The 63443-nt window shown below is 50.1% G+C and overlaps 1 protein-coding gene, 1 long non-coding RNA gene and 44 other non-coding genes across 48 annotated transcripts; 31 read left to right on the plus strand and 15 right to left on the minus strand.

Annotated features, from left to right (window-relative positions):
* The first annotated feature begins 9146 nt into the window (after positions 1-9146).
* Positions 9147-9219, plus strand: trnaf-gaa (transfer RNA phenylalanine (anticodon GAA)). The gene has a single exon. It is a non-coding gene; the product is annotated as a tRNA-Phe (tRNA).
* Positions 9220-9974: 755 nt separating this feature from the next.
* On the minus strand, positions 9975-10046 carry trnah-gug (transfer RNA histidin (anticodon GUG)). The gene has a single exon. It is a non-coding gene; the product is annotated as a tRNA-His (tRNA).
* Positions 10047-10740: 694 nt separating this feature from the next.
* Positions 10741-10813, plus strand: trnav-cac (transfer RNA valine (anticodon CAC)). Its single transcript has one exon. It is a non-coding gene; the product is annotated as a tRNA-Val (tRNA).
* A 621-nt stretch (positions 10814-11434) lies between these two features.
* trnad-guc (transfer RNA aspartic acid (anticodon GUC)) lies at positions 11435-11506 on the minus strand. Its single transcript has one exon. It is a non-coding gene; the product is annotated as a tRNA-Asp (tRNA).
* A 1024-nt stretch (positions 11507-12530) lies between these two features.
* trnaf-gaa (transfer RNA phenylalanine (anticodon GAA)) lies at positions 12531-12603 on the plus strand. Its single transcript has one exon. It is a non-coding gene; the product is annotated as a tRNA-Phe (tRNA).
* Positions 12604-12712: 109 nt separating this feature from the next.
* On the plus strand, positions 12713-12785 carry trnav-aac (transfer RNA valine (anticodon AAC)). The gene has a single exon. It is a non-coding gene; the product is annotated as a tRNA-Val (tRNA).
* A 574-nt stretch (positions 12786-13359) lies between these two features.
* Positions 13360-13431, minus strand: trnah-gug (transfer RNA histidin (anticodon GUG)). Its single transcript has one exon. It is a non-coding gene; the product is annotated as a tRNA-His (tRNA).
* Positions 13432-14125: 694 nt separating this feature from the next.
* Positions 14126-14198, plus strand: trnav-cac (transfer RNA valine (anticodon CAC)). Its single transcript has one exon. It is a non-coding gene; the product is annotated as a tRNA-Val (tRNA).
* Positions 14199-14819: 621 nt separating this feature from the next.
* trnad-guc (transfer RNA aspartic acid (anticodon GUC)) lies at positions 14820-14891 on the minus strand. Its single transcript has one exon. It is a non-coding gene; the product is annotated as a tRNA-Asp (tRNA).
* A 1192-nt stretch (positions 14892-16083) lies between these two features.
* trnav-aac (transfer RNA valine (anticodon AAC)) lies at positions 16084-16156 on the plus strand. Its single transcript has one exon. It is a non-coding gene; the product is annotated as a tRNA-Val (tRNA).
* Positions 16157-16730: 574 nt separating this feature from the next.
* On the minus strand, positions 16731-16802 carry trnah-gug (transfer RNA histidin (anticodon GUG)). Its single transcript has one exon. It is a non-coding gene; the product is annotated as a tRNA-His (tRNA).
* Positions 16803-17496: 694 nt separating this feature from the next.
* Positions 17497-17569, plus strand: trnav-cac (transfer RNA valine (anticodon CAC)). Its single transcript has one exon. It is a non-coding gene; the product is annotated as a tRNA-Val (tRNA).
* A 1717-nt stretch (positions 17570-19286) lies between these two features.
* Positions 19287-19359, plus strand: trnaf-gaa (transfer RNA phenylalanine (anticodon GAA)). Its single transcript has one exon. It is a non-coding gene; the product is annotated as a tRNA-Phe (tRNA).
* Positions 19360-19468: 109 nt separating this feature from the next.
* On the plus strand, positions 19469-19541 carry trnav-aac (transfer RNA valine (anticodon AAC)). The gene has a single exon. It is a non-coding gene; the product is annotated as a tRNA-Val (tRNA).
* A 1340-nt stretch (positions 19542-20881) lies between these two features.
* On the plus strand, positions 20882-20954 carry trnav-cac (transfer RNA valine (anticodon CAC)). The gene has a single exon. It is a non-coding gene; the product is annotated as a tRNA-Val (tRNA).
* Positions 20955-22294: 1340 nt separating this feature from the next.
* trnav-cac (transfer RNA valine (anticodon CAC)) lies at positions 22295-22367 on the plus strand. The gene has a single exon. It is a non-coding gene; the product is annotated as a tRNA-Val (tRNA).
* A 621-nt stretch (positions 22368-22988) lies between these two features.
* trnad-guc (transfer RNA aspartic acid (anticodon GUC)) lies at positions 22989-23060 on the minus strand. Its single transcript has one exon. It is a non-coding gene; the product is annotated as a tRNA-Asp (tRNA).
* A 1024-nt stretch (positions 23061-24084) lies between these two features.
* Positions 24085-24157, plus strand: trnaf-gaa (transfer RNA phenylalanine (anticodon GAA)). The gene has a single exon. It is a non-coding gene; the product is annotated as a tRNA-Phe (tRNA).
* A 109-nt stretch (positions 24158-24266) lies between these two features.
* On the plus strand, positions 24267-24339 carry trnav-aac (transfer RNA valine (anticodon AAC)). Its single transcript has one exon. It is a non-coding gene; the product is annotated as a tRNA-Val (tRNA).
* Positions 24340-24913: 574 nt separating this feature from the next.
* Positions 24914-24985, minus strand: trnah-gug (transfer RNA histidin (anticodon GUG)). Its single transcript has one exon. It is a non-coding gene; the product is annotated as a tRNA-His (tRNA).
* Positions 24986-25679: 694 nt separating this feature from the next.
* trnav-cac (transfer RNA valine (anticodon CAC)) lies at positions 25680-25752 on the plus strand. The gene has a single exon. It is a non-coding gene; the product is annotated as a tRNA-Val (tRNA).
* A 621-nt stretch (positions 25753-26373) lies between these two features.
* Positions 26374-26445, minus strand: trnad-guc (transfer RNA aspartic acid (anticodon GUC)). The gene has a single exon. It is a non-coding gene; the product is annotated as a tRNA-Asp (tRNA).
* Positions 26446-27469: 1024 nt separating this feature from the next.
* Positions 27470-27542, plus strand: trnaf-gaa (transfer RNA phenylalanine (anticodon GAA)). The gene has a single exon. It is a non-coding gene; the product is annotated as a tRNA-Phe (tRNA).
* Positions 27543-27651: 109 nt separating this feature from the next.
* On the plus strand, positions 27652-27724 carry trnav-aac (transfer RNA valine (anticodon AAC)). The gene has a single exon. It is a non-coding gene; the product is annotated as a tRNA-Val (tRNA).
* A 574-nt stretch (positions 27725-28298) lies between these two features.
* trnah-gug (transfer RNA histidin (anticodon GUG)) lies at positions 28299-28370 on the minus strand. Its single transcript has one exon. It is a non-coding gene; the product is annotated as a tRNA-His (tRNA).
* Positions 28371-29064: 694 nt separating this feature from the next.
* trnav-cac (transfer RNA valine (anticodon CAC)) lies at positions 29065-29137 on the plus strand. Its single transcript has one exon. It is a non-coding gene; the product is annotated as a tRNA-Val (tRNA).
* Positions 29138-29758: 621 nt separating this feature from the next.
* trnad-guc (transfer RNA aspartic acid (anticodon GUC)) lies at positions 29759-29830 on the minus strand. The gene has a single exon. It is a non-coding gene; the product is annotated as a tRNA-Asp (tRNA).
* Positions 29831-30854: 1024 nt separating this feature from the next.
* trnaf-gaa (transfer RNA phenylalanine (anticodon GAA)) lies at positions 30855-30927 on the plus strand. The gene has a single exon. It is a non-coding gene; the product is annotated as a tRNA-Phe (tRNA).
* Positions 30928-31036: 109 nt separating this feature from the next.
* trnav-aac (transfer RNA valine (anticodon AAC)) lies at positions 31037-31109 on the plus strand. Its single transcript has one exon. It is a non-coding gene; the product is annotated as a tRNA-Val (tRNA).
* A 574-nt stretch (positions 31110-31683) lies between these two features.
* Positions 31684-31755, minus strand: trnah-gug (transfer RNA histidin (anticodon GUG)). The gene has a single exon. It is a non-coding gene; the product is annotated as a tRNA-His (tRNA).
* Positions 31756-32449: 694 nt separating this feature from the next.
* trnav-cac (transfer RNA valine (anticodon CAC)) lies at positions 32450-32522 on the plus strand. Its single transcript has one exon. It is a non-coding gene; the product is annotated as a tRNA-Val (tRNA).
* A 1367-nt stretch (positions 32523-33889) lies between these two features.
* Positions 33890-33962, plus strand: trnaf-gaa (transfer RNA phenylalanine (anticodon GAA)). Its single transcript has one exon. It is a non-coding gene; the product is annotated as a tRNA-Phe (tRNA).
* A 109-nt stretch (positions 33963-34071) lies between these two features.
* trnav-aac (transfer RNA valine (anticodon AAC)) lies at positions 34072-34144 on the plus strand. Its single transcript has one exon. It is a non-coding gene; the product is annotated as a tRNA-Val (tRNA).
* Positions 34145-34718: 574 nt separating this feature from the next.
* trnah-gug (transfer RNA histidin (anticodon GUG)) lies at positions 34719-34790 on the minus strand. The gene has a single exon. It is a non-coding gene; the product is annotated as a tRNA-His (tRNA).
* Positions 34791-35484: 694 nt separating this feature from the next.
* Positions 35485-35557, plus strand: trnav-cac (transfer RNA valine (anticodon CAC)). The gene has a single exon. It is a non-coding gene; the product is annotated as a tRNA-Val (tRNA).
* Positions 35558-36178: 621 nt separating this feature from the next.
* trnad-guc (transfer RNA aspartic acid (anticodon GUC)) lies at positions 36179-36250 on the minus strand. The gene has a single exon. It is a non-coding gene; the product is annotated as a tRNA-Asp (tRNA).
* A 1024-nt stretch (positions 36251-37274) lies between these two features.
* Positions 37275-37347, plus strand: trnaf-gaa (transfer RNA phenylalanine (anticodon GAA)). Its single transcript has one exon. It is a non-coding gene; the product is annotated as a tRNA-Phe (tRNA).
* Positions 37348-37456: 109 nt separating this feature from the next.
* Positions 37457-37529, plus strand: trnav-aac (transfer RNA valine (anticodon AAC)). Its single transcript has one exon. It is a non-coding gene; the product is annotated as a tRNA-Val (tRNA).
* Positions 37530-38103: 574 nt separating this feature from the next.
* On the minus strand, positions 38104-38175 carry trnah-gug (transfer RNA histidin (anticodon GUG)). The gene has a single exon. It is a non-coding gene; the product is annotated as a tRNA-His (tRNA).
* A 694-nt stretch (positions 38176-38869) lies between these two features.
* Positions 38870-38942, plus strand: trnav-cac (transfer RNA valine (anticodon CAC)). The gene has a single exon. It is a non-coding gene; the product is annotated as a tRNA-Val (tRNA).
* Positions 38943-39563: 621 nt separating this feature from the next.
* trnad-guc (transfer RNA aspartic acid (anticodon GUC)) lies at positions 39564-39635 on the minus strand. Its single transcript has one exon. It is a non-coding gene; the product is annotated as a tRNA-Asp (tRNA).
* A 1024-nt stretch (positions 39636-40659) lies between these two features.
* On the plus strand, positions 40660-40732 carry trnaf-gaa (transfer RNA phenylalanine (anticodon GAA)). Its single transcript has one exon. It is a non-coding gene; the product is annotated as a tRNA-Phe (tRNA).
* Positions 40733-40841: 109 nt separating this feature from the next.
* trnav-aac (transfer RNA valine (anticodon AAC)) lies at positions 40842-40914 on the plus strand. Its single transcript has one exon. It is a non-coding gene; the product is annotated as a tRNA-Val (tRNA).
* A 5401-nt stretch (positions 40915-46315) lies between these two features.
* On the plus strand, positions 46316-46387 carry trnaw-cca (transfer RNA tryptophan (anticodon CCA)). The gene has a single exon. It is a non-coding gene; the product is annotated as a tRNA-Trp (tRNA).
* Positions 46388-51664: 5277 nt separating this feature from the next.
* Positions 51665-54655, plus strand: LOC138242754 (zona pellucida sperm-binding protein 3-like). 3 transcript variants are annotated; one of them, XM_069198306.1, is made up of 9 exons: positions 51666-52308; positions 52410-52525; positions 52601-52707; positions 52789-52963; positions 53041-53158; positions 53357-53457; positions 53534-53607; positions 53766-54032; positions 54460-54655. In XM_069198306.1, the coding sequence occupies exons 1-9, from the start codon at positions 51751-51753 to the stop codon at positions 54483-54485; spliced, it is 1542 nt and encodes a 513-aa protein (XP_069054407.1). In that variant the 5' UTR covers positions 51666-51750; the 3' UTR covers positions 54486-54655. The 3 variants fall into 3 exon arrangements, with proteins under 3 accessions (XP_069054409.1, XP_069054407.1, XP_069054408.1); XM_069198307.1 differs by having other exon boundaries at positions 53766-54023; XM_069198308.1 differs by lacking the exon at positions 54460-54655 and having other exon boundaries at positions 51665-52308; positions 53725-53885.
* A 532-nt stretch (positions 54656-55187) lies between these two features.
* On the plus strand, positions 55188-55903 carry LOC138242395 (uncharacterized). Its single transcript, XR_011191550.1, has 2 exons — positions 55188-55387; positions 55615-55903. It is a non-coding gene; the product is annotated as an uncharacterized lncRNA (long non-coding RNA).
* The last annotated feature ends 7540 nt before the right edge of the window (positions 55904-63443 follow it).

Below are 63443 nucleotides of genomic sequence, written 5' to 3' on the forward strand. Positions count from 1 at the left end.
CGGGGATTCTGAAGAGCGTTTCTGAAGTTGAAACTAACGATCTAAGTCGAAGTAACTTTATTGGAAGAAACACGTGTTTAGAAAGGACTATATAGCGCTTTCCTCCTCTTCTCTCTTCACTCCTCTGAGCTCATGGGGCTCCGGCGCCGCCCCCCCGCTAGAATCCGCCGCTCTGTGACGTCAGGCGGCTCATTGTGACGCCACCGTGACGTCACCCCCGACGCGTTCACGGCTCGGCCGCGAAACAAAAATGGCCGTCATTTTTCACGGTTGTTGTTTTTTTTGGGTGGACATTTTATTTTTCCCAACTCTCGGCGGCCAGCCGGGTGTCCCTGTACGACCCCGGTAGTCGCCACCTCGGACAGGCAGGGGAAACGGGTCCAGCTGTTTCCGGCCCAAGGCTTACAAAAGCTGCACTTGAATTTAAAGACAAAATCACGTCGAGGGCGCATTCAGCACCCCCACGTCCAACACGGGTTTCCGTGGGGTTTGGTTCAGTGAAATTAGACCCCCCCCCAAATCAAAGAAAGACCAACCTCCCACTTCCAAAAAACACGGGTCCCCCCCCCCGTCCTGCGGGGAAAAGAAACGCCATTTCTTTTCCGAGCGCTGCGTGGGACCTCACGACCCCCCCCCCCCCCCCCCAAAAAAAAAAAACGGGCTTCGCAGACGAGGAAAACCAGGCACGTCGACCTCTCTACAACACCACCCGGCTGTTTCTGTTTCAAACCGTGAGAAAAAAATAAATTAAATTTCGCCCTTCACCAACCGCCGCGCAAAAAAACACAACTTCACGCTACAGAAACGGGCTGTGTGTGTGGGGGGGGGGGGGGGGCACGGGAAAAAAATAAAACCTGCGTGTTTTCGGCAGAGTAAGCTCAGCGGGGAAACTCCCTGAATCTCGGGGTTGCTTCTTGAACCCCGAAAACGACCTTTTTTCTCTCTCTCGTTTTCTTGGTGTCTGGGACGTTCACGAACTCCGCCGCGTCGGTGCGATTCCCAGCGGGACTTGGACATAACCCCCCCGTGGAGCCACAGCGCCCCCGTGTGGCCGAGAGGACCACCACCCGCAGGGCTGAGCTTTTACTGCCGTGTCCCGCTTTCACTCTGGCGATGAAGGAGGGAATCAAGGAGGAGAATTAATATTGTGATCCACCAGTCCATCACAGGACACACACACACCCTGGACAGGACAGCAGTCCATCACTGGACACACACACCCTCACACACCCTGGACAGGACACCAGTCCATCACAGGATGTTCAGTGCCTCTCTCTAATAAAGTAGAAATGCGACATTAAACTCCGTTCGAAACGGGAGAAATCACCAGGACACGATACACCTTGCTCCGGACGATGGGAGAAGACCTGTACCTTCACGAGTCCGGGTTGTGAAAACTTCTTCTGACAGTTCAAAACGTTTCGAAGAGACTACAGCGCTACCCTGTTTTCCATTTCTATCATGTATTATTATACAGTCATAAGTATCTGTCCTGATCACAGAGTCCCCCTCTCACTGCCAGGACTGAAGCCCAGTGCAGCATGAATAATAATAATAATTAATAAGTCTGGACTCTACCCTCAGAGCTCTTCCCAGGTCAGGGGGATCCCCTCCAGCCCCCCCCAGTGTGCAGCCCCCACCTGGATGATGCTCCAGTCCGCTCAGCACACAGCAGAGGGAACAGAGGGATGGAGCCAGTTCAGAGAGGGGGGTGAGTAGGAGGCCATGATGGGTCAAGACCAGGGGGGGAATCAGGCCAGGACACTGGGGTAACACCCCTACTCTTCTCCAGAGACACCCCGGGATTGTTAATGAGCACAGAGAGTCAGGACCTCGGTTTGACGTCTCATCCGAAGGACGGCGCCTGTTTACAGTCCAGTGTCCCCCGTCACTATACTGGGGCATCAGGACTCACACAGACCACAGGGTGAGAGCGCCCCCTGCTGGCCCCACTCACACCTCTCCCAGCAGCAACTTTGGGGGGGGGGGAGGGAAAAAACCAAAAGCTAAATAGATTTTTAAAAAAAAAAATTTATTGATGCTTAACAAAAGAACAAAAATTACAAGCTTCAGTCCAGACTGGGGTCTGGGGTCCCTCAGCTTCAGTCCAGTCCAGTTTGGGGCCCCTCAGCTTCAGTCCAGTCCAGTCTGGGGCCCCTCAGCTCCAGTGCAGTCCAGACTGGGGTCCCTCAGCTTCGGTCCAGCACAGACTGGGGTCCCTCAGCTTCGGTCCAGCACAGACTGGGTTCCCTCAGCTTCGGTCCAGCACAGTCTGGTGTCCCTCAGCTTCAGTCCAGACTGGGGTCCCTCAGCTTAGGTCCAGCACAGTCTGGGGTCCCTCAGCTCCAGTCCAGTCCAGTCTGGTGTCTCTCAGCTCCGGTGCAGTCCAGTCTGGTGTCTCTCAGCTCCGGTCCAGTCCAGTCTGGTGTCCCTAGGCTCCAGTCCAGTCCAGTCTGGTGTCCCTCAGCTCCTGTCCAGTTCAGTCTGGGGCCCCTCAGCTTCAGTGCAGTCCAGTCTGGCGTCCCTCAGCTCCACTCCAGTCCAGTCCAGTCCAGTCCAGTCCAGATCTTAGCTGGCACAGAACCAGGAAAGGAACCTGGAAAGAATATTGTTATTGCAGGTGTGAGGGACACAGACACAGACGTCACCATGACAGCAAACAGCAAGAGGAGACTCCTCCTTGAATCACAGACATGACCGGGCGGCGCCCCCCTGTCTGCTCACCTGCACCTCCTCTTCCTCTACTTGTCCTTCCCGGCATCCTGCTCCTCCTCTCCCTCGCTCTTCCTCTCCTGACCCACGGTCTCCGCCGCCTCCATCAGCTCGTCCTGATCATCTGTCTCCACCGACACGCAGCTCAGGGACTTTAAAAAGACGCACCAGTGCTTCTGAAGCAGAGACAGGAGAGTCACGTTAAGAGTCGGACTGGACACTCCAGGACATGAACACTGCACTGAGAGAGAGAGAGGGGTTCATACAGACACATGACTGGACACTCCAGTACATGAACACTGCACTGAGAGAGAGAGAGGGGTTCATACAGACACACTGACTGGATACTGACTGGACACTGGACAGATGTAAAGAGAGGATCAGAGCATTACCCACCTTATTTTTCTTCTGTCTCACAGGAGGTGGTGATTGGACCTCCTCCAGCTGGAGTCCGAGGAGGGAGAGAGGGGGCAGGAGAGGGACAGCACAGGGAGAGAAAGAGAGAGACAGGTGAGTCAAGTGTCCCAAGAGTACAGAGACTCTGCTGAGATCACACTCGCAGTGAGTGACACCGACACTAACCAGCCTCAGGACAGCACTGCTAGAGCACCACAACCCAGACTCAACCACATCACAGCACAGATCAAACAGCAATATCTCACACACTGGGACACACACACACAAACACAACATAAACTGGAATGCTACAGAACCTTAAACAGACAATACACACTAGCTGAATATTTGACCAAAATAAAAAATAACAAACAGAAACAGACCCTGACGAAGTACAGGCTCAGTGACCACAACCTGGCCATAGAAACTGGGCGACACAGGCAGACCTGGCTGCCCAGAGAGGACAGGCTGTGCTCCCACTGCCAGCGGGGAGAAATAGAGACAGAGGTGCACTTCCTACTGCACTGTGACAGATACTCTGGGATTAGAGAAACATTCTTCCCGAAATTCAGAAATCTAATCCCAGAGTTCCCACACCTGCCAGAATCACAACGGGTCCCAATCCTACTGGGAGAGGGAGGAGTGAACTCAGTTGATCTGGCAGCCCAGTATGTGATCTCCTGTCACAGCCTGAGGAACAGTGAGTCTGTCTCCCAATAATGCTCCAGCCGCCTACAGTATATGTCAATATTTTATAATATGTCTTTGTTGTAAATGTCTGTAACGTGTCTGCTTTACGCAGAGAGTGGCGGGGGTTGGATGTCAAGGCCTGACGATACCGTATTACGCAGAGAGTGGAGGGGTGGGATGTCAGGGCCATACGACACTTCTTTATTCAGAGAGTGGAGGGGGTGGGATGTCAGGGCTAGATGACACTGCTTTACACAGAGAGTGGAGAGGTGGGTGTCAAGGCTATACGACAGTGCTTTCCGCAGAGAGTGGTGGGGGTGTGATGTCAGGGCCATACAACAGTGCTTTACACAGAGAGTGGTGGGGGTGGGATGTCAGGGCCATATGACACTGCTTTACACAGAGAGTGGCGGGGCTAGGATGTCAGGGCCATATGACACTGCTTTACACAGAGAGTGGTGGGGGTGGGATGTCAGAGCTTGACGACACTGCTTTATGCAGAGAGTGGAGGGGTGGGATGTCAGGGCTATACGACAGTGCTTTCGACAGAGAGTGGTGGGGGTGTGATGTCAGGGCCATATGACACTTCTTTACGCAGGGAGTGGCAGGGGTGGGATGTCAGGGCCTGACGATACTACTTTACACAGTTAGTGGTGGGGGTGGGATTTCAGGGCCATACGACACTTCTTTACGCAGAGAGTGGCACGGCTTGACGACACTGCTTTATGCAAAAAATGGAGGGGTGGGTGTCAGGGCTATATGACAGTGCTTTCCGCAGAGAGTGGTGGCGGTGTGATGTCAGGGCCATACAGCAGTGCTTTACACAGAGAGTGGTGGGGGTGGGATGTCAGGGCCATATGACACTGCTTTACACAGAGAGTGGCGGGGGTGGGATATCAGGGCCTGACAACACAGCTTAACGCAGAGTGTGGAGGGGTGGGTGTCAGGGTTATACGGCAGTGCTTTACGCAGAGAGTGGTGGGGGAGGGATGTCAGGGCTTGACAACACTGCTTTATGTAGAGAGTGGAGGGGAGGGTTTCAGGGCCATAAGACACTGCTTTATGCAGAGAGTGGAGGGATTGGTGTCAGGGCCATATGACACTACTTTACACAGAGAGTGGCGGGAGTGGGATGTCAGGCCCTGACGATACTACTTTACGTAGACAGTGGCGGGGGTGGGATGTCAGGGCCTGACGATACTTATTTACGCAGAGAGTGGCAGGGGTGGGATGTCAGGGCCTGAAGATACTGCTTTTCGCAGAGAGCGGAGGAGGTGGGATACAACCTCTCAGTGGGGCCAGCAGGGGGCACTCACCCTGCGCTCTGTGTGGGTCTTAATGCCCCAGTGTAGTGACGGGGGACACGATCTGGCCCACCAGCGACGAGCAGGTTACCAGATCTAGACAAAGGGGGCAACTCTTAGTCGTATGAGCTTAGTCACACATCGCAGCGATTAAAAAAACAAAACAAACATATTATGTCTGTTACTAACGACTTTTTTTTCCTACATTGAAAGTCTCTTTCCCGGGTGATTTTCTAGCGCGACTGGGGCTCTTCATTTCTCCTCGGTGTCTCATCGCGGGCGGATTTGAAACAGACCACAGAAGATGGTCACACACTATATTATTATTGAGAGACAGGCTCACTGTACCTCAGGCTGGGACAGTAGATCACACTGTATTATTATTATTAAGATTATTGAGAGTCTGGCTCACTGTTCCCCAGGCTGGGACAGGAGATCCCACACTGTATTATTATTATTGAGAGACAGGCTTACTCTCTGTTCCTCAAGCTCAGACAGGACATCACATACTGTATTATTATTGATTGACAGGCTCACTGTTCCTCAGGCTGGGACAGGAGATCACACACTGTATTATTATTATTTAGAGACAGGCTCACTGTCTGTTCCTCAGAGTTGGACAGGAGATCCCACACTGAATTATTATTTTAGAGAGACAGGCTCACTGTATGTTCCCCAGGCTGGGTCAGGAGCTCACACAGTATTATTATAATTATTGAGAGACAGTCTCACTGTCTGTTCCTCAGTCTGGGACAGGAGATCACACACTGTATTATTATTATTGAGAGACAGGCTCACTGTCTGTTCCCCAGGCTGGGACAGGAGATAACACTGTATTATTATTGAGAGACAAACTCACTGTCTGTTCCTCAGGCTGGGACAGTAGATCACACTGTATTATTATTATTGAGAGTCTGGCTCACTGTTCCCCAGGCTGGGACAAGAGATCCCACACTGTATTATTATTATTTAGAGACAGACTCACTGTCTTTTCCTCGGTCTGGGACAGATGGTCACACACTGTATAATTATTGAGATAGGCTCACTGTCTGTTCCTCAATCTGGGACAGTAGATCACATTGTATTATTATTATTAATATTATTGAGAGTCTGGCACACTGTTCCCCAGGCTGGGACAGGAGATCCCACACTGTATTATTATTATTTTGAGACAGGCTCACTGTTTGTTCCTCAGGCTGGGACAGGAGATCACACACTGTATTATTTTTATTGAGAGAGAGGCTCACTGTCTGTTCATCAGACTGGGACAGGAGATCCCACACTGAATTATTATTATTGAGAGACAGGCTTACTCTCTGTTCCTCAGGCGAAGACAGGACATCACATACTGTATTATTATTGGTTGACAGGCTCATTGTTCCTCAGGCTGGGACAGGAGATCAGACACTGTATTATTATTATAGTGAGACAGGCTCACTGTATATTCCCCAGGCTGGGACAGGAGGTCATACATTATATTATTATTATAGAGAGACAGGCTCACTGTATGTTCCACAAGCTGAGACAGGAATTCACACTGTATTATTATTATTGAGAGACAGGCTCACTGTCTGTTCCTCAGGCTGGGACAGAGGATCACACACTGTATTATTATTGAGAGACAGGCTCACTGTCTGTTTCTCAGGCTGGGACAGAGGATCACACACTGTATTATTATTGAGAGACAGGCTCACTCTCTGTTCCTCAGGCTGGGACAGGAGATCACACATTGGCTTGTTATTGAGAGGCAGGCTCACTGTCTGTTCCTCAGGCTGGGACAGGAGATCACACGCTGTATTATTATTATTGAGAGACAGGCTCACTGTCTGTTTCTCAGGCTGGGACAGGAGATCACACACTGTATTACTATTATTGACAGATAGGCTCACTGTGTCTTCACTTGGGCTTGAACAGGAGATCACACACTGGATTATTATTATTGAGAGAGGCTCACAGTCTGTTCCTCAGGCTGAGACAGGAAATCACACACTATTATTATTACTGAGAGACAGGCTCACAGTCTGTTCCTCAGGCTGGGACAGGAGATCACACACTCTATTATTATTATTGAGAGACAGGCTCACAGTCTGTTCCTCAGGCTGGGACAGTAAATCACACACTCTATTATTATTATTGAGAGACAGGCTCACTGTCTGTTCCTCAGGCTAGGGTAGGATATCACACACTGTATTATTAGTATTGAGAGAAAGCCTCAGTGTTCCCCAGGCCGGGAAAGGAGATAACACATTGTATTTTTATCATTGAGAGACAGGCTCACTGTTCCTAAGTCTGGGACAGGAGATCCCACACTGTATTATTATTATTGAGAGACAGGCTCACTGTCTGTTCCTCAGGCTGGGACAGGAGATCACAAACTGTATTATTATTATAGAGAGACCTGCTCTTTCCTGACTGTTCCTTAGGCTGGGACAGCAGATCATAATCTGCTTTATTATTATTGAGAGACTGGCTCACTCCTGTCTGTTCCTCAGGCTGGGACAGGAGATCACACACTGTATTATTATTATTGAGAGACGGGCTCACTGTCTGTTCCTCTGACTGGGGCAGGAAATGACACACTGTATAATTAGTATTGAGAGACAGGCTCAGTGTTCCCCAGGCTGAGACAGGAGATCACACACTGTATTATTATTATTGAGTATCTGGTTCACTGTTCCCCAGGCTGGGACAGGAAATCACACACTGTATTATTATTATTGAGAGACAGGCTCACTGTCTGTTCCTCAGGCTGGGGCAGGATATCACACACTGTATTATTAGTATTGAGATACAGACTCACTGTCTGTTCCTCCTGCTGGGACTGGAGAACACACACTGTTCTATTATAACTGAGGGACATGCTCACTGTTTGTCCTTCAGACTGGGACAGGACATTCCATACTAGGTTATCATTATTGAGAGACAGGCTCGCTGTCTGTTCCTCAGGCTAGTACAGGAGATCACGCACTGTATTATTATTATTTAGATACAGGCTCACTGTGTGTTCCTCTGGCTGGGACAGTAGATCACACTGTATTATAATTATTGAGAGGCTGACTCACTGTTTCCCAAGCTGGGACAGGGGATCACACACTGTATTATTATTGAGAGACAGGCTCACTGTCTGTTCCTCTGGCTGGGGCAGGGAATCACACACTGTATTATTATTATTGAGAGACAGGCTCACTGTCTGTTCCTCAGGCTGGGACAGGAGATCACACACTGTATTATTATTGAGAGACAGGCTCACTGTCTGTTCCTCTGGCTGGGGCAGGGAATCACACACTGTATTATTAGCATTATTAAGAGACAGGCTCGCTGTCTGCTCCTCAGGCTGGGACAGGATATCACACACTGTTGTAGTGTTCTCTCACGAGGCACCAGTTCTGTAGGGGTTTGGGCATTTACTGGGACAATTATTTTTGTGGCAGTAAATCACAAAATTGATTATTTTAATGGTTTAGAATCCAACCATGCGACATAACTCAAACAATGCACACACAGGTACTAATACACGAGGATACATTTGTTAATATATAGAATATGCATGCAAACCTAACAGATCTTATCGTAAGGCTTAACAGAATACAAAAGATATAAATTCATTCAGTTACAAAGAGTTACACATATCAAGAGGACATAAGTATATCATTCATTTAGACCGTTTCGTAATTGAACTTGTTTACAACGTCTACATGAGATACTCAAAACAAGAACATAACCCTTAGGAATTAAATTGATATCAACTGGTTGGGAGCAGTAATGCAATAAGGTTCAATACTCACTGCCAGTGGGTCCCTTTTCTCACCGTTTCCGTAGTGCAGCGGTTATCACGTTTGCCTCACACGCGAAAAATCCCCGGTTCGAAACCGGACGGGAACAGCTTCTTTCTGTACGCTCCTGTACTTCACAGAGGTCTTGAGCGACCGGTCACATGTTCCTTTCCTTCTGAGTGACGTTCCTGCAACACTCTCCCGCTCCTCTTGGTGCGCTCATGCCGCAACACAGGAAGGCTGGAGCAGGTGGCTGTGGGCTTTGCGCACTGCCGAAATAGCTCAGCTGGGAGAGCGTTAGACTGAAGCTCTGAAGGTCCCTGGTTTGATCCCGGGTTTCGGCATTTTGTTTCATCGCGCCCTTTGTTCCTCTCTCCAGCGCCACCTGCCTAAAGTGACGCGTCCCTTTCTCAGCCCGAAACGCAAGCGAGACACCAGCAGCGGTCCCTGCAGGTTTCCGTAGTGTAGAGGCTATCACGTTCACCTAACACGCGAAAAGTCCCCGGTTCGAGACCGGGCGGAAACAGCCTCGTTTTGCACGCTCCTGTACTTCACAGAGGTCTTGAGCGACCGGTCATTTGTTCCCAATGTATTTCCGGTGCCTTCGTGCACTCTTGTACCAAACGCACGTTCCTTCTGTACGCGGAGCCGATCATTTGCAATTGGGCTGTGCCGACAGACCAGGTCGAGCTCTGTCGGCTCAAAAGCAGCGCAGGACCTGCAAGAACAACAGAAAGATTAGCATCCAGCGGGGGCCTCTTAGTGAGCCCAAGAGCTCATCAAGAATCGGCTCCAGCAACAGGGCTGGGCGCATTGTTCCATTCTCCGCCCACTCTCGGTGTAAACAAGTCCCTCCTGGTCTCTGCTTGAAATGCACTTTCCTGCGTTTGCTTTGGTGTAACTGGCTTCCCCTGCATGGGCGAATGTGAAGAAGATCCTTAGTAAGTCATTGAAGAAAACCGAGAAGAGGTCGGAGTGGCCTCTGTCGTTCATCAACGATCCAGTCAGGCAGTACTCCTCTGTAAAGCGCCGTTCGTTCACGTCGATTGGCTTTTTTTGCCTTCATTTGTGCGAGTAGTAAAAGCAGACGCCCCTATTCTGCCGTGACCCGGATTCGAACCGGGGTTGTTGCGGCCACAACGCAAAGTACTGACCACTATACGATCACAGCGAGTTACCGAGACACACGCGGCAGGGCGGAAAGGGCTGTGCTCTCTTCGTGTGACATAATTCGGAAAAGTCCTGACGTTGCATTTCAACTGAGCCCCAGTATACATCGACCCTTCGACAGTCTGAGTGACAACTCTCTTGCGTGTTTTCTCATATTTATGTAGTTTGCTTGCTTGATGCCGTGAACAGCATGGTTGTTCGCTGCCATATAGTCTAGCGGTTAGGGTTCCTGGTTTTCACCCAGGCGGTTCGACTCGGTTTTGCCTCCTGCTTTCCAAAAGATCAGCACCGTGTACGAAAGAGCCGCATTAAAACTACTCGAACGTGCAAAACGTGCGAGAAGAGGGGGCGCTTGTTTCCAACCGAAACTTCTCGCGTGTGAGACAAGCTGATCATCGCTGTGGGAGGGTTACTCTGGTAGACAGGGCTGACCTTCGGCAATAGGATTTATAGTCTCCAAGATGATATTTGCACTTTCTGGAGAGGCGATTTTCTCCACTTCAGTAGCCCGATTTCGTCGATTGCGTGGAGAGGGCTGTAGAATGTGGCGCCGCCTTTCCTGCTCCGTCCATGACAGGCGTGCTGGTCTCTGGAGAGAGAGCACGGTCCATCAGCGCACTCCAATAAAGGCACTGGAAGCAGCTAAATCGCAGTGGCGAAGCTTAGCGCTGGGCCGCTGGGCACGTCTTACCACCGTTTCCGTAGTGTAGTGGTTATCACGTTCGCCTCACACGCGAAAGGTCCCCGGTTCGAAACCGGGCGGAAACAGACATCTTTTGTCGCCAGGCACAAAAGGGGATTGGGGATTCGCCTAGCGCTGTGATCGAACAGACCCACTGGACCCACCTCTTAGTGTGGCGGGATCTGCACAGTGCATGTCACAGCGCATCCTGCTTTCACTTCAAGGCGCGTCCTGATGCACCCCAGTCTCCCGCGTGACAGGTGGGGACAGGTGACAGGTCCTATACTAACGAGGAAGACATCGCTCTCTCCGACCCCCGGCATCGTGTCCCTGCCCACCGTGCTGGAAGCCGACGCGTGCTGTGATTCCTTTACGGAGCAGAAATGACAACCGAGGAGCCGAGAGATCATTTCAGCATTTCGCGTCTGAACGGAAAACACAAACGACCAACTCGGAATGACTTGCCTTTGACGCTTCTCAAAGCGTTCTTTGTGCATCGAACAGACCCACTCACCTCTTAGTGTGGCGGGATCTGCACAGTGCATGTCGCAGCGCTTCCTGCTTTCACTTCAATGTGCTTCCTGATGTCGAGTCGACTGCCGTGCGGAGGCTCTGAAAGCGAGAGCAATGAAAAGGTGCACGACGCTGTGAAAGAAAACAGAGAAGTGAAAGGCAGTCATTTCTCTAAGGAGGTGAAAGAAAAGCTACTCCCCGTCGGGGAATCGAACCCCGGTCTCCCGCGTGACAGGCGGGGATACTTGCCACTATACTAACGAGGAAGACATCGCTCTCTCCAACCCCCGGCATCGTGTCCCGACCCAGCATGCTGGAAGCCGACGCGTGCTGTGATCCCTTTACGGAGCAGAAATGACAACCGAGGAGCCGAGAGATCATGTCAGCATTTCGCGTCTGAACGGAAAACACAAACGACCAACTCGGAATGACTTGCCTTTGACGCTTTTCAAAGTGTTCTTTGTGCACGACGACTGCGCCGCCTAGCAGATACAAAGGGGTTGTACAACTTTGAACTAGCAAATGGAAGAGGGCTAAGCCCCCTCTCTTTTAGCCCAGGTTCGATCTGTCTCCCAGAATCACCAGGGCGCACACACACACACACCCGTGCCGTTGAAGTGCTCTGCTTCATTTCTAAGTGCAACTCAACATTCACTCCTACCCCGAGTGCAGAAAAGACAGCATCCACAGCAACAACAGCTCAGGTCTCTGCACAGGAGCTAAGCTGCCCTCATCTCCTCTGCTCTGCGGCTCCTGCGGAGTGGAGTCCTGCCTGGAGCCGTGTTTGCAGGCGGCGGCTCCCCGCGCCCTGTCTGGGCGTCGTGTCCAAGAGCTCCTGGGAGGAAGAGCGAGCCCTCCCACTCGGGGGCTTTTCCACGGTCTGTGTGAGGAGGGGCGGGTGTGTCCAGTAGCTTATCGAGCGGAAGCCTGGGGCGGCGGAGAGCTGTGATCGTGCAGACCTTGAGGTGTCACCTCTTTGTCTGCTTTCCCGCCCCCCCTCCGCCCAAGCTCTGCTCCAAAGTAGCCCGGCAACCCCTCACACCTGCACGTGTCACAACCTAAGGTGCGGTCATGAGACACCCATGGGGTGTCGTTCTGTTCTTGCTAATTGTTTCCTGCCCGTCGCAGGCAGGAGTCCATGCGAGGAAGATGCGCTGGACAGAGCTCAGAGGGCGCAGCTGGGTGGCTTTCCTTCTGAGTGACGTTCCTGCAACACTCTCCCGCTACTCTTGGTGCGCTCATGCCACAACACAGGAAGGCTGGAGCAGGTGGCTGTGGGCTTTGCGCACTGCCGAAATAGCTCAGTTGGGAGAGCGTTAGACTGAAGATCTAAAGGTCCCTGGTTCGATCCCGGGTTTCGGCATTTTGTTTCATCGCGCCCTTTGTTCCTCTCTCCAGCGCCACCTGCCTAAAGTGACGCGTCCCTTTCTCAGCCCGAAACGCAAGCGAGACACCAGCAGCAGTCCCTACAGGTTTCCGTAGTGTAGCGGCTATCACGTTCGCCTAACACGCGAAAGGTCCCCGGTTCGAGACCGGGCGGAAACAGCCTCGTTTTGCACGCTCCTGTACTTCACAGAGGTCTTGAGCGACCGGTCATTTGTTCCCAATGTATTTCCGGTGCCTTCGTGCACTCTTGTACCAAACGCACGTTCCTTCTGTACGCGGAGCCGATCATTTGCAATTGGGCTGTGCCGACAGACCAGGTCGAGCTCTGTCGGCTCAAAAGCAGCGCAGGACCTGCAAGAACAACAGAAAGATTAGCATCCAGCGGGGGCCTCTTAGTGAGCCCAAGAGCTCATCAAGAATCGGCTCCAGCAACAGGGCTGGGCGCATTGTTCCATTCTCCGCCCACTCTCGGTGTAAACAAGTCCCTCCTGGTCTCTGCTTGAAATGCACTTTCCTGCGTTTGCTTTGGTGTAACTGGCTTCCCCTGCATGGGCGAATGTGAAGAAGATCCTTAGTAAGTCATTGAAGAAAACCGAGAAGAGGTCGGAGTGGCCTCTGTCGTTCATCAACGATCCAGTCAGGCAGTACTCCTCTGTAAAGCGCCGTTCGTTCACGTCGATTGGCTTTTTTTTGCCTTCATTCGCGCGAGTAGTAAAAGCAGACGCCCCTATTCTGCCGTGACCCGGATTCGAACCGGGGTTGTTGCGGCCACAACGCAAAGTACTGACCACTATACGATCACAGCGAGTTACCGAGACACAGGCGGCAGGGCGGAAAGGGCTGTGCTCTCTTCGTGTGACATAATTCGGAAAAGTCCTGACGTTGCATTTCAACTGAGCCCCAGTATACATCGACCCTTCGACACTCTGAGTGACAACTCTCTTGCGTGTTTTCTCATATTTATGTAGTTTGCTTGCTTGATGCCGTGAACAGCATGGTTGTTCGCTGCCATATAGTCTAGCGGTTAGGGTTCCTGGTTTTCACCCAGGCGGTTCGACTCGGTTTTGCCTCCTGCTTTCCAAAAGATCAGCACCGTGTACGAAAGAGCCGCATTAAAACTACTCGAACGTGCAAAACGTGCGAGAAGAGGGGGCGCTTGTTTCCAACCGAAACTTCTCGCGTGTGAGACGAGCTGATCATCGCTGTGGGAGGGTTACTCTGGTAGACAGGGCTGACCTTCGGCAATAGGATTTATAGTCTCCAAGATGATATTTGCACTTTCTGGAGAGGCGATTTTCTCCACTTCAGTAGCCCGATTTCGTCGATTGCGTGGAGAGGGCTGTAGAATGTGGCGCCGCCTTTCCTGCTCCGTCCATGACAGGCGTGCTGGTCTCTGGAGAGAGAGCACGGTCCATCAGCGCACTCCAATAAAGGCACTGGAAGCATCTAAATCGCATTGGTGAAGCTCAGCGCTGGGCCGCTGGGGACGTCTTACCACCGTTTCCGTAGTGTAGTGGTTATCACGTTCGCCTCACACGCGAAAGGTCCCCGGTTCGAAACCGGGCGGAAACAGACATCTTTTGTCGCCAGGCACAAAAGGGGATTGGGGATTCGCCTAGCGCTGTGATCGAACAGACCCACTGGACCCACCTCTTAGTGTGGCGGGATCTGCACAGTGCATGTCACAGCGCATCCTGCTTTCACTTCAAGGCGCGTCCTGATGCACCCCAGTCTCCCGCGTGACAGGTGGGGACAGGTGACAGGTCCTATACTAACGAGGAAGACATCGCTCTCTCCGACCCCCGGCATCGTGTCCCGACCCACCGTGCTGGAAGCCGACGCGTGCTGTGATTCCTTTACGGAGCAGAAATGACAACCGAGGAGCCGAGAGATCATTTCAGCATTTCGCGTCTGAACGGAAAACACAAACGACCAACTCGGAATGACTTGCCTTTGACGCTTCTCAAAGCGTTCTTTGTGCATCGAACAGACCCACTCACCTCTTAGTGTGGCGGGATCTGCACAGTGCATGTCGCAGCGCTTCCTGCTTTCACTTCAATGTGCTTCCTGATGTCGAGTCGACTGCCGTGCGGAGGCTCTGAAAGCGAGAGCAATGAAAAGGTGCACGACGCTGTGAAAGAAAACAGAGAAGTGAAAGGCAGTCATTTCTCTAAGGAGGTGAAAGAAAAGCTACTCCCCGTCGGGGAATCGAACCCCGGTCTCCCGCGTGACAGGCGGGGATACTTGCCACTATACTAACGAGGAAGACATCGCTCTCTCCAACCCCCGGCATCGTGTCCCGACCCAGCATGCTGGAAGCCGACGCGTGCTGTGATCCCTTTACGGAGCAGAAATGACAACCGAGGAGCCGAGAGATCATGTCAGCATTTCGCGTCTGAACGGAAAACACAAACGACCAACTCGGAATGACTTGCCTTTGACGCTTTTCAAAGTGTTCTTTGTGCACGACGACTGCGCCGCCTAGCAGATACAAAGGGGTTGTACAACTTTGAACTAGCAAATGGAAGAGGGCTAAGCCCCCTCTCTTTTAGCCCAGGTTCGATCTGTCTCCCAGAATCACCAGGGCGCACACACACACACCCGTGCCGTTGAAGTGCTCTGCTTCATTTCTAAGTGCAACTCAACATTCACTCCTACCCCGAGTGCAGAAAAGACAGCATCCACAGCAACAACAGCTCAGGTCTCTGCACAGGAGCTAAGCTGCCCTCATCTCCTCTGCTCTGCGGCTCCTGCGGAGTGGAGTCCTGCCTGGAGCCGTGTTTGCAGGCGGCGGCTCCCCGCGCCCTGTCTGGGCGTCGTGTCCAAGAGCTCCTGGGAGGAAGAGCGAGCCCTCCCACTCGGGGGCTTTTCCACGGTCTGTGTGAGGAGGGGCGGGTGTGTCCAGTAGCTTATCGAGCGGAAGCCTGGGGCGGCGGAGAGCTGTGATCGTGCAGACCTTGAGGTGTCACCTCTTTGTCTGCTTTCCCGCCCCCCCTCCGCCCAAGCTCTGCTCCAAAGTAGCCCGGCAACCCCTCACACCTGCACGTGTCACAACCTAAGGTGCGGTCATGAGACACCCATGGGGTGTCGTTCTGTTCTTGCTAATTGTTTCCTGCCCGTCGCAGGCAGGAGTCCATGCGAGGAAGATGCGCTGGACAGAGCTCAGAGGGCGCAGCTGGGTGGCTTTCCTTCTGAGTGACGTTCCTGCAACACTCTCCCGCTACTCTTGGTGCGCTCATGCCACAACACAGGAAGGCTGGAGCAGGTGGCTGTGGGCTTTGCGCACTGCCGAAATAGCTCAGTTGGGAGAGCGTTAGACTGAAGATCTAAAGGTCCCGGGTTTCGGCATTTTGTTTCATCGCGCCCTTTGTTCCTCTCTCCAGCGCCACCTGCCTAAAGTGACGCGTCCCTTTCTCAGCCCGAAACGCAAGCGAGACACCAGCAGCAGTCCCTACAGGTTTCCGTAGTGTAGCGGCTATCACGTTCGCCTAACACGCGAAAGGTCCCCGGTTCGAGACCGGGCGGAAACAGCCTCGTTTTGCACGCTCCTGTACTTCACAGAGGTCTTGAGCGACCGGTCATTTGTTCCCAATGTATTTCCGGTGCCTTCGTGCACTCTTGTACCAAACGCACGTTCCTTCTGTACGCGGAGCCGATCATTTGCAATTGGGCTGTGCCGACAGACCAGGTCGAGCTCTGTCGGCTCAAAAGCAGCGCAGGACCTGCAAGAACAACAGAAAGATTAGCATCCAGCGGGGGCCTCTTAGTGAGCCCAAGAGCTCATCAAGAATCGGCTCCAGCAACAGGGCTGGGCGCATTGTTCCATTCTCCGCCCACTCTCGGTGTAAACAAGTCCCTCCTGGTCTCTGCTTGAAATGCACTTTCCTGCGTTTGCTTTGGTGTAACTGGCTTCCCCTGCATGGGCGAATGTGAAGAAGATCCTTAGTAAGTCATTGAAGAAAACCGAGAAGAGGTCGGAGTGGCCTCTGTCGTTCATCAACGATCCAGTCAGGCAGTACTCCTCTGTAAAGCGCCGTTCGTTCACGTCGATTGGCTTTTTTTTGCCTTCATTCGCGCGAGTAGTAAAAGCAGACGCCCCTATTCTGCCGTGACCCGGATTCGAACCGGGGTTGTTGCGGCCACAACGCAAAGTACTGACCACTATACGATCACAGCGAGTTACCGAGACACACGCGGCAGGGCGGAAAGGGCTGTGCTCTCTTCGTGTGACATAATTCGGAAAAGTCCTGACGTTGCATTTCAACTGAGCCCCAGTATACATCGACCCTTCGACACTCTGAGTGACAACTCTCTTGCGTGTTTTCTCATATTTATGTAGTTTGCTTGCTTGATGCCGTGAACAGCATGGTTGTTCGCTGCCATATAGTCTAGCGGTTAGGGTTCCTGGTTTTCACCCAGGCGGTTCGACTCGGTTTTGCCTCCTGCTTTCCAAAAGATCAGCACCGTGTACGAAAGAGCCGCATTAAAACTACTCGAACGTGCAAAACGTGCGAGAAGAGGGGGCGCTTGTTTCCAACCGAAACTTCTCGCGTGTGAGACGAGCTGATCATCGCTGTGGGAGGGTTACTCTGGTAGACAGGGCTGACCTTCGGCAATAGGATTTATAGTCTCCAAGATGATATTTGCACTTTCTGGAGAGGCGATTTTCTCCACTTCAGTAGCCCGATTTCGTCGATTGCGTGGAGAGGGCTGTAGAATGTGGCGCCGCCTTTCCTGCTCCGTCCATGACAGGCGTGCTGGTCTCTGGAGAGAGAGCACGGTCCATCAGCGCACTCCAATAAAGGCACTGGAAGCAGCTAAATCGCATTGGCGAAGCTCAGGGCTGGGCCGCTGGGCACGTCTTACCACCGTTTCCGTAGTGTAGTGGTTATCACGTTCGCCTCACACGCGAAAGGTCCCCGTTTCGAAACCGGGCGGAAACAGACATCTTTTGTCGCCAGGCACAAAAGGGGATTGGGGATTCGCCTAGCGCTGTGATCGAACAGACCCACTGGACCCACCTCTTAGTGTGGCGGGATCTGCACAGTGCATGTCACAGCGCATCCTGCTTTCACTTCAAGGCGCGTCCTGATGCACCCCAGTCTCCCGCGTGACAGGTGGGGACAGGTGACAGGTCCTATACTAACGAGGAAGACATCGCTCTCTCCGACCCCCGGCATCGTGTCCCGACCCACCGTGCTGGAAGCCGACGCGTGCTGTGATTCCTTTACGGAGCAGAAATGACAACCGAGGAGCCGAGAGATCATTTCAGCATTTCGCGTCTGAACGGAAAACACAAACGACCAACTCGGAATGACTTGCCTTTGACGCTTCTCAAAGCGTTCTTTGTGCATCGAACAGACCCACTCACCTCTTAGTGTGGCGGGATCTGCACAGTGCATGTCGCAGCGCTTCCTGCTTTCACTTCAATGTGCTTCCTGATGTCGAGTCGACTGCCGTGCGGAGGCTCTGAAAGCGAGAGCAATGAAAAGGTGCACGACGCTGTGAAAGAAAACAGAGAAGTGAAAGGCAGTCATTTCTCTAAGGAGGTGAAAGAAAAGCTACTCCCCGTCGGGGAACCGAACCCCGGTCTCCCGCGTGACAGGCGGGGATACTTGCCACTATACTAACGAGGAAGACATCGCTCTCTCCAACCCCCGGCATCGTGTCCCGACCCAGCATGCTGGAAGCCGACGCGTGCTGTGATCCCTTTACGGAGCAGAAATGACAACCGAGGAGCCGAGAGATCATGTCAGCATTTCGCGTCTGAACGGAAAACACAAACGACCAACTCGGAATGACTTGCCTTTGACGCTTTTCAAAGTGTTCTTTGTGCACGACGACTGCGCCGCCTAGCAGATACAAAGGGGTTGTACAACTTTGAACTAGCAAATGGAAGAGGGCTAAGCCCCCTCTCTTTTAGCCCAGGTTCGATCTGTCTCCCAGAATCACCAGGGCGCACACACACACACACCCGTGCCGTTGAAGTGCTCTGCTTCATTTCTAAGTGCAACTCAACATTCACTCCTACCCCGAGTGCAGAAAAGACAGCATCCACAGCAACAACAGCTCAGGTCTCTGCACAGGAGCTAAGCTGCCCTCATCTCCTCTGCTCTGCGGCTCCTGCGGAGTGGAGTCCTGCCTGGAGCCGTGTTTGCAGGCGGCGGCTCCCCGCGCCCTGTCTGGGCGTCGTGTCCAAGAGCTCCTGGGAGGAAGAGCGAGCCCTCCCACTCGGGGGCTTTTCCACGGTCTGTGTGAGGAGGGGCGGGTGTGTCCAGTAGCTTATCGAGCGGAAGCCTGGGGCGGCGGAGAGCTGTGATCGTGCAGACCTTGAGGTGTCACCTCTTTGTCTGCTTTCCCGCCCCCCCTCCGCCCAAGCTCTGCTCCAAAGTAGCCCGGCAACCCCTCACACCTGCACGTGTCACAACCTAAGGTGCGGTCATGAGACACCCATGGCGTGTCGTTCTGTTCTTGCTAATTGTTTCCTGCCCGTCGCAGGCAGGAGTCCATGCGAGGAAGATGCGCTGGACAGAGCTCAGAGGGCGCAGCTGGGTGGCTTTCCTTCTGAGTGACGTTCCTGCAACACTCTCCCGCTACTCTTGGTGCGCTCATGCCACAACACAGGAAGGCTGGAGCAGGTGGCTGTGGGCTTTGCGCACTGCCGAAATAGCTCAGTTGGGAGAGCGTTAGACTGAAGATCTAAAGGTCCCTGGTTCGATCCCGGGTTTTGGCATTTTGTTTCATCGCGCCCTTTGTTCCTCTCTCCAGCGCCACCTGCCTAAAGTGACGCGTCCCTTTCTCAGCCCGAAACGCAAGCGAGACACCAGCAGCAGTCCCTACAGGTTTCCGTAGTGTAGCGGCTATCACGTTCGCCTAACACGCGAAAGGTCCCCGGTTCGAGACCGGGCGGAAACAGCCTCGTTTTGCACGCTCCTGTACTTCACAGAGGTCTTGAGCGACCGGTCATTTGTTCCCAATGTATTTCCGGTGCCTTCGTGCACTCTTGTACCAAACGCACGTTCCTTCTGTACGCGGAGCCGATCATTTGCAATTGGGCTGTGCCGACAGACCAGGTCGAGCTCTGTCGGCTCAAAAGCAGCGCAGGACCTGCAAGAACAACAGAAAGATTAGCATCCAGCGGGGGCCTCTTAGTGAGCCCAAGAGCTCATCAAGAATCGGCTCCAGCAACAGGGCTGGGCGAATTGTTCCATTCTCCGCCCACTCTCGGTGTAAACAAGTCCCTCCTGGTCTCTGCTTGAAATGCACTTTCCTGCGTTTGCTTTGATGTAACTGGCTTCCCCTGCATGGGCGAATGTGAAGAAGATCCTTAGTAAGTCATTGAAGAAAACCGAGAAGAGGTCGGAGTGGCCTCTGTCGTTCATCAACGATCCAGTCAGGCAGTACTCCTTTGTAAAGCGCTGTTCGTTCACGTCGATTGGCTTTTTTTTGCCTTCATTCGCGCGAGTAGTAAAAGCAGACACCCCTATTCTGCCATGACCCGGATTCGAACCGGGGTTGTTGCGGCCACAACGCAAAGTACTGACCACTATACGATCACAGCGAGTTACCGAGACACACGCGGCAGGGCGGAAAGGGCTGTGCTCTCTTCGTGTGACATAATTCGGAAAAGTCCTGACGTTGCATTTCAACTGAGCCCCAGTATACATCGACCCTTCGACACTCTGAGTGACAACTCTCTTGCGTGTTTTCTCATATTTATGTAGTTTGCTTGCTTGATGCCGTGAACAGCATGGTTGTTCGCTGCCATATAGTCTAGCGGTTAGGGTTCCTGGTTTTCACCCAGGCGGTTCGACTCGGTTTTGCCTCCTGCTTTCCAAAAGATCAGCACCGTGTACGAAAGAGCCGCATTAAAACTACTCGAACGTGCAAAACGTGCGAGAAGAGGGGGCGCTTGTTTCCAACCGAAACTTCTCGCGTGTGAGACGAGCTGATCATCGCTGTGGGAGGGTTACTCTGGTAGACAGGGCTGACCTTCGGCAATAGGATTTATAGTCTCCAAGATGATATTTGCACTTTCTGGAGAGGCGATTTTCTCCACTTCAGTAGCCCGATTTCGTCGATTGCGTGGAGAGGGCTGTAGAATGTGGCGCCGCCTTTCCTGCTCCGTCCATGACAGGCGTGCTGGTCTCTGGAGAGAGAGCACGGTCCATCAGCGCACTCCAATAAAGGCACTGGAAGCAGCTAAATCGCATTGGCGAAGCTCAGCGCTGGGCCGCTGGGCACGTCTTACCACCGTTTCCGTAGTGTAGTGGTTATCACGTTCGCCTCACACGCGAAAGGTCCCCGGTTCGAGACCGGGCGGAAACAGCCTCGTTTTGCACGCTCCTGTACTTCACAGAGGTCTTGAGCGACCGGTCATTTGTTCCCAATGTATTTCCGGTGCCTTCGTGCACTCTTGTACCAAACGCACGTTCCTTCTGTACGCGGAGCCGATCATTTGCAATTGGGCTGTGCCGACAGACCAGGTCGAGCTCTGTCGGCTCAAAAGCAGCGCAGGACCTGCAAGAACAACAGAAAGATTAGCATCCAGCGGGGGCCTCTTAGTGAGCCCAAGAGCTCATCAAGAATCGGCTCCAGCAACAGGGCTGGGCGCATTGTTCCATTCTCCGCCCACTCTCGGTGTAAACAAGTCCCTCCTGGTCTCTGCTTGAAATGCACTTTCCTGCGTTTGCTTTGGTGTAACTGGCTTCCCCTGCATGGGCGAATGTGAAGAAGATCCTTAGTAAGTCATTGAAGAAAACCGAGAAGAGGTCGGAGTGGCCTCTGTCGTTCATCAACGATCCAGTCAGGCAGTACTCCTTTGTAAAGCGCCGTTCGTTCACGTCGATTGGCTTTTTTTTGCCTTCATTCGCGCGAGTAGTAAAAGCAGACACCCCTATTCTGCCATGACCCGGATTCGAACCGGGGTTGTTGCGGCCACAACGCAAAGTACTGACCACTATACGATCACAGCGAGTTACCGAGACACACGCGGCAGGGCGGAAAGGGCTGTGCTCTCTTCGTGTGACATAATTCGGAAAAGTCCTGACGTTGCATTTCAACTGAGCCCCAGTATACATCGACCCTTCGACACTCTGAGTGACAACTCTCTTGCGTGTTTTCTCATATTTATGTAGTTTGCTTGCTTGATGCCGTGAACAGCATGGTTGTTCGCTGCCATATAGTCTAGCGGTTAGGGTTCCTGGTTTTCACCCAGGCGGTTCGACTCGGTTTTGCCTCCTGCTTTCCAAAAGATCAGCACCGTGTACGAAAGAGCCGCATTAAAACTACTCGAACGTGCAAAACGTGCGAGAAGAGGGGGCGCTTGTTTCCAACCGAAACTTCTCGCGTGTGAGACGAGCTGATCATCGCTGTGGGAGGGTTACTCTGGTAGACAGGGCTGACCTTCGGCAATAGGATTTATAGTCTCCAAGATGATATTTGCACTTTCTGGAGAGGCGATTTTCTCCACTTCAGTAGCCCGATTTCGTCGATTGCGTGGAGAGGGCTGTAGAATGTGGCGCCGCCTTTCCTGCTCCGTCCATGACAGGCGTGCTGGTCTCTGGAGAGAGAGCACGGTCCATCAGCGCACTCCAATAAAGGCACTGGAAGCAGCTAAATCGCATTGGCGAAGCTCAGCGCTGGGCCGCTGGGCACGTCTTACCACCGTTTCCGTAGTGTAGTGGTTATCACGTTCGCCTCACACGCGAAAGGTCCCCGGTTCGAAACCGGGCGGAAACAGACATCTTTTGTCGCCAGGCACAAAAGGGGATTGGGGATTCGCCTAGCGCTGTGATCGAACAGACCCACTGGACCCACCTCTTAGTGTGGCGGGATCTGCACAGTGCATGTCACAGCGCATCCTGCTTTCACTTCAAGGCGCGTCCTGATGCACCCCAGTCTCCCGCGTGACAGGTGGGGACAGGTGACAGGTCCTATACTAACGAGGAAGACATCGCTCTCTCCGACCCCCGGCATCGTGTCCCGACCCACCGTGCTGGAAGCCGACGCGTGCTGTGATTCCTTTACGGAGCAGAAATGACAACCGAGGAGCCGAGAGATCATTTCAGCATTTCGCGTCTGAACGGAAAACACAAACGACCAACTCGGAATGACTTGCCTTTGACGCTTCTCAAAGCGTTCTTTGTGCATCGAACAGACCCACTCACCTCTTAGTGTGGCGGGATCTGCACAGTGCATGTCGCAGCGCTTCCTGCTTTCACTTCAATGTGCTTCCTGATGTCGAGTCGACTGCCGTGCGGAGGCTCTGAAAGCGAGAGCAATGAAAAGGTGCACGACGCTGTGAAAGAAAACAGAGAAGTGAAAGGCAGTCATTTCTCTAAGGAGGTGAAAGAAAAGCTACTCCCCGTCGGGGAATCGAACCCCGGTCTCCCGCGTGACAGGCGGGGATACTTGCCACTATACTAACGAGGAAGACATCGCTCTCTCCAACCCCCGGCATCGTGTCCCGACCCAGCATGCTGGAAGCCGACGCGTGCTGTGATCCCTTTACGGAGCAGAAATGACAACCGAGGAGCCGAGAGATCATGTCAGCATTTCGCGTCTGAACGGAAAACACAAACGACCAACTCGGAATGACTTGCCTTTGACGCTTTTCAAAGTGTTCTTTGTGCACGACGACTGCGCCGCCTAGCAGATACAAAGGGGTTGTACAACTTTGAACTAGCAAATGGAAGAGGGCTAAGCCCCCTCTCTTTTAGCCCAGGTTCGATCTGTCTCCCAGAATCACCAGGGCGCACACACACACACACCCGTGCCGTTGAAGTGCTCTGCTTCATTTCTAAGTGCAACTCAACATTCACTCCTACCCCGAGTGCAGAAAAGACAGCATCCACAGCAACAACAGCTCAGGTCTCTGCACAGGAGCTAAGCTGCCCTCATCTCCTCTGCTCTGCGGCTCCTGCGGAGTGGAGTCCTGCCTGGAGCCGTGTTTGCAGGCGGCGGCTCCCCGCGCCCTGTCTGGGCGTCGTGTCCAAGAGCTCCTGGGAGGAAGAGCGAGCCCTCCCACTCGGGGGCTTTTCCACGGTCTGTGTGAGGAGGGGCGGGTGTGTCCAGTAGCTTATCGAGCGGAAGCCTGGGGCGGCGGAGAGCTGTGATCGTGCAGACCTTGAGGTGTCACCTCTTTGTCTGCTTTCCCGCCCCCCCTCCGCCCAAGCTCTGCTCCAAAGTAGCCCGGCAACCCCTCACACCTGCACGTGTCACAACCTAAGGTGCGGTCATGAGACACCCATGGCGTGTCGTTCTGTTCTTGCTAATTGTTTCCTGCCCGTCGCAGGCAGGAGTCCATGCGAGGAAGATGCGCTGGACAGAGCTCAGAGGGCGCAGCTGGGTGGCTTTCCTTCTGAGTGACGTTCCTGCAACACTCTCCCGCTACTCTTGGTGCGCTCATGCCACAACACAGGAAGGCTGGAGCAGGTGGCTGTGGGCTTTGCGCACTGCCGAAATAGCTCAGTTGGGAGAGCGTTAGACTGAAGATCTAAAGGTCCCTGGTTCGATCCCGGGTTTTGGCATTTTGTTTCATCGCGCCCTTTGTTCCTCTCTCCAGCGCCACCTGCCTAAAGTGACGCGTCCCTTTCTCAGCCCGAAACGCAAGCGAGACACCAGCAGCAGTCCCTACAGGTTTCCGTAGTGTAGCGGCTATCACGTTCGCCTAACACGCGAAAGGTCCCCGGTTCGAGACCGGGCGGAAACAGGCTCGTTTTGCACGCTCCTGTACTTCACAGAGGTCTTGAGCGACCGGTCATTTGTTCCCAATGTATTTCCGGTGCCTTCGTGCACTCTTGTACCAAACGCACGTTCCTTCTGTACGCGGAGCCGATCATTTGCAATTGGGCTGTGCCGACAGACCAGGTCGAGCTCTGTCGGCTCAAAAGCAGCGCAGGACCTGCAAGAACAACAGAAAGATTAGCATCCAGCGGGGGCCTCTTAGTGAGCCCAAGAGCTCATCAAGAATCGGCTCCAGCAACAGGGCTGGGCGCATTGTTCCATTCTCCGCCCACTCTCGGTGTAAACAAGTCCCTCCTGGTCTCTGCTTGAAATGCACTTTCCTGCGTTTGCTTTGGTGTAACTGGCTTCCCCTGCATGGGCGAATGTGAAGAAGATCCTTAGTAAGTCATTGAAGAAAACCGAGAAGAGGTCGGAGTGGCCTCTGTCGTTCATCAACGATCCAGTCAGGCAGTACTCCTCTGTAAAGCGCCGTTCGTTCACGTCGATTGGCTTTTTTTTGCCTTCATTCGCGCGAGTAGTAAAAGCAGACGCCCCTATTCTGCCGTGACCCGGATTCGAACCGGGGTTGTTGCGGCCACAACGCAAAGTACTGACCACTATACGATCACAGCGAGTTACCGAGACACACGCGGCAGGGCGGAAAGGGCTGTGCTCTCTTCGTGTGACATAATTCGGAAAAGTCCTGACGTTGCATTTCAACTGAGCCCCAGTATACATCGACCCTTCGACACTCTGAGTGACAACTCTCTTGCGTGTTTTCTCATATTTATGTAGTTTGCTTGCTTGATGCCGTGAACAGCATGGTTGTTCGCTGCCATATAGTCTAGCGGTTAGGGTTCCTGGTTTTCACCCAGGCGGTTCGACTCGGTTTTGCCTCCTGCTTTCCAAAAGATCAGCACCGTGTACGAAAGAGCCGCATTAAAACTACTCGAACGTGCAAAACGTGCGAGAAGAGGGGGCGCTTGTTTCCAACCGAAACTTCTCGCGTGTGAGACGAGCTGATCATCGCTGTGGGAGGGTTACTCTGGTAGACAGGGCTGACCTTCGGCAATAGGATTTATAGTCTCCAAGATGATATTTGCACTTTCTGGAGAGGCGATTTTCTCCACTTCAGTAGCCCGATTTCGTCGATTGCGTGGAGAGGGCTGTAGAATGTGGCGCCGCCTTTCCTGCTCCGTCCATGACAGGCGTGCTGGTCTCTGGAGAGAGAGCACGGTCCATCAGCGCACTCCAATAAAGGCACTGGAAGCAGCTAAATCGCATTGGCGAAGCTCAGCGCTGGGCCGCTGGGCACGTCTTACCACCGTTTCCGTAGTGTAGTGGTTATCACGTTCGCCTCACACGCGAAAGGTCCCCGGTTCGAAACCGGGCGGAAACAGACATCTTTTGTCGCCAGGCACAAAAGGGGATTGGGGATTCGCCTAGCGCTGTGATCGAACAGACCCACTGGACCCACCTCTTAGTGTGGCGGGATCTGCACAGTGCATGTCACAGCGCATCCTGCTTTCACTTCAAGGCGCGTCCTGATGCACCCCAGTCTCCCGCGTGACAGGTGGGGACAGGTGACAGGTCCTATACTAACGAGGAAGACATCGCTCTCTCCGACCCCCGGCATCGTGTCCCGACCCACCGTGCTGGAAGCCGACGCGTGCTGTGATTCCTTTACGGAGCAGAAATGACAACCGAGGAGCCGAGAGATCATTTCAGCATTTCGCGTCTGAACGGAAAACACAAACGACCAACTCGGAATGACTTGCCTTTGACGCTTCTCAAAGCGTTCTTTGTGCATCGAACAGACCCACTCACCTCTTAGTGTGGCGGGATCTGCACAGTGCATGTCGCAGCGCTTCCTGCTTTCACTTCAATGTGCTTCCTGATGTCGAGTCGACTGCCGTGCGGAGGCTCTGAAAGCGAGAGCAATGAAAAGGTGCACGACGCTGTGAAAGAAAACAGAGAAGTGAAAGGCAGTCATTTCTCTAAGGAGGTGAAAGAAAAGCTACTCCCCGTCGGGGAATCGAACCCCGGTCTCCCGCGTGACAGGCGGGGATACTTGCCACTATACTAACGAGGAAGACATCGCTCTCTCCAACCCCCGGCATCGTGTCCCGACCCAGCATGCTGGAAGCCGACGCGTGCTGTGATCCCTTTACGGAGCAGAAATGACAACCGAGGAGCCGAGAGATCATGTCAGCATTTCGCGTCTGAACGGAAAACACAAACGACCAACTCGGAATGACTTGCCTTTGACGCTTTTCAAAGTGTTCTTTGTGCACGACGACTGCGCCGCCTAGCAGATACAAAGGGGTTGTACAACTTTGAACTAGCAAATGGAAGAGGGCTAAGCCCCCTCTCTTTTAGCCCAGGTTCGATCTGTCTCCCAGAATCACCAGGGCGCACACACACACACACCCGTGCCGTTGAAGTGCTCTGCTTCATTTCTAAGTGCAACTCAACATTCACTCCTACCCCGAGTGCAGAAAAGACAGCATCCACAGCAACAACAGCTCAGGTCTCTGCACAGGAGCTAAGCTGCCCTCATCTCCTCTGCTCTGCGGCTCCTGCGGAGTGGAGTCCTGCCTGGAGCCGTGTTTGCAGGCGGCGGCTCCCCGCGCCCTGTCTGGGCGTCGTGTCCAAGAGCTCCTGGGAGGAAGAGCGAGCCCTCCCACTCGGGGGCTTTTCCACGGTCTGTGTGAGGAGGGGCGGGTGTGTCCAGTAGCTTATCGAGCGGAAGCCTGGGGCGGCGGAGAGCTGTGATCGTGCAGACCTTGAGGTGTCACCTCTTTGTCTGCTTTCCCGCCCCCCCTCCGCCCAAGCTCTGCTCCAAAGTAGCCCGGCAACCCCTCACACCTGCACGTGTCACAACCTAAGGTGCGGTCATGAGACACCCATGGCGTGTCGTTCTGTTCTTGCTAATTGTTTCCTGCCCGTCGCAGGCAGGAGTCCATGCGAGGAAGATGCGCTGGACAGAGCTCAGAGGGCGCAGCTGGGTGGCTTTCCTTCTGAGTGACGTTCCTGCAACACTCTCCCGCTACTCTTGGTGCGCTCATGCCACAACACAGGAAGGCTGGAGCAGGTGGCTGTGGGCTTTGTGCACTGCCGAAATAGCTCAGTTGGGAGAGCGTTAGACTGAAGATCTAAAGGTCCCTGGTTCGATCCCGGGTTTCGGCACTTTGTTTCATCGCGCCCTTTGTTCCTCTCTCCAGCGCCACCTGCCTAAAGTGACGCGTCCCTTTCTCAGCCCGAAACGCAAGCGAGACACCAGCAGCAGTCCCTACAGGTTTCCGTAGTGTAGCGGCTATCACGTTCGCCTAACACGCGAAAGGTCCCCGGTTCGAGACCGGGCGGAAACAGCCTCGTTTTGCACGCTCCTGTACTTCACAGAGGTCTTGAGCGACCGGTCATTTGTTCCCAATGTATTTCCGGTGCCTTCGTGCACTCTTGTACCAAACGCACGTTCCTTCTGTACGCGGAGCCGATCATTTGCAATTGGGCTGTGCCGACAGACCAGGTCGAGCTCTGTCGGCTCAAAAGCAGCGCAGGACCTGCAAGAACAACAGAAAGATTAGCATCCAGCGGGGGCCTCTTAGTGAGCCCAAGAGCTCATCAAGAATCGGCTCCAGCAACAGGGCTGGGCGCATTGTTCCATTCTCCGCCCACTCTCGGTGTAAACAAGTCCCTCCTGGTCTCTGCTTGAAATGCACTTTCCTGCGTTTGCTTTGGTGTAACTGGCTTCCCCTGCATGGGCGAATGTGAAGAAGATCCTTAGTAAGTCATTGAAGAAAACCGAGAAGAGGTCGGAGTGGCCTCTGTCGTTCATCAACGATCCAGTCAGGCAGTACTCCTCTGTAAAGCGCCGTTCGTTCACGTCGATTGGCTTTTTTTTGCCTTCATTCGCGCGAGTAGTAAAAGCAGACGCCCCTATTCTGCCGTGACCCGGATTCGAACCGGGGTTGTTGCGGCCACAACGCAAAGTACTGACCACTATACGATCACAGCGAGTTACCGAGACACACGCGGCAGGGCGGAAAGGGCTGTGCTCTCTTCGTGTGACATAATTCGGAAAAGTCCTGACGTTGCATTTCAACTGAGCCCCAGTATACATCGACCCTTCGACACTCTGAGTGACAACTCTCTTGCGTGTTTTCTCATATTTATGTAGTTTGCTTGCTTGATGCCGTGAACAGCATGGTTGTTCGCTGCCATATAGTCTAGCGGTTAGGGTTCCTGGTTTTCACCCAGGCGGTTCGACTCGGTTTTGCCTCCTGCTTTCCAAAAGATCAGCACCGTGTACGAAAGAGCCGCATTAAAACTACTCGAACGTGCAAAACGTGCGAGAAGAGGGGGCGCTTGTTTCCAACCGAAACTTCTCGCGTGTGAGACGAGCTGATCATCGCTGTGGGAGGGTTACTCTGGTAGACAGGGCTGACCTTCGGCAATAGGATTTATAGTCTCCAAGATGATATTTGCACTTTCTGGAGAGGCGATTTTCTCCACTTCAGTAGCCCGATTTCGTCGATTGCGTGGAGAGGGCTGTAGAATGTGGCGCCGCCTTTCCTGCTCCGTCCATGACAGGCGTGCTGGTCTCTGGAGAGAGAGCACGGTCCATCAGCGCACTCCAATAAAGGCACTGGAAGCAGCTAAATCGCATTGGCGAAGCTCAGCGCTGGGCCGCTGGGCACGTCTTACCACCGTTTCCGTAGTGTAGTGGTTATCACGTTCGCCTCACACGCGAAAGGTCCCCGGTTCGAAACCGGGCGGAAACAGACATCTTTTGTCGCCAGGCACAAAAGGGGATTGGGGATTCGCCTAGCGCTGTGATCGAACAGACCCACTGGACCCACCTCTTAGTGTGGCGGGATCTGCACAGTGCATGTCACAGCGCATCCTGCTTTCACTTCAAGGCGCGTCCTGATGCACCCCAGTCTCCCGCGTGACAGGTGGGGACAGGTGACAGGTCCTATACTAACGAGGAAGACATCGCTCTCTCCGACCCCCGGCATCGTGTCCCGACCCACCGTGCTGGAAGCCGACGCGTGCTGTGATTCCTTTACGGAGCAGAAATGACAACCGAGGAGCCGAGAGATCATTTCAGCACTTCGCGTCTGAACGGAAAACACAAACGACCAACTCGGAATGACTTGCCTTTGACGCTTCTCAAAGCGTTCTTTGTGCATCGAACAGACCCACTCACCTCTTAGTGTGGCGGGATCTGCACAGTGCATGTCGCAGCGCTTCCTGCTTTCACTTCAATGTGCTTCCTGATGTCGAGTCGACTGCCGTGCGGAGGCTCTGAAAGCGAGAGCAATGAAAAGGTGCACGACGCTGTGAAAGAAAACAGAGAAGTGAAAGGCAGTCATTTCTCTAAGGAGGTGAAAGAAAAGCTACTCCCCGTCGGGGAATCGAACCCCGGTCTCCCGCGTGACAGGCGGGGATACTTGCCACTATACTAACGAGGAAGACATCGCTCTCTCCAACCCCCGGCATCGTGTCCCGACCCAGCATGCTGGAAGCCGACGCGTGCTGTGATCCCTTTACGGAGCAGAAATGACAACCGAGGAGCCGAGAGATCATGTCAACATTTCGCGTCTGAACGGAAAACACAAACGACCAACTCGGAATGACTTGCCTTTGACGCTTTTCAAAGTGTTCTTTGTGCACGATGACTGCGCCGCCTAGCAGATACAAAGGGGTTGTACAACTTTGAACTAGCAAATGGAAGAGGGCTAAGCCCCCTCTCTTTTAGCCCAGGTTCGATCTGTCTCCCAGAATCACCAGGGCGCACACACACACACACCCGTGCCGTTGAAGTGCTCTGCTTCATTTCTAAGTGCAACTCAACATTCACTCCTACCCCGAGTGCAGAAAAGACAGCATCCACAGCAACAACAGCTCAGGTCTCTGCACAGGAGCTAAGCTGCCCTCATCTCCTCTGCTCTGCGGCTCCTGCGGAGTGGAGTCCTGCCTGGAGCCGTGTTTGCAGGCGGCGGCTCCCCGCGCCCTGTCTGGGCGTCGTGTCCAAGAGCTCCTGGGAGGAAGAGCGAGCCCTCCCACTCGGGGGCTTTTCCACGGTCTGTGTGAGGAGGGGCGGGTGTGTCCAGTAGCTTATCGAGCGGAAGCCTGGGGCGGCGGAGAGCTGTGATCGTGCAGACCTTGAGGTGTCACCTCTTTGTCTGCTTTCCCGCCCCCCCTCCGCCCAAGCTCTGCTCCAAAGTAGCCCGGCAACCCCTCACACCTGCAGGTGTCACAACCTAAGGTGCGGTCATGAGACACCCATGGCGTGTCGTTCTGTTCTTGCTAATTGTTTCCTGCCCGTCGCAGGCAGGAGTCCATGCGAGGAAGATGCGCTGGACAGAGCTCAGAGGGCGCAGCTGGGTGGCTTTCCTTCTGAGTGACGTTCCTGCAACACTCTCCCGCTACTCTTGGTGCGCTCATGCCACAACACAGGAAGGCTGGAGCAGGTGGCTGTGGGCTTTGCGCACTGCCGAAATAGCTCAGTTGGGAGAGCGTTAGACTGAAGATCTAAAGGTCCCTGGTTCGATCCCGGGTTTCGGCATTTTGTTTCATCGCGCCCTTTGTTCCTCTCTCCAGCGCCACCTGCCTAAAGTGACGCGTCCCTTTCTCAGCCCGAAACGCAAGCGAGACACCAGCAGCAGTCCCTACAGGTTTCCGTAGTGTAGCGGCTATCACGTTCGCCTAACACGCGAAAGGTCCCCGGTTCGAGACCGGGCGGAAACAGCCTCGTTTTGCACGCTCCTGTACTTCACAGAGGTCTTGAGCGACCGGTCATTTGTTCCCAATGTATTTCCGGTGCCTTCGTGCACTCTTGTACCAAACGCACGTTCCTTCTGTACGCGGAGCCGATCATTTGCAATTGGGCTGTGCCGACAGACCAGGTCGAGCTCTGTCGGCTCAAAAGCAGCGCAGGACCTGCAAGAACAACAGAAAGATTAGCATCCAGCGGGGGCCTCTTAGTGAGCCTAAGAGCTCATCAAGAATCGGCTCCAGCAACAGGGCTGGGCGCATTGTTCCATTCTCCGCCCACTCTCGGTGTAAACAAGTCCCTCCTGGTCTCTGCTTGAAATGCACTTTCCTGCGTTTGCTTTGGTGTAACTGGCTTCCCCTGCATGGGCGAATGTGAAGAAGATCCTTAGTAAGTCATTGAAGAAAACCGAGAAGAGGTCGGAGTGGCCTCTGTCGTTCATCAACGATCCAGTCAGGCAGTACTCCTCTGTAAAGCGCCGTTCGTTCACGTCGATTGGCTTTTTTTTGCCTTCATTCGCGCGAGTAGTAAAAGCAGACGCCCCTATTCTGCCGTGACCCGGATTCGAACCGGGGTTGTTGCGGCCACAACGCAAAGTACTGACCACTATACGATCACAGCGAGTTACCGAGACACAGGCGGCAGGGCGGAAAGGGCTGTGCTCTCTTCGTGTGACATAATTCGGAAAAGTCCTGACGTTGCATTTCAACTGAGCCCCAGTATACATCGACCCTTCGACACTCTGAGTGACAACTCTCTTGCGTGTTTTCTCATATTTATGTAGTTTGCTTGCTTGATGCCGTGAACAGCATGGTTGTTCGCTGCCATATAGTCTAGCGGTTAGGGTTCCTGGTTTTCACCCAGGCGGTTCGACTCGGTTTTGCCTCCTGCTTTCCAAAAGATCAGCACCGTGTACGAAAGAGCCGCATTAAAACTACTCGAACGTGCAAAACGTGCGAGAAGAGGGGGCGCTTGTTTCCAACCGAAACTTCTCGCGTGTGAGACGAGCTGATCATCGCTGTGGGAGGGTTACTCTGGTAGACAGGGCTGACCTTCGGCAATAGGATTTATAGTCTCCAAGATGATATTTGCACTTTCTGGAGAGGCGATTTTCTCCACTTCAGTAGCCCGATTTCGTCGATTGCGTGGAGAGGGCTGTAGAATGTGGCGCCGCCTTTCCTGCTCCGTCCATGACAGGCGTGCTGGTCTCTGGAGAGAGAGCACGGTCCATCAGCGCACTCCAATAAAGGCACTGGAAGCAGCTAAATCGCATTGGCGAAGCTCAGCGCTGGGCCGCTGGGCACGTCTTACCACCGTTTCCGTAGTGTAGTGGTTATCACGTTCGCCTCACACGCGAAAGGTCCCCGGTTCGAAACCGGGCGGAAACAGACATCTTTTGTCGCCAGGCACAAAAGGGGATTGGGGATTCGCCTAGCGCTGTGATCGAACAGACCCACTGGACCCACCTCTTAGTGTGGCGGGATCTGCACAGTGCATGTCGCAGCGCTTCCTGCTTTCACTTCAATGTGCTTCCTGATGTCGAGTCGACTGCCGTGCGGAGGCTCTGAAAGCGAGAGCAATGAAAAGGTGCACGACGCTGTGAAAGAAAACAGAGAAGTGAAAGGCAGTCATTTCTCTAAGGAGGTGAAAGAAAAGCTACTCCCCGTCGGGGAATCGAACCCCGGTCTCCCGCGTGACAGGCGGGGAGACTTGCCACTATACTAACGAGGAAGACATCGCTCTCTCCAACCCCCGGCATCGTGTCCCGACCCAGCATGCTGGAAGCCGACGCGTGCTGTGATCCCTTTACGGAGCAGAAATGACAACCGAGGAGCCGAGAGATCATGTCAGCATTTCGCGTCTGAACGGAAAACACAAACGACCAACTCGGAATGACTTGCCTTTGACGCTTTTCAAAGTGTTCTTTGTGCACGACGACTGCGCCGCCTAGCAGATACAAAGGGGTTGTACAACTTTGAACTAGCAAATGGAAGAGGGCTAAGCCCCCTCTCTTTTAGCCCAGGTTCGATCTGTCTCCCAGAATCACCAGGGCGCACACACACACACACCCGTGCCGTTGAAGTGCTCTGCTTCATTTCTAAGTGCAACTCAACATTCACTCCTACCCCGAGTGCAGAAAAGACAGCATCCACAGCAACAACAGCTCAGGTCTCTGCACAGGAGCTAAGCTGCCCTCATCTCCTCTGCTCTGCGGCTCCTGCGGAGTGGAGTCCTGCCTGGAGCCGTGTTTGCAGGCGGCGGCTCCCCGCGCCCTGTCTGGGCGTCGTGTCCAAGAGCTCCTGGGAGGAAGAGCGAGCCCTCCCACTCGGGGGCTTTTCCACGGTCTGTGTGAGGAGGGGCGGGTGTGTCCAGTAGCTTATCGAGCGGAAGCCTGGGGCGGCGGAGAGCTGTGATCGTGCAGACCTTGAGGTGTCACCTCTTTGTCTGCTTTCCCGCCCCCCCTCCGCCCAAGCTCTGCTCCAAAGTAGCCCGGCAACCCCTCACACCTGCACGTGTCACAACCTAAGGTGCGGTCATGAGACACCCATGGCGTGTCGTTCTGTTCTTGCTAATTGTTTCCTGCCCGTCGCAGGCAGGAGTCCATGCGAGGAAGATGCGCTGGACAGAGCTCAGAGGGCGCAGCTGGGTGGCTTTCCTTCTGAGTGACGTTCCTGCAACACTCTCCCGCTACTCTTGGTGCGCTCATGCCACAACACAGGAAGGCTGGAGCAGGTGGCTGTGGGCTTTGCGCACTGCCGAAATAGCTCAGTTGGGAGAGCGTTAGACTGAAGATCTAAAGGTCCCTGGTTCGATCCCGGGTTTCGGCATTTTGTTTCATCGCGCCCTTTGTTCCTCTCTCCAGCGCCACCTGCCTAAAGTGACGCGTCCCTTTCTCAGCCCGAAACGCAAGCGAGACACCAGCAGCAGTCCCTACAGGTTTCCGTAGTGTAGCGGCTATCACGTTCGCCTAACACGCGAAAGGTCCCCGGTTCGAGACCGGGCGGAAACAGCCTCGTTTTGCACGCTCCTGTACTTCACAGAGGTCTTGAGCGACCGGTCATTTGTTCCCAATGTATTTCCGGTGCCTTCGTGCACTCTTGTACCAAACGCACGTTCCTTCTGTACGCGGAGCCGATCATTTGCAATTGGGCTGTGCCGACAGACCAGGTCGAGCTCTGTCGGCTCAAAAGCAGCGCAGGACCTGCAAGAACAACAGAAAGATTAGCATCCAGCGGGGGCCTCTTAGTGAGCCCAAGAGCTCATCAAGAATCGGCTCCAGCAACAGGGCTGGGCGCATTGTTCCATTCTCCGCCCACTCTCGGTGTAAACAAGTCCCTCCTGGTCTCTGCTTGAAATGCACTTTCCTGCGTTTGCTTTGGTGTAACTGGCTTCCCCTGCATGGGCGAATGTGAAGAAGATCCTTAGTAAGTCATTGAAGAAAACCGAGAAGAGGTCGGAGTGGCCTCTGTCGTTCATCAACGATCCAGTCAGGCAGTACTCCTCTGTAAAGCGCCGTTCGTTCACGTCGATTGGCTTTTTTTTGCCTTCATTCGCGCGAGTAGTAAAAGCAGACGCCCCTATTCTGCCGTGACCCGGATTCGAACCGGGGTTGTTGCGGCCACAACGCAAAGTACTGACCACTATACGATCACAGCGAGTTACCGAGACACACGCGGCAGGGCGGAAAGGGCTGTGCTCTCTTCGTGTGACATAATTCGGAAAAGTCCTGACGTTGCATTTCAACTGAGCCCCAGTATACATCGACCCTTCGACACTCTGAGTGACAACTCTCTTGCGTGTTTTCTCATATTTATGTAGTTTGCTTGCTTGATGCCGTGAACAGCATGGTTGTTCGCTGCCATATAGTCTAGCGGTTAGGGTTCCTGGTTTTCACCCAGGCGGTTCGACTCGGTTTTGCCTCCTGCTTTCCAAAAGATCAGCACCGTGTACGAAAGAGCCGCATTAAAACTACTCGAACGTGCAAAACGTGCGAGAAGAGGGGGCGCTTGTTTCCAACCGAAACTTCTCGCGTGTGAGACGAGCTGATCATCGCTGTGGGAGGGTTACTCTGGTAGACAGGGCTGACCTTCGGCAATAGGATTTATAGTCTCCAAGATGATATTTGCACTTTCTGGAGAGGCGATTTTCTCCACTTCAGTAGCCCGATTTCGTCGATTGCGTGGAGAGGGCTGTAGAATGTGGCGCCGCCTTTCCTGCTCCGTCCATGACAGGCGTGCTGGTCTCTGGAGAGAGAGCACGGTCCATCAGCGCACTCCAATAAAGGCACTGGAAGCAGCTAAATCGCATTGGCGAAGCTCAGCGCTGGGCCGCTGGGCACGTCTTACCACCGTTTCCGTAGTGTAGTGGTTATCACGTTCGCCTCACATGCGAAAGGTCCCCTGTTCGAAACCGGGCGGAAACAGACATCTTTTGTCGCCAGGCACAAAAGGGGATTGGGGATTCGCCTAGCGCTGTGATCGAACAGACCCACTGGACCCACCTCTTAGTGTGGCGGGATCTGCACAGTGCATGTCACAGCGCATCCTGCTTTCACTTCAAGGCGCGTCCTGATGCACCCCAGTCTCCCGCGTGACAGGTGGGGACAGGTGACAGGTCCTATACTAACGAGGAAGACATCGCTCTCTCCGACCCCCGGCATCGTGTCCCGACCCACCGTGCTGGAAGCCGACGCGTGCTGTGATTCCTTTACGGAGCAGAAATGACAACCGAGGAGCCGAGAGATCATTTCAGCATTTCGCGTCTGAACGGAAAACACAAACGACCAACTCGGAATGACTTGCCTTTGACGCTTCTCAAAGCGTTCTTTGTGCATCGAACAGACCCACTCACCTCTTAGTGTGGCGGGATCTGCACAGTGCATGTCGCAGCGCTTCCTGCTTTCACTTCAATGTGCTTCCTGATGTCGAGTCGACTGCCGTGCGGAGGCTCTGAAAGCGAGAGCAATGAAAAGGTGCACGACGCTGTGAAAGAAAACAGAGAAGTGAAAGGCAGTCATTTCTCTAAGGAGGTGAAAGAAAAGCTACTCCCCGTCGGGGAATCGAACCCCGGTCTCCCGCGTGACAGGCGGGGATACTTGCCACTATACTAACGAGGAAGACATCGCTCTCTCCAACCCCCGGCATCGTGTCCCGACCCAGCATGCTGGAAGCCGACGCGTGCTGTGATCCCTTTACGGAGCAGAAATGACAACCGAGGAGCCGAGAGATCATGTCAGCATTTCGCGTCTGAACGGAAAACACAAACGACCAACTCGGAATGACTTGCCTTTGACGCTTTTCAAAGTGTTCTTTGTGCACGACGACTGCGCCGCCTAGCAGATACAAAGGGGTTGTACAACTTTGAACTAGCAAATGGAAGAGGGCTAAGCCCCCTCTCTTTTAGCCCAGGTTCGATCTGTCTCCCAGAATCACCAGGGCGCACACACACACACACCCGTGCCGTTGAAGTGCTCTGCTTCATTTCTAAGTGCAACTCAACATTCACTCCTACCCCGAGTGCAGAAAAGACAGCATCCACAGCAACAACAGCTCAGGTCTCTGCACAGGAGCTAAGCTGCCCTCATCTCCTCTGCTCTGCGGCTCCTGCGGAGTGGAGTCCTGCCTGGAGCCGTGTTTGCAGGCGGCGGCTCCCCGCGCCCTGTCTGGGCGTCGTGTCCAAGAGCTCCTGGGAGGAAGAGCGAGCCCTCCCACTCGGGGGCTTTTCCACGGTCTGTGTGAGGAGGGGCGGGTGTGTCCAGTAGCTTATCGAGCGGAAGCCTGGGGCGGCGGAGAGCTGTGATCGTGCAGACCTTGAGGTGTCACCTCTTTGTCTGCTTTCCCGCCCCCCCTCCGCCCAAGCTCTGCTCCAAAGTAGCCCGGCAACCCCTCACACCTGCAGGTGTCACAACCTAAGGTGCGGTCATGAGACACCCATGGCGTGTCGTTCTGTTCTTGCTAATTGTTTCCTGCCCGTCGCAGGCAGGAGTCCATGCGAGGAAGATGCGCTGGACAGAGCTCAGAGGGCGCAGCTGGGTGGCTTTCCTTCTGAGTGACGTTCCTGCAACACTCTCCCGCTACTCTTGGTGCGCTCATGCCACAACACAGGAAGGCTGGAGCAGGTGGCTGTGGGCTTTGCGCACTGCCGAAATAGCTCAGTTGGGAGAGCGTTAGACTGAAGATCTAAAGGTCCCTGGTTCGATCCCGGGTTTCGGCATTTTGTTTCATCGCGCCCTTTGTTCCTCTCTCCAGCGCCACCTGCCTAAAGTGACGCGTCCCTTTCTCAGCCCGAAACGCAAGCGAGACACCAGCAGCAGTCCCTACAGGTTTCCGTAGTGTAGCGGCTATCACGTTCGCCTAACACGCGAAAGGTCCCCGGTTCGAGACCGGGCGGAAACAGCCTCGTTTTGCACGCTCCTGTACTTCACAGAGGTCTTGAGCGACCGGTCATTTGTTCCCAATGTATTTCCGGTGCCTTCGTGCACTCTTGTACCAAACGCACGTTCCTTCTGTACGCGGAGCCGATCATTTGCAATTGGGCTGTGCCGACAGACCAGGTCGAGCTCTGTCGGCTCAAAAGCAGCGCAGGACCTGCAAGAACAACAGAAAGATTAGCATCCAGCGGGGGCCTCTTAGTGAGCCCAAGAGCTCATCAAGAATCGGCTCCAGCAACAGGGCTGGGCGCATTGTTCCATTCTCCGCCCACTCTCGGTGTAAACAAGTCCCTCCTGGTCTCTGCTTGATATGCACTTTCCTGCGTTTGCTTTGGTGTAACTGGCTTCCCCTGCATGGGCGAATGTGAAGAAGATCCTTAGTAAGTCATTGAAGAAAACCGAGAAGAGGTCGGAGTGGCCTCTGTCGTTCATCAACGATCCAGTCAGGCAGTACTCCTCTGTAAAGCGCCGTTCGTTCACGTCGATTGGCTTTTTTTTGCCTTCATTCGCGCGAGTAGTAAAAGCAGACGCCCCTATTCTGCCGTGACCCGGATTCGAACCGGGGTTGTTGCGGCCACAACGCAAAGTACTGACCACTATACGATCACAGCGAGTTACCGAGACACACGCGGCAGGGCGGAAAGGGCTGTGCTCTCTTCGTGTGACATAATTCGGAAAAGTCCTGACGTTGCATTTCAACTGAGCCCCAGTATACATCGACCCTTCGACACTCTGAGTGACAACTCTCTTGCGTGTTTTCTCATATTTATGTAGTTTGCTTGCTTGATGCCGTGAACAGCATGGTTGTTCGCTGCCATATAGTCTAGCGGTTAGGGTTCCTGGTTTTCACCCAGGCGGTTCGACTCGGTTTTGCCTCCTGCTTTCCAAAAGATCAGCACCGTGTACGAAAGAGCCGCATTAAAACTACTCGAACGTGCAAAACGTGCGAGAAGAGGGGGCGCTTGTTTCCAACCGAAACTTCTCGCGTGTGAGACGAGCTGATCATCGCTGTGGGAGGGTTACTCTGGTAGACAGGGCTGACCTTCGGCAATAGGATTTATAGTCTCCAAGATGATATTTGCACTTTCTGGAGAGGCGATTTTCTCCACTTCAGTAGCCCGATTTCGTCGATTGCGTGGAGAGGGCTGTAGAATGTGGCGCCGCCTTTCCTGCTCCGTCCATGACAGGCGTGCTGGTCTCTGGAGAGAGAGCACGGTCCATCAGCGCACTCCAATAAAGGCACTGGAAGCAGCTAAATCGCATTGGCGAAGCTCAGCGCTGGGCCGCTGGGCATGTCTTACCACCGTTTCCGTAGTGTAGTGGTTATCACGTTCGCCTCACACGCGAAAGGTCCCCGGTTCGAAACCGGGCGGAAACAGACATCTTTTGTCGCCAGGCACAAAAGGGGATTGGGGATTCGCCTAGCGCTGTGATCGAACAGACCCACTGGACCCACCTCTTAGTGTGGCGGGATCTGTACAGTGCATGTCACAGCGCATCCTGCTTTCACTTCAAGGCGCGTCCTGATGCACCCCAGTCTCCCGCGTGACAGGTGGGGACAGGTGACAGGTCCTATACTAACGAGGAAGACATCGCTCTCTCCGACCCCCGGCATCGTGTCCCGACCCACCGTGCTGGAAGCCGACGCGTGCTGTGATTCCTTTACGGAGCAGAAATGACAACCGAGGAGCCGAGAGATCATTTCAGCATTTCGCGTCTGAACGGAAAACACAAACGACCAACTCGGAATGACTTGCCTTTGACGCTTCTCAAAGCGTTCTTTGTGCATCGAACAGACCCACTCACCTCTTAGTGTGGCGGGATCTGCACAGTGCATGTCGCAGCGCTTCCTGCTTTCACTTCAATGTGCTTCCTGATGTCGAGTCGACTGCCGTGCGGAGGCTCTGAAAGCGAGAGCAATGAAAAGGTGCACGACGCTGTGAAAGAAAACAGAGAAGTGAAAGGCAGTCATTTCTCTAAGGAGGTGAAAGAAAAGCTACTCCCCGTCGGGGAATCGAACCCCGGTCTCCCGCGTGACAGGCGGGGATACTTGCCACTATACTAACGAGGAAGACATCGCTCTCTCCAACCCCCGGCATCGTGTCCCGACCCAGCATGCTGGAAGCCGACGCGTGCTGTGATCCCTTTACGGAGCAGAAATGACAACCGAGGAGCCGAGAGATCATGTCAGCATTTCGCGTCTGAACGGAAAACACAAACGACCAACTCGGAATGACTTGCCTTTGACGCTTTTCAAAGTGTTCTTTGTGCACGACGACTGCGCCGCCTAGCAGATACAAAGGGGTTGTACAACTTTGAACTAGCAAATGGAAGAGGGCTAAGCCCCCTCTCTTTTAGCCCAGGTTCGATCTGTCTCCCAGAATCACCAGGGCGCACACACACACACACCCGTGCCGTTGAAGTGCTCTGCTTCATTTCTAAGTGCAACTCAACATTCACTCCTACCCCGAGTGCAGAAAAGACAGCATCCACAGCAACAACAGCTCAGGTCTCTGCACAGGAGCTAAGCTGCCCTCATCTCCTCTGCTCTGCGGCTCCTGCGGAGTGGAGTCCTGCCTGGAGCCGTGTTTGCAGGCGGCGGCTCCCCGCGCCCTGTCTGGGCGTCGTGTCCAAGAGCTCCTGGGAGGAAGAGCGAGCCCTCCCACTCGGGGGCTTTTCCACGGTCTGTGTGAGGAGGGGCGGGTGTGTCCAGTAGCTTATCGAGCGGAAGCCTGGGGCGGCGGAGAGCTGTGATCGTGCAGACCTTGAGGTGTCACCTCTTTGTCTGCTTTCCCGCCCCCCCTCCGCCCAAGCTCTGCTCCAAAGTAGCCCGGCAACCCCTCACACCTGCACGTGTCACAACCTAAGGTGCGGTCATGAGACACCCATGGCGTGTCGTTCTGTTCTTGCTAATTGTTTCCTGCCCGTCGCAGGCAGGAGTCCATGCGAGGAAGATGCGCTGGACAGAGCTCAGAGGGCGCAGCTGGGTGGCTTTCCTTCTGAGTGACGTTCCTGCAACACTCTCCCGCTACTCTTGGTGCGCTCATGCCACAACACAGGAAGGCTGGAGCAGGTGGCTGTGGGCTTTGCGCACTGCCGAAATAGCTCAGTTGGGAGAGCGTTAGACTGAAGATCTAAAGGTCCCTGGTTCGGTCCCGGGTTTCGGCATTTTGTTTCATCGCGCCCTTTGTTCCTCTCTCCAGCGCCACCTGCCTAAAGTGACGCGTCCCTTTCTCAGCCCGAAACGCAAGCGAGACACCAGCAGCAGTCCCTACAGGTTTCCGTAGTGTAGCGGCTATCACGTTCGCCTAACACGCGAAAGGTCCCCGGTTCGAGACCGGGCGGAAACAGCCTCGTTTTGCACGCTCCTGTACTTCACAGAGGTCTTGAGCGACCGGTCATTTGTTCCCAATGTATTTCCGGTGCCTTCGTGCACTCTTGTACCAAACGCACGTTCCTTCTGTACGCGGAGCCGATCATTTGCAATTGGGCTGTGCCGACAGACCAGGTCGAGCTCTGTCGGCTCAAAAGCAGCGCAGGACCTGCAAGAACAACAGAAAGATTAGCATCCAGCGGGGGCCTCTTAGTGAGCCCAAGAGCTCATCAAGAATCGGCTCCAGCAACAGGGCTGGGCGCATTGTTCCATTCTCCGCCCACTCTCGGTGTAAACAAGTCCCTCCTGGTCTCTGCTTGAAATGCACTTTCCTGCGTTTGCTTTGATGTAACTGGCTTCCCCTGCATGGGCGAATGTGAAGAAGATCCTTAGTAAGTCATTGAAGAAAACCGAGAAGAGGTCGGAGTGGCCTCTGTCGTTCATCAACGATCCAGTCAGGCAGTACTCCTTTGTAAAGCGCCGTTCGTTCACGTCGATTGGCTTTTTTTTGCCTTCATTCGCGCGAGTAGTAAAAGCAGACACCCCTATTCTGCCATGACCCGGATTCGAACCGGGGTTGTTGCGGCCACAACGCAAAGTACTGACCACTATACGATCACAGCGAGTTACCGAGACACACGCGGCAGGGCGGAAAGGGCTGTGCTCTCTTCGTGTGACATAATTCGGAAAAGTCCTGACGTTGCATTTCAACTGAGCCCCAGTATACATCGACCCTTCGACACTCTGAGTGACAACTCTCTTGCGTGTTTTCTCATATTTATGTAGTTTGCTTGCTTGATGCCGTGAACAGCATGGTTGTTCGCTGCCATATAGTCTAGCGGTTAGGGTTCCTGGTTTTCACCCAGGCGGTTCGACTCGGTTTTGCCTCCTGCTTTCCAAAAGATCAGCACCGTGTACGAAAGAGCCGCATTAAAACTACTCGAACGTGCAAAACGTGCGAGAAGAGGGGGCGCTTGTTTCCAACCGAAACTTCTCGCGTGTGAGACGAGCTGATCATCGCTGTGGGAGGGACCGGGGTAAAGTTAGCTTGAAGTTCGAAAACGATTTTGGCACGCCTGTAGCGCTTTCACGAAATCTCTTAGAGTTACAAAAACACTTGCTTTGTGTATAAAATACATTGTGGATGATTTCTCAGCCTTTACTTTTTCGTTTTTATGACATTTTTTTGACCAAGCACGAATATGCTTTTGTCCATATCTCCGCAATGGAAGCACAGAACGCCTTCAAACCAAAAACATTTTAAAGACCACGACTTGTGGATATTTCCACAGCCTTTACATCAAACTATCGGTGAGCTAATTATCTTTTTTTAAACCTCCGGTTTTTCATCGATGCGTAATTACGCACGAACTGGAACCCGTGGGACCGCTGTGTGCACACGTTCACAAAGCAAGAAATACTGTTCAATACGGCTTCATGCGAAAAACCCGTATATGACCATAGGAAGCAGAACAGCGCGGTCTCCAATAACCCAGACTGTAAGCACGGGAATAAAGCTTTGTTTGATTTCTGAAACCCTTCCTTTACGTCCTGTTTTCATTCAGGTAAGGGCCAACTATATTCACAATACTACTGACAGCAGGAAGATTAAAATATTCTTTACTCAGAAGCTTATTAAAAACAGCTCCCATGATGTTCAAACCGACTTTTTACACAGAACACTGACACAGCTTTGTGTTCTGAATCACTTTTTCTCGTGCTTTTATTTAATGTGGCACAATGCACTGGGATAGGGGTATTCTGTTCACAAACCAATAGCATTTAAACCACAGCACCAACAATGCTGCAGGTAAGTGTTTTGCACACTAAGCAGGTCATCTGACTATTCCCAGCTTTGTTTTGGGTTATGGAACCTTTATTTTTTTATGATTTTCTGAAGATAACACTACAGGTGGGATGGGTGGGTTGTCTTCATGGCTCAATAGCATTTCAAATACAGCACCCACACTGCTGAAACCAAGTGTTTTACACACCAGACAGGCCCCCAAACCTCATACAACCTTACTGTGGCTGTGGCCCCTTTAATTTTTTATGATTTTCTGAAGATAACACTACAGGTAATACACTGGGACGGGTGGGTCGTCTTCATGGCTCAATAGCATTTCAAATACAGCACCCACTCTGCTGAAACCAAGTGTTTTACACACCAGACAGGCCCCCGAACCTCGTACAACCTTGCTGTGGCTGTGGCCCCTTTCTTTATTTTTTTATGATTTTCTGAAGATAACACTACATGTAATACACTGGGACAGGTGGGTCATCTTCATGGCTCAATAGCATTTCAAATACAACAGCCACACTGCTGAAACCAGGTGTTTTACACACCAGACAGCCCCCAGAACCTTATACAACCTTGCTGTGGTTGTGGCCCCTTTCTTTATTTTTTTATGAGTTTTTCAATATGGCACCATTAGACAGGCGGTACATGGGGATAGTACATCGTGCTCTTCACGAGTCAATAGCTCTTCAAGCACAACAGCCACAGTGCTGCAACCAGGTGTTTTACACACCAGACAGCTCCCCTAACCTTATACAACCTTGCTTTGAGTTGTTTAACATTTCTTTCAAATCACTTGGGTTCATCAATCATTTGATCATTTTTCAGCGTGGAATAAACCTATTACTTGTTCCTTGGAGATTACCATCTGCTGATAAGATATGATCGCTATATTGACCATATACAATTTCTTGCATAAGGAATTCATATTTTGCATACACCGATCCCCCCGGAGTCCCAAGTGATTCTGGTTTTGGAAAGCTAAAGGACAATGAGCTTCACGATACCAGGGGGACAGTGGGTGGTCAAGTCTCCCCTAAACAATGGATCTTGTCAGATTATGATGTCAGTGCATTTAATAAATGTTGTTGAACTCTCTTTAGCCCAAATACAGAGGAGCCCAGACCCAGAATGTTACACATACTGACAGAGAGTGATCTCATTATGTGTGTTTGGATTTTAACAACTATTTTTATTGTTTGCTAGAACCAAAACAATCTATGTTAGACATTTTCATCTTCAGCCAAAAATACAAACCTGTGTACGTAGTGTGGTGCAGGTTCTTGTCCCATCCTGCTCTTGGTCCAGGTTGGAGGGTTGCACCGATTCTGAATCTTGTAAGCTGGTATGGATGGGTTTGGGGGTGTTGATACCAGAGTGGTCCAGGAGGGGGATTCAGGTGTCTCGGGGGCATTCTTGTTTTTCTATGAGTTCAGGTTGATTCTGTTGGTTCTGTCATGAATCTCCCTCACGCAGGCAAGCGCTCCCACATTCCCTCGAGCTCTCCCCATACCAAACGTGCACATGTCAATCAGTCCTCTACTTAAACCCTCATCTGTCCCCCGGTCATTGCTCCGATTTGAGATTCTCTCCCGGAGCTTACCTACTAACTACGCCTTTGCCTTACTATGACTTCTCCCCTGGACCTCGACCCCGCTTTTCCGACAACTGCTTTAGCCACTCGATTTTGTACCTTCGCCTGTTTTACGCTTTCTCGGATCCTGACCCCAGCCTGTCTCTTCATTTACGCCTCTGCCTACCGACGCAACTTCTACGCCTTCCCGGACTCCGACCCCTGCCAGTCCCTCGACTACGCCTTCGCCTGTCAATTCTGTGCCTACGCCTGTACTACGCCTTCCCGGACTCGGGCCCCTGCCTGTTTACTCCGACTACGCCTGCGTCTCGCGCCAACCCTACCAAGGGCACCGCATTGGATCCCTATCCTCAGCAGTCAGCCCCTGCGTGACAGGTTCTGAGTGTCTTGGTTACATCCGTTTGTGTGTATAGATGAAAAAGCTATTGAAGAGCACCCCCACACCCCCCACCCGTTGCCATGTTCAAAAAATCCTAAAAAGATAATTAAAGTTGCACACAACAAAGCATGACTGTGAAAGGTCAGGAGGCCTGCCTAGTGAGCACAACACTTGATTACAGTCAAAAAAACAATTAAAAAATAAATAAATGTTCCACAACTCAAAGCGAGGTTGTATAAGGTTAGGGGAAATGTCTGGTGTAAAACACCTGGTTGCAGCACTGTGGCTGTTGTGCTTGAAGAGCTATTGACTCATGAATAGCACCCCCCAATCCCCATGTACCGCCTGTCTAATGGTGCCATATTGAAAAACTAAAATTCTTATTAAAAAAATAAAGAAAGGGGCCACAACCACAGAAAGGTTGTATAAGGTTCTGGGGGCTGTCTGGTGTGTAAAACACTTGGTTTCAGCAGTGTGGGTGCTGTATTTGAAATGCTATTGAGCCATGAAGACGACCCACCTATCCCAGTGTATTACCTTAAGTGTTATCTTCAAAAAATCATAAAAAAATTAAAGAAAGGGGCCACAGCCACAGCAAGGTTGTACGAGGTTCGGGGGCCTGTCTGGTGTGTAAAACACTTGGGTACAGCAGTGTGGGTGCTGTATTTGAAATGCTATTGAGCCATGAAGATGACCCACCTGTCCCAGTGTATTACCTGTAGTGTTATCTTCAGAAAATCCTAAAAAATATAAAGAAAGGTTCCACAACTCAAAACAAAGCTGGAAAAAGTCAGAGGACCTGCTTAGTGTGCAAAACACTTGCAGCATTGTGGGTGCTGTGGTTTAAATGCTATTGGTTTGTGAACAGAATACCCCTATCCCAGTGCATTGTGCCATATTAAATAAAAGCATGAGAAAAAGAGATTCAGAATGCAAAGCTGTGTCAGTGTTCTGTGTAAAAAATCGGTTTGAACATCATGGGAGCTGTTTTTAATAAGCTGCTGAGTAAAGAATATTTTAATCTTCCTGCTGTCAGTAGTATTTTCAATATAGTTGACCCTTACCTGAATGAAAACAGGGCGTAAAGGAAGGTTTTCAGAAATCAAACAAAGCTTTATTCCCGTGCTTACAGTCTGGGTAATGGGAGACTGCGCTGTTCTGCTTCCTATGGTCATATACGGGTTTTTCGCACGAAGCCGTATTGAACAGTATTTCTCGCGTTGTGAACGTGTGCACACAGCGGTCCCCCGGGTTCCAGTTCGTGCGTAATTACGCATCGATGAAAAACCGGAGGTTTAAAAAAAGATAATTAGCTCACTGATAGTTTGATGTAAAGAGTGTGGAAATATCCACAAGTCGTGGTCTTTAAAATGCATTTGGTTTGACGGCGTTCTGTGCTTCCATTGCGAAGATATGGACAAAAGAATATTCGTGCTTGGTCAAAAAAATGTCATAAAAACGAAAAAGTAAAGGCTGAGAAAGCATCCACAATGTATTTTATACACAAAACAAGCATTCTTGCAACTCTAAGAGGTTTCGTGAAAGCGCTACAGGCGTGCCAAAATCGTTTTCGAACTTCGAGCTAACTTTACCCCGGTGTCGCAAGTGACCTCGTGGCGCAATGGTAGCGCGTCTGACTCCAGATCAGAAGGTTGCGTGTTCAAATCACGTCGAGGTCAGCTGAGGAGTTTGCAGGTGCTGCTGGTGCCGAACCCGGAAATTACACCACGCAGTCGGGTTTTATCTGTACACCACATAGGTAATCTGAACGAAGTAACAGCGCAGTACAGAACACCCAATCAGGAGCTTATGCAGCGAATCATCATGAACACGACAAGAGAAAAGGCACACTGCCCATACGTGAAACATCACGCCCGGCTTTAGAGACAGTGACATCAGAGAATGGAAGTTTCAGACCTCCTTCTTGTTACAGGTTCAAGCAAACCTGAAAGTTAGGGAGTGTTTGGTCTCTTTTGTTTGAAAAAGTGTCTGAAGCCTGTAATTATAATTTGCCCTTTTTTAATTGTGGTTGAAATCCACTCCCATGTACCAAGACCTTACAGTATATTCATGTTTACTTAAATGACTAACGCCATTGGACATTAGTTGGTGTTTTTTTTTTGTAACGATTTGCTATTTCATGCAGGAAAGAAAGGAACCCAGACCCAACGTTTGCTTTCAGGTGGGGTTCATTTACATAACGGACATCTATTTCTGAGGAGCCTGATTTAAATCACACAACCCCGGTAGAAGTCGAATCGACAATCTAATAAACCGAAATCAGACGCGTTATCCATTAAACCACTAGCCCGTCACGTAAATGAATTGCACCATGGTGAGTTCAGCGCCGCTCCTAGTAAAGCCCCACCCCCATCTTAAATTTCTACGTGAGAAACGTGTTTTCTACATTTTTATCAGTTTTTAAAAATCATCACTTTTAAGCAGACAAAGCCTTTATGTGTCGCTCTGAATTTCTAATTGATTTAGAATTCCAAGAAAAAAGCGTTTTGTTCCACAACGGCGTGAAATGATCACGTCTTTCACTCTACTTCTCTCTTGTAGTAAAGCAGACCTTGCTGGGTGAGTATTTGTTCTGGTAAATTAGGTCACGGATCATGTTAACTCACTTCTGCTAAACACAGCATTTCCTTATGCACAACATTTCCTTATGCATGTGTCTTTGTACAGCTGTTATACAAAGGGCTGGTGATCAGGGACGCGCTTCGGATTGTTTCGATGTAAACATAATCTCCGCTAAAAGCCCTCTTGAACTTTGCAGGAAATGTGCGTGAAACCATTTTCACGTGTGGAATTTTATCTTCAGCTGGCTGTAGTTAGAATGCCTTATACACCCGTTCTGTATCCTTAGCAAAAATATTTTAAAATTATAACACAGAGTTGTTGGAGAACTTGACAATCATTATTAAATGAGCACAGTACAAATGAACATTGATATTTTTGTTGTATGTACTTTAATTTTAAAAGATATAAACATAACTGTGCTGATATGGATGTTCATTTGAAGGATTTGAGGAATCTATAAAGGATGTCAGAACAACCAAAGAAACATTTGGGCATCTGCGTATTTGTAAAGATTAAAGAGCACCGTAACTGTGAAGTTTGCACACACGAGAGAAGAAATGAGTTTCAATGCACATCATTAAACTGATGGTGTGCTTATCAGTCATGCATTAAACATGTATAGCAGAGGATGGCTTTGATCCATCAATCTTTGGGTTATGGACCCAGTACGCTTCTACTGCGCCACTCAGCTATGTTTAACACAACTGCTTTTGCACCTGAGATGAAAAGTTTCAACGGTAAACGCAGACGTCACTGAGCACTTGGTCTTTTGTAGTACAAATCATCACACGCTGCTCTACATGGGCGTCTTCAAGATCGTTGAGAACCAAAGCTTCTGCCTTCCTGGTTACTGATTCTTTCTTCGTTAATTCCCAAATCTTCAATGAGAATCAGTGAAACGAAAACCAAACACATGTACACACTCGCGTCCTAGCATGAAAGAAAAATGATGGAAGCGTTTGAGAAATAACAAGAGTAGTCTGAACAGCTCCAGCCTATCAACTGCTCTACAAACTGATCGTTATCTCCACACCCAGTTTATAACACTGAAAATGATTCAGGAAGCAAAGCAAAGTTCTAAAAGCAGTGGTTGAAAAGCGTCTAGATACATAAAATGACAATTTCTCAAAAGTAAAATCTTCAGGTTTTTAATATTGTCATCCATATATTTTCGTTTTTCTCTTTTTTACATAACACGCTTTCGAGAAATAGACTGTCTTGTAATGAAGGCTGCATTAGAAAATGTGTATCTAAATTAAAATCGGGTTTATGACTTCTGCGTTTTTCAGTTTTCTTAGCGCTTGGGTCTCGATTCAGATATTGCAATGAAAGCAACAGGGGAGTAAGTTTTCCTTTTCTAAATCAAAGGTGATCTGCTCACAAGGAAGTATAAAAACGTCAGCGTTTACTTTTTGAAGACCGCAAATTGTCGAAACACTATTGCTTCATAAGCTAATAAGTAACGTTTCTGAGCACGCATTGTATTACTAATGCTGTTATTAATAAAAAAAAAGCTTAACTTCACATAATGGAATTTGGACGGCTCAAAGTAGTCTATTCCTTGTACAACTAACTTGCCCGCTGAGTAGAGTTTTAAGCAACGGCAGCAGATATAGCAGTAATAGCAACAGCGTAGAGTGTCACAACACTCTATGAAAGAATTGCGGCTTCAGATCGTTTTGTTCTGTTGAAGCTGCCTACAGGCTCCGAATTGTTGACATTGGCTGTGATCTTCTTTTTTCAGGTTTCATGAAATTCTTCACATATTTGAAATATTTCATTCGGGTTCGCCCAATACACGGTGCAAACCGTACCTGCAGCAGAATGCTGTGGCACATGAAGCCCTTTTGTTTGCCGGTTGTAAGGATTGAGGTGCGTACTACAAATCGAGCAAGCAAAAAGAAAATTAAACAGGAGTCTTTTTTTGGATTGCTAATCCACTGTGCTCTGCTCGTCTAGGTTCAAATCCCATCCTTGTCATAGTTAAGGCCTGAGACGTGTGTGTTTTTTCTAAACGGTGTTTGCATTTGTTTCTTCTTTTACTCCTGTACTAGAGCAGTAATATTTCTAGCGGTGGAAGAACATGGTATCACATGCTGACAGCAGGAACACGTGGCCACAAGCTGCAGTACATTGGTTTTGGAACAGCAATAACTTTCCTGTGGAGACAGGTGCGCCGGTATTAATACAGCGCTTTCGAGCGGAAAGAGTTACAAGAACTGACTTAAACTTACCAGTTATGTTCAATAGCTAAAAACACAAAACCAACCTCTTCAGTGTTGAATCTAAATAACAGAAGCCAATGCTGCCATCAAGGGAAAAAAATCCTGAGTTATGTAGTTTTGAGACTACATATCTGACTTTCAGTTTGAAGCGGTACAATGGATTCTAGGTCACATTCGTTCTTGATTCAGGATATATATGAGTGTGCTAATGGTTAGAACTGTTTACATGAGGTACAAACGGTAACATTTTCAATGCGAGAAGAAAGTCAGTCCGTGCGCATTTCTCAGCATGCACATTGTCAGGAAAACTAAACCCACAGTGCCAGCAAACCTTTCGATAGCCTGTAGGTACTGCCATTGCAAATGTAACAGGTTGTTCATACACACAAATGACATCGTTGCTATCTCGTAATTAGGAGATAATTTGGTATTTATTAATTAAGATTTTTTTCCTGGGTGGCAAAAATGCGCTTCCGCAATAAATCATAGACTCTGCTTTCAAAATAGCTGCACCAGGCACTTGGACACAGATAAACACAGGGATTTAAAATTCAGGAATATGAATGGTCAACTGCTTACAGTTGGGTTTTTACGTTTTCTTATTTAGCGATTTGTGTATCAATCTTTTAACAATTCATTAAAATGCTAACAACATGTAAAATAAAAACAACAGCACCGTTAAATGAAGGGGAGACAGGTAGTTTTTTTTTTTACAATCAGATTCCAATCTCTAATGCTGTGTGTGAGAGCTTAGGTAACTTTCCTTTTCTCACATTTTCTGACGACTATTCCAAAGGGGCACCCTGTCAACTCCTAATACTTTGTATGTTTGATTATTGTCGTTTTATTTAGAAAAAGTTCAATATTGATCATAACTTTAGAAAATTATGATCACGAATAAAAAAAGGGGCTAAAGATGTGAGTTGCTCTTGAATCAGAGCCGGGTGACACGGGCTTCTGTTCTGATATGGTTGTACGAGAAGCAGGAGGAATCACTTCTCTCCTATGGAGCATGAGCTGAATCAGGAGTGAGACATTTCCTATACTCGTGCATATGTCAACGTTTGACCTACATCGTAAAACTAAAACTAAATTAAAAACTAACATTAAGTTGTCAGAGACATTCATTTATATACGAACAAGAGACAAAGTAATAATTCTACATTAACTTGTCCTACACTGATCAGACTAATTGAAATGTATGAAAGCCCGTTTCTGCCAGGGAGTTAAAAAACGCGCTATGGTATCGCAGAATTCCGACTAAGTAACTCAAAATTGCGACTTGGTAACTCAGAACTCCGACTTTATATCTAAAATGTTCTTTAGCTCAGCTAGCAAGGCCTGGATTCAAGCCAATACAGTGAGGCACGAAGTAGGGTGGGAGCGGCGAGGGCACAAGCCCTAGAACCCGAATCCGTTACAATAACAAAAGGACAGACAATGAAATATGGGCTATTTCGAAGTCGCAAATGTGAGATATAAAGTCAAAATTCTGAGTTTTTAGGTCGCAATTCTGAGATTCTAAGTCACAATTCTGAGATACCATAGTGCGTTTTTTTTTACTCCCTGGCGGAAACGGGCTTCCATTGGTTCTCAGTGCTGCGAAGCAAAAGCAATCTCTGAGAAATCAGACAAATTATTATCAGAACATGTCAAAAGCTGATCAGTATTTCTTTACTGGGAAGCAAAGAACTGCTTGTATTACACATTTTAATATGACATGCAATTACACATGAAAATTAGTAAAAATATTATTGTAAAATTACGTGTTGATAGAACAGCCCCCTCGATAAAAGAAAGTGTGGACGGACGTGTCGCATGTTCCGTACTCTGTCTGACAGCGAGTTTAACACACTGTCTTTGGAAATTAGAAACGAATTGAACAATAAATTAATCTGAGCAAATTTTACACGTGTGGGTGATTTCATTCTGTCGACATTACGTGGAACTCCTCCGCTGGGGTCAGATACACACGGGAAAGTGTTCAGGCGGCTTCACGGAGTCCCGCCTCAGACTGGAAGCAGGTTCTAATTAGACGCTGAGAACAATTCGGGTCTCTGTGTGTAATTGATTGTGTTGATTGAGCGGTAGTGCGACCATGTGTGTGGTAGCATAGTCCTGCTAGTATAAAAACCTAGTCACCGCGTTCACACTTTATGCTCTCTTGCTTCAACACAGTTTGGTGGTTTATGTGTCTTACTTCTGTAGCAGTTTAGCGGGACGTCAATTTGGCGATGCGCTCGTTTCTCTTTGTGCTGTGCCTGTGCGCAGGGGCCGGGCTCCCCGCACTGATCTCCGCCGGGCCGGCTGGCTGGGACTCTCGGGAATTGGCGCTCCAGGCCGACCTCCCGGCTCCTGAAGACGCAGCCCAGTCGGAGGATTTGAACCTGGCAGATGCGCCCTCCGAAGACCTGTCTGCAAGCGAGAACGACTCGCAGTCCTTGGCTCCCGACTTTCGCCGCCTTCCCGTGTCCAGAGACGCGTACTCGCCCTACTTCGACAAGGAGAAGATGAAGCCCGAAGCCGGCAGCCGCCCCTTACCCGCCTACATCAAGAGCGTCCTGTTTCCTCCCCAGCGAGGGCGGCAGCCGGCTCGCCCGGCCATCGGGGGCACCCGAGGAGTGGCTGTGTGGTGCGACTCCAGCAGGATGTACGTGAGGGTCAGTCGGCTCCTGTTCGGCTTCAGCTGTCGGCCATCGGAGGTGACCTTGGGCAACTGCAGCGTCAGCCGAACCACACGCCTTTACTTCTACTTCATCTACGGGCTTCACGAGTGCGGCACCGAGCGATCGGTAAGCGGGTCTTCATCTACAGGCAGTGTATCGATGTGAGCTGTAGGGCCAGTGTCGGGGTTGCCTTTCCTGGGAATATCCCTTCCTCTGTGACCCTGCAGGTTGTCCAGGGCCGCCTGGTGTACTCCAACACTCTCCGCTATGCCCCGCCCTCCTCCAGTGCACCTGTGCATCGCTTCATTCCCTTCTCTGTGCCGGTCAAGTGCTCCTACAACAGGTAGGCAGGGCTCTGCTGCTGCTGAGAAGCCGCTGGGAAAGTGTCCAGAAGCCCCTCATCCCCTATGTCCTGCAGGTTCCACTACTCCTACAAGGTTGGCTATGTCCCCACGTGGGCCAGGAGAAGGACCTTCTTCAAGGACCTGAAGAACAAGCACAGCTTTGTCCTGCTCACCACCAACTGTAAGCTCCTTGAGCGAGTGGCTCCACCTGCCTGCAGGGGGTGCTGTGTGCAGGTGTAATGCTGCCTCTCTCTCTCTCCAGCCCACTGGGTCCGGCTCTCTCCTAAGGATGAGTACTTCCTGGGTCAGCCCATGTACTTCCAGGCCACTGCCTACTTTGCCACAGCGGAGCAGAGGCTGTACATTCACTTGTGTTACGTAACGGAGAAACCGGACCAGCACTCCCAGCCCCGTTTCCCCGTGATCGACAACTTGGGGTACGGCCCCTTCTGGGAGGAGAGGTGGACAGGAGCCCCGAGAGCCTGCAGGGGTTCATCCTTGTCCTTGTCCCCAGGTGCATGGTGGACAGCAAGGCAGATGGCTGCCTGTCCAGGTTTGTCCCCTCCAAGCAGAAGGATGTGCTCCGCTTCACAATTGATGCCTTCCTCTTCCAGAAGAAGCTGTCCAGGAAGGTACTGCTCTCAAAGGCTGCTCAGCCTTCCTGCTCTACTGATTCATGGTCTGCTTTTCCATCCATGATCTAGATGTGAACCAGACTGTGGCAGCTGTAGTGCCTAGAGCTGCCAGCTTGCCTTCACTGATGGCAGAAGTTCCTTCTCTGTCCCTCTATTGGCCTTGATCCCTTAATGCTGTGACCATCCCTCTTGCAGCATGAAGTGACTGAGCTGTACATGCACTGTGTCATGGCTGTGGCTCCTGCTAAAGCAACACCAGGGACCAAGTCCTGCACCTACAACAGGGAGGCAAAGAGGTACTTCTGCAAGGAGCCTGCTGAGGGTGCTCTGGGACATGCCAGGTGGGACCTCACCTGTCCTCCTCTCCTCCAGGTGGGAGGAGCTGTATGGTGACCATGAGGTCTGTGTCTGCTGTGAGTCCAGGTGTGCTGGCAGACAGAATGGAGGTGGGTCTGGTTCTTTATCCCTTGTTGATACATCTCTGCCCAACAGAGAACTATGAGGAATGATCCTTCCTGGGCAAAGTGGCTGTTTAGATGAGTAGCATCACTGTTGGTCTCCAGCTGAAGCAGATCCCTCGCTGCTGGGTGCTGCTTGTCCACAGGTACCAGGAGCCTGGTGACCAGCAGTAGGGTGGCTGTGGCACCAGTAGAGGGTCCTCTGGGTGTGGAATCTGCCTGGACTGAGGATGAGGAGGGAGACCCTCAGAGCTCCAGTGAAGATGCTGAGGGGGCTCGAGGGGACAGAGAGGCTGCAGGACAAGATGCTGAGAGCACCAGTGAGGATGTGGAGGGAGCAGAGGACTTTGGAGAATCATCACCCCCTCCCCTCCCCCTTTTCAGCTGGGGGGGCGGCTGGAGTAGTAAGTGGGGTAATGTACCTAGGTTCAGTTTAAGCACTAAGACATGAGGAGACTAAAGTAAGTCTTTTTATCAAAGACTGTAATATTTCTAATGACCAAAAGCACAGAAAGGTGACAACTTGTTCTGCCACTAGCAGTGACAGTTAATTGGGAAGTATGTATGCAGGAAAAAAGGGAGGGGTGGGTTCATAAGGCCAAAACCATCACAAAGAATTAACCCACACCCTTCACTCTGTAGTTAATCTGATTTCTGAACAAAAGTCTTTATGCACTTTTTCATCAAACCTAAAATAATGGGAGTTTTGGGGGAACATGACTGACTTGCTGCACTTATTTGGGCTTCAGGAACAATACAACAGCATGTTAAAAACAAAGCTTTTGCTGTTGGTCTCATATTTAAGGTGTTTTTGAGATTAAATGCTTTCTCAATTGACAGGAGCCACTTCCTTATTCAGAGGGTAGTGGGAGTCTGGAGCCTACCTGGGCATCCTGCAGGTTACAGGAGTAATCACAGACTGTACCCCGAGAGCCATTGTGATATACCTCAACCCTCCCAGAGCAGGCACCTCCTCCAGCTAACCTGAGGGACCAGTGGTCTAGAGAACAAAATAAAGCTGATTAACAGACAGAGACACTTAATTTTAATGTTTCTTTATTACCCCTATACAATTTCTTGCATTAGGAATTCATCTTTTCACATACCGCAGCTTTTCTCTGTGAAGACACAGACGGGGAGCAAACCTTGGGGTCAGAGCACAGGGTCTGCCATTGTATAGCACCCTTGGAGCAGTTAGGGTTAAGGGCCGTGCTCAGGGGCCTAACAGAGTAGGATTCCTCTGCCAGCTGTGGGATCTGAACTGGCAACCTTCCAGTTACGGGGACAGATCCTTAGTCACAGAGCCACCACTTTATGCTCCAGTCTATTTTCTTCCTTCCTGGCTTGAAACATCTATTAAACATCAATGCAGAATACAGCTAGGCTACTCTCTGGTTCAGTGCACTGACGCGATTGGTTATTATTTTTTTTAAAGTGTATGTAGCCCCTATCTTGTTATGTGGCGCATACCTGTGAAACAATTTAAGAACTGATTTACTTTATCAACTTATGGCCACATCCTGTAAACTCACTTGAACATGTTTCCTGGCCTGAGGCTGTGGAACAGGATTTGAGACTCCAAGGCACGGATGTCTTCTCTTCAGCTAAATGCAGTGGGGAAACTCCTCATTTGGAAGATGAAACAGCACCATCTGTCTGGCTGAGGTGAACTGCAGGGGTAGTGAGCTTCACGTGCGGAACTGCTGGCATGCTCCCCTGGGACAGAGTGACTGTTGGCACAAGGAGGATGCTGTGGTCACCTGTACAGGTGAGTGGGAGCAGCTGGAGGTCTCAGGGTGTTCAGGGCTGCTCTCACTACAGGAATACAGATGTAAATAATAATGAAGAAGCCAACACATATTCTGCCTATTAGAAAAACAATTAGTGTGAGCCCTGGCTATTAAATGCTCTATATTAATGTAGTGTGTATTTGTCTTGGCTATGACCTCTTTTGTGCTTTCTGAATCTCAACCATCCCTTTTCCTTTTTCTTCAGGTTTGGGATCTCAAAACCATCCAATGATGACGGGTAATGCAGTTGACAGAAGGGAATACGAGACGCTTCCATTCGTCTAAATGCTGCTGCTGATTCTCAGGAGTACTGCTGTCTATAAACCATGGCCTCTCTGTTTCATTTTTGTCAAGAAATACAGAAGAACTGCTGTGAATCTCCTCATCAAAATCATTTTATCTTGTATTACTGCTCTTCCTACTTCAACCAGCACTTCTTCCTTGAAGACGGGTAAAATCCCCAGTTTCTAGTCTCTGTACAGATGAACACAAGATTAAGACACAAGTTCATTTTCTGATCTGTCTCCTTGCTCAGGCAGCACCAGGACAACACCCCAGACAGGCTTGTCCATCTCACCCCTGGTCCTCCTGCTGCTGGGGGCTCTGCTCTTTGTAGTGCTTGCCCTGTTAGCGGGGCAGCTGATCCAGAACAGCAAGCTGAAGAAAGGTAGGGAGGGAATTCACCGTCCAAAAACTGTCCTCTAGTGGTCATTACTGTCACACAAAACTGATCTACATTGAACTTCAGGAAAACATTCTGCTCTAAATGATCAATTACATTCTGTCTAATTGAATGTGGATGTTGGATGTGAACAATTTTAATAGGGTGGAGAAAACCATCTTAAATTTAGGAAAGAGTATAAATAATTACAGATGAAGATCTGAAGAAATTTGCTGATTTATGTGATTATAAAATTTACTGTATATAGATGCAGCCATTCAAAACGAGCAGGCGATACCTCATTATTTTGCTGTGCGCTTGACGCAGCCTACCACGAGTTACCATAAATTCTCGTATAGTACCTCATAATACCACGTGGTACCTTAAGTAAAATAATAGTATCCGGAATTTCCACAAGGTGGAGCTAATAAAGCACAACCTCTCATGTTTGAGTTGTCGCCATCAAAGTCTTTAACGAAGATATTACTAATAGTATTAATCATGAATGACCTTGGACAACCTGTAAACTCAAAGTATTGCCCTGGTCCACATTCTTTTTTTCGTTGACCGTCTTTGTAAAAGTAACACCACAGCGTTTCGCAATCACTCATTTGTTTCCAATCATGCAAAGTACAGTAATCTTTGAGAATTTCCGATTCACCATGCCTTTCGCATCACATGCTCATAAAAGAGATTGATTTAGGAACATAAACATATTACTGTATGCAAACTGTACTGTATACAGTATGTATATGTATATTTAATGTCTTAACTGTGCCCGTTTAAGTATTGAATATTTATATGGAATTTTACCACTGAAGGGAAATCTTGGTAGCTGAGCATAAAAAGAATAGGAGCATACTGCAACGCGTGTGAAGGCCATAAACGATATTAATTTTGGAACATAAACATACAATATATATTTGATTAAAAGGGAATATAATATTGAATAGCGTATTTAAAGAAATTAATAATGATATAATTATATTCATGTACCGCAACACAAGAATAGTACACTCTGTACAATGTCTGCTGATACTGTTTCTCTAGGGCTTTTTCAACACGCCTCATGCGACCTTGCCAGTGGTGCTGTGGGCTAGGTTACTGACTTGTATATCTCATGTAGGGTGTTTGAATCCAGCTACAACCATGACTTTTTTTTTTAACAAACATTTCTTTGAAAAAATAAAATGGTGTAGGGTTACTGTTTTGATTTAAGGACGATCTGTCAAAGTGCAATGAAATACAATGTTATTGTTGTTTTTATCCTGTAAAGCGTTTTGAGAAGCCACCTTTTAAAGGTGATATATAAAAGCGCCAATTCTTATGGAATGTGTTTGCTTTCTTTTTTCAGCGTGGAATAAACCTATTACTTGATTCTTATGGATGCCCGGTTCCGCCGGGGATTCAATTTTTTTTTAAAATTTTTGTAATCGCGTATCTGAGGAAATAGCAGTATAACCTTATTCATGCACAAACAGGGGCATATTACATTATTAATTGGGGTGTCTCCTCTTGCCAGAAAGCTCTAAATTGCATTTTGAGTGCGGTTTTTGACTTTTTTTTTAAATTGCAACCCATAAATAAAGCTGATACTGTTTAGACTTTTAATTATTTTAAACTGTATTACAGCAGCACAATGCAATGTAAATTGCAAAAATGCACTTGGAATCTGTCCAAGCCCTTCTCTGTCAGGCATTTTCTTTTACTGTAAAGGACACAAAAACTCCCTTGCTTTTAACAGAGCGTTTCATAATTTCCAACTACAAAAATTATTTAAACTGCGACACTTATCATCCAACCAGAGCTCGAAATATCACAAGGATCCTCAAGAGCACAGCAAAGACTGTATTAAAAGTATACTAGTGACAAACTAGTATACTTTAGATCTTTTTTTTCTGAACCGGGGAAAATCTGATCATGTTTCTCTATAACAATAATAAAAAATATTATTTTACATATCACCTTTATGAGATATCACCTTAAGGACAGCACATACAAGGGTTAATTGCACAATGAACCGCGCCAAGAAATTTAAAATAGTCTTCTTTAGGTGTGAGGGTAGGAGTGGATCGCAGCAGGCATAATCAGCAAATTAGGAAAACAAAGAACAGGACAGGTGAGACGTGTATCCAGAGAGCGAGTGATCAGAAAAAGGAACTGCTGTTACGCCCAGGTTGTCGACGCAATTGTTTTAACTTGCTAATGCATCAGACACATTTCCTGGCGTATTGTGTTTTAAATAAAATAGGAGTCTTTCCCCGGTATAAGCTCATCGGTATGGTGTAAGTTTTATCTGTACCATACCATACAGTATATAGGTACAGAATTCAAGCTGCACTACTGTATCGCTTTGGTAAGGAGACGGACAATGGCCAAAATCACGAAGACTCTCTCACACCAAATAATGAAGATGAAAAGAAACGGGAAGTCAACACGGGACATTGTACAGCATTTGGCTTCGATGGACATCTTCGTTTGTGAAAGCACAGTGAGACGACATCATAAAGCGGAGAGGAGGCAAAGAGAATCTAAACTGAGGACGATTCAAAGGTAAATAACTTTCTAAAAATACCTTTCTTGCATGTAAATACAACTACGCACATTATTTTTAAAACTAACTGTTGATCTCTTTTTTTTCAAGTCCTATTGTGCGAGCTATCGACAAGCTGACTGATGAAAATGATGAGCTGCCGGCGATGCAAGTCCAAAGACGGCTATGGGCTGACCTCGGTGCGAACATTAGCCCGACATCGATAAGAAGAGTACGCAGCAGGCTTGGATGGAGATACAGAAAAACCAACACATGCCCCATGATAAGGCTAAAAAACAGAGGAAAGACTCAAGCAAGTGCTCCAATGGATTGAACAGGGGGAGGCATTTCAGGATGTACTTTGCGTGATGTACACAGGCATTCACGACAGCAACATACGAAATGTTTGCACGTACTGTATAGTTAAGTTATTACTTGGTTTTCAAAGTGCAATGAAATACAATATTGTTGTTGCTGCTGTTCTGGTTGTTTTTATCCCGTAAAGCATTTTGAGAAGCCACCTTTAAAGGCGATATATACTGTAAAACCGCTGATTCTTATGGAATGTGTTCCGCAGGAGATTCAAATTTTTATTTATTTTTTAAACGCGTATCTAAGGAAATCTCAGTATAACTTTGTTCATGAACAAACAGTGGCATGTTATATTATCATTAGTTTTTTTAACAAGGCTCACCAGCTAATGTGAATCGAAACCTGTCTTGCTAGCTTTTAAAGGGAAGAAGGTGACTATTCATAGTTATCAAAAATGACTTAGAATCGATCATGTTGCAATATTTTGAAATATAAAAGTCAATTGATTGTCCATAATATCGCTATTCTATTTTTTCGAAGAAATGTTTGTTAAAAGAAAAGTCACCAGCTAGATTCAAACACACAACCTGTGCATTGTTAGTTACGCACCTAGACCAGTATGCTACAAGACAAATTGCATGAACAGGGAGGCGAAACAGCCCTACACAGCCCTGTCGCAGTACACGAATATAATTATACCGTTATTAAATTCTTTAGATACGCGATTCCATATTATATTCCCTATTAATCAAATTCTAAAAGTATGCTTGTTGACTCCGGTATCACGTTAGTTAAAGACTTAGATGCTTAGAATGTTTAGGGAGAAATGGAATACTGGTGTGTATTTTTTTCTTTAAAGTACCAAGACCAGCTATATACTGTATGTTTATGTTCTAAAATTAATATCGTTTATGGCCTTCACACGCGTTACAGTATGCTCCTATTCTATGCTCAGCTACTAAGATTTCCCTTCAGTGGTAAAATTCAATATCTACAACGGGCACAGTAAAGACGTTTACAGTAAGTCTTTCTACAACAGACCAACGGAACACGAGTGCCCTGTCGGTCAACCAATCACGGACCGCGTCATATTGCGTCATGATACGCGATACCGCAGCCAATTACCTGCGGTACGTGTCTGTACCGCACACTTTGAATGGCTGCATCTGTACGTCTTTTGCCCACTGGGAAAACTACAGCAGCAGGAGTAACAATAATGACAACAACATGTTTGGAGTTCGGCATTTCATTTATTCTGCGGAAACATCGTATCGGAATGAACTGCCTGAGATAAAAGAGTAATTGCGGCTTCAGATCGTTTTTACAGAGCATTGCGTTGTTCTGTTCATGCTGACTACACGCTTTACATTTGTCATTTACTGCAAGCGTTGCTTTTCCAGGTTTTTCTGAAATTCCTCGCATTTGAGCCAGCACTAAAATATTTCATTCCCGTCGCTGAATACATCGTGAAAACGGTATTTGCAATGGAATGCTGCCACACATGAAACCTTTTTGTTATTCGGTTCTGAAGTTTGAAAATGAAAATAAAACGGGGGTCACTTCATAGGCTTGAAAGAAGTCCAAGCAGCATAAAAACCCGCAAATTCTCACAAAGGCTGCACCTTTCTTCTGCTGCTGTTATAAATCAGCCTTAAACATTTGAATGCATACCTTACTACTGCTCATCACATTCACGTGTTTACTAAGCTTTTTTCTGTCCGTTATGTTTTTGCTAAGCAGTTTCTCCGTTTTCCTCGTACTGTGATTGTCAGCGAGCACAACAAGACTGAAACAGTGTAAAGGCAGGTAAAAAAGACAGGGTAAAACGCCTGATTGTCGGGAGTGGGATTTGAACCCATGCCTCTATTTGGAGAGTGAAACACAAAGCTTATAAGACACGAAGCTGTGAATTTGCTGTTTTAAACTGCTCGACTATCCTGAAAAAATGTGTGCTGATTGCACCAGTCGCATGCAATTTTCCGTAACTTTAGGATGATTGATACAAATGGACGAACACAATTTGTGGCGTTTAGCATGACATGGAAAACGGTACCGGAGCATTCGGGTCCGGAATACCAGACTCAGAAACAGTTTTTACCCCCGCACTATCAAACTATTAAACTCCCAGCCTTTCTCACTCTCTCCTCACCTCTCACCTATGATCTGAGCCTCACAGTGCCTTCTTTCTTACCAAAAACCCAGACACACTGAAAATCTACCTCTACCATACATGTCAAAAGCTCACTCCCCATCATTTCTATCCCTTTATTTCATTCTTTTGATGCATGGTTTTGCACATAACCTGTTACATTTTTGTTGTTTTGCACACTGCCTGTTGTTGTTTTTTGCACATTGGTTGTTGTCTCTGTCTTTCTTTTGTTATACAATTGTATTGTTGTTGTGTTTTTTTCTTTGTACTACTTATGTCCGAGAGCTAGCTAAATAGCATTTCGTTATACCATATACCTGTGTATGAGTATAATGACAATAAACTTGAACTTGAACTTGACATAGTCTTGCAGGCAGTATATTATTTTATCGTTTAAAAAAACACGGTCTTCTCGTTCCTAAGTCAGATTTTTAGTGATTTCGAACGTTACTTCCAACCTGGACTGACAGCTCATCCGATTTGTTTGTGATCAGACCGTGGAGTGGGGGGCTGTACCAAGCGCACGTTCCTTTCCAATGCTGAGGCAATCATTCGGAAGATGGGTGTGAAGAGAGACAAGCTTTGTCGACTAAAAAACAAGGCAGGATATGCAAGAATACTAATCACTGGCGACAGTTATGCTCTCTTACTATTGAGACTCCTACATATGGAGTTTTTGAAGACTTTGAAACCAAAGGAAAGCGGAGACAAATAAAACAGGCACGGGAGAGGCTTGAACACACAATCTTCGGTTTCCGAGACCAACACCTTACCACTTGTCCACCACGCCTTCAAGTAAATATGGGAATAATGTTGTTCAAATTATTTTTTTCTGAATCTGGTTTACATCGCCTGGAGGCAGCAACAACAATAAAAGGGATACTTAACAAGGCGATACACTGTAGCAGTGTGACTCCAACAGATGCTCCTGAAGAGCCTGGAGGTTTAAGCCAGCTCCTTAGAGCGCTTGGCCGCGTTGTTCTCAACAGCAGCTCTTCACCTTTTGTTGTTTGACGTAGTTGTTTTATAAAGCGTGGAAACGACCGCAACTTTGGCATCTCTGGCTATAGTTCTTCTGTAGAGCAGGCTTTCACACCTCTGCTTAAGTGCCCTTGAAGTCATTTTATTTTTACAGGAAGACGCATTCCCTAACGATCTCTCCTGTTTTAGAAATGCTTCATAAGGCGTGTTTGATTCAGGACAAACAGTATACTAATTGTACAATGCAGATTTATGCGGCATTCGTACTGGATTTGAGTGGGATTCTGAAATACTTCTTGCAAAGGTATTCAGACTTTCTTGAACCTATAATAAAAACACAGACCTGAAACTCCCTAGCTTCCAATCTCTGATGTTGCTGTCCTTAAACTCGGACGTGATGTTCTGCAGACGTGTGCATAATGTCCTGTTTTCTTACAGTGTAGACATTTTGCTGTTCACGCTCCGCATTCATCTGCTTTGTGCATTGTTAGTCCGCACCTGTAACATGTAATGTCAGCCGTCCCCTGTTCTTCTATATCTCTTGCATGACTGCGTCCTGCTGTTGGGCTTTTGGTTGTAAAGTTTGAGCGAACGCCCCGTTCAGTGTCACTTTGTCACTGTGGTCAGAAAGCATTCTTGATTCTGCTTGAGCATGAATTCGTGAATTCTAGCGACTGTAAGAGCTCTTTCTAAAGTCAGCCCTTCCTCCTGCAGCAATTTATAGTCTCTTATGTGCACATTTTTCCACAAGTTGATATCTTAACATGTCAGTTTCCAATACTCCAAAGTCACAAGATTTAGCCAGTTCTCTTAGTGCAGTCACAAAAGCAACAACAGATTCATCCTGAGACTAAGTTCTCTGCCTAAATTTATGCCGTTCCAAAACCACTTTTCTCCGCGGTGTAAAGTAAGCGTCTAAGGCAGCTACAGACTGTTCATATGTACCTTTTTCTCCAGGGAGGTTGGCGAAAATCCGCTGCACGGGAGCCCCGATACAGTGCAGTAGTGTAGCCCGTCTTACGGCATCCTGAGCTTCTGTAGATCCACTGGCTATTTAAAATAATCTGTACGACTCCATCCATATCTTGTATTCCTTATTCAAATCCGGAGCTCCGAGGTTCAGTAGAAGCGGTGGAAAAAGCCGGGCATAAGCAAAGCTTCTCGGCGCGGCTGCCATATCTTCCATGGCGCAAGCTAAACGAAAAGTCCGAAAATTCAGAAGTTCGTTTCTACCAGCAAGAGAACTAAAATCTGCAGTGTTCTGCTCGCTTTGAGTCCGTCAACCACTCATCTCTCGTCGCCATAAATGTTGTGTATCTTAATAAAGAGACGTTTTTATATTATTTTAACTATTTTGTTAACTACACAGATCACGCCCTTACACCATATATTCCCGCC

This window comes from Lepisosteus oculatus, chromosome 14 (genome assembly GCF_040954835.1).
Source record: "Lepisosteus oculatus isolate fLepOcu1 chromosome 14, fLepOcu1.hap2, whole genome shotgun sequence".
NCBI lineage: Eukaryota > Metazoa > Chordata > Actinopteri > Semionotiformes > Lepisosteidae > Lepisosteus > Lepisosteus oculatus.

Excerpts from the sequence above, each read along its gene's own strand:
- LOC138242754 (XM_069198306.1), top strand. The coding sequence starts at position 51,751 with ATGCGCTCGTTTCTCTTTGTGCTGTGCCTGTGCGCAGGGGCCGGGCTC. Across the intron at positions 52,309-52,409 it reads AGTGCGGCACCGAGCGATCG|GTTGTCCAGGGCCGCCTGGT; the intron begins GTAAGCGGGTCT and ends GTGACCCTGCAG. Across the intron at positions 53,458-53,533 it reads TACAACAGGGAGGCAAAGAG|GTGGGAGGAGCTGTATGGTG; the intron begins GTACTTCTGCAA and ends CCTCTCCTCCAG.